Source organism: Nymphaea colorata, chromosome 3 (assembly GCF_008831285.2).
Source record: "Nymphaea colorata isolate Beijing-Zhang1983 chromosome 3, ASM883128v2, whole genome shotgun sequence".
Classification (NCBI taxonomy): Eukaryota; Viridiplantae; Streptophyta; class Magnoliopsida; order Nymphaeales; family Nymphaeaceae; genus Nymphaea; species Nymphaea colorata.
The window spans coordinates 5,793,432-5,854,379 of NC_045140.1; the positions used below are offsets into that span (position 1 = coordinate 5,793,432).

General features: G+C 38.1%; 2 protein-coding genes across 5 annotated transcripts; both read right to left on the reverse strand.

Moving 5' to 3' along the window:
* Positions 1–7,755: 7,755 nt before the first annotated feature.
* On the reverse strand, positions 7,756–11,419 carry LOC116250741 (U-box domain-containing protein 9-like). The gene is made up of 2 exons (XM_031624645.2): positions 10,915–11,419; positions 7,756–9,182 (listed from the first exon to the last, which is right to left on the reverse strand). The coding sequence occupies exons 1-2, from the start codon at positions 11,224–11,226 to the stop codon at positions 8,094–8,096; spliced, it is 1,401 nt and encodes a 466-aa protein (XP_031480505.1). The 5' UTR covers positions 11,227–11,419; the 3' UTR covers positions 7,756–8,093.
* Positions 11,420–29,019: 17,600 nt separating this feature from the next.
* Positions 29,020–40,761, reverse strand: LOC116251195 (uncharacterized). 4 transcript variants are annotated; one of them, XR_007572908.1, is made up of 11 exons: positions 40,082–40,761; positions 38,626–39,146; positions 37,482–37,532; positions 37,283–37,390; positions 35,747–35,842; positions 35,570–35,668; positions 35,372–35,431; positions 35,219–35,283; positions 31,076–31,256; positions 29,550–29,618; positions 29,020–29,416 (listed from the first exon to the last, which is right to left on the reverse strand). XR_007572908.1 is itself a non-coding variant. In XM_031625310.2 (9 exons), coding segments are annotated over exons 1-9 (1,503 nt in total). In that variant the 5' UTR covers positions 40,584–40,761; the 3' UTR covers positions 29,020–29,415. The 4 variants fall into 4 exon arrangements, 1 of the variants encoding a protein (XP_031481170.1); XR_004171617.2 differs by lacking the exon at positions 31,076–31,256; XR_004171619.2 differs by lacking the exon at positions 29,550–29,618.
* Between the last annotated feature and the right edge of the window lie 20,187 nt (positions 40,762–60,948).

A 60,948-nucleotide genomic window follows, 5' to 3' on the forward strand; every position in this document is an offset into this window, starting at 1 on the left:
GAGAGAGAGAGAGAGAGTCAATTGAACTCTATCTAGTGGGAGAGTCAAAAAATGTTTTATTGAGAGGCACTAATATATAACCGCCTAATTTTAGATTCTTTTAAAAGTTTTAGATTCAAGGAATACCGATATGTAATAGAAATAATTATGAGAGCACATAAATATTTTAATAAACTAAATTATGCAGACTCCAGCTGCATGTGTAAGATCTGTAAATCTGTTTGATTCATGAACAGGTACAAGGATGTGACATCCTCATGCACTATTTTTTTTTCATTATTTTTAAATATTTTTAATGATTCTGTTATTTTTCAACAATCATTTATTTTCAAAACCGATTCATCTAACTTGCTTAATCTGCCGATTCATTGGCACCTTGGTAGATGCGATTAAGTTTCTGTTTTTGACAAAACTGGTCAATGTTGCTTACTACGATGGCAGTAGCAAGAAGTCTGCTCAGGTCGCCAATTTGATGCTTGAAATATGGGGGGCAATTAGTGGCAGAGCTAGAAAATTTTGGTGGGGAACTCTAACCAATCTTTGTCTTAAGAGAATGAATGATTGCAGGGCACTGACTCAGCTCTGGTGTGGGCAACACATGTGGTTGGACCTAGCTGAACCTAAGTCCAGCGTAATCACAATACAAGATTTAAGAAGCTGGTGTGGGCAGTGGCCCACGCCAATCACACATTACCTCCGGGCAATATGCCTGTCATGCTGCTTGTATCCAACGACCATGCATTAGTGTTCGATTTATGCTCTTCAATCAAAACTATTATTTTTTGAAGCATAAAAATTGAGGAACGTAGCATTTGAACATGATGTCTAATAAAACACTGCAAGCATACTATATGTTTCTTTCAAGGTTGTTTGCTAACAGTAATACTAAATCATTGTTATATGTATTTGTCCTACAATTGAGACAGATTTATGGAACTGCCTCAATTTTTAGGACAGATGCACTATCAAACGGCCCCTCAAGAGTCATGAGCTACAACATTTAATGGAAACGTAAATGAATTGGGTGTATTCTATTACCATTCCGGTCTCAAAGTTTAATCGGTTTTGTTTAAGATATTTGGATCTGATTACTAATTGGATTTATACTAATTAGTATGCAGCTTCACATCAAATCGAAGTCCAAATACTGTATCGGAATGGGATCAAATATAAAATGTCAGATCTTATACTATTTTGAGACGCATTCAGTTAAAAAAAGTAAACTCCTTAATTTAATCCGTTTGTAGAGTTCAATTAAGATGAATTAGGTGAAGGCTGAATTCGACCCAGATCCGAGCCATTTACATCTTGATCAACTCACATTACTATACAAAATATCACCTGCTCTCTTAGGGAAAAAAAAAATCAGAAAGTGGAAAAGAATTCACAAAGTTCTGAAAAAGAAAGTTGCTCGTATAATTCTAACTTTCCTGCTATTCTATATCACATTTCATAAACTTGAAAGCTACGAGATAAGCAGAGAATGCTTGACCAAGTACCCGGATCGGTTTGGGTTGTCCATCTGAGCAATAAACTAAATGCTTTTGAGAGTTAGCGTACAGGAATATGCAGGATTCTGTTACACATTTCAATTGCTTTAATCTCTTTGTATTTATAACATTTAAGGACTTGATAATCCACTATTTATGGGCATCCACCCTGTAGAGCCAATGTTAATCGATTGTTTGAAGAACTGTCCATCATTTGGCCGAGCCGGCCCAAGTGTTACCGGGCGATAAAAAATAATAGTCTTCAATATGCGAGAGAGAGAGAGAGAGTGGTAGGTCTGGTCGTTGATTTTCAAAAGGTTTATGGTAAAATAAAAGATAAAAAAGTTGTTAATTACTGCTAGACGACAAAAATACTATATATATATATATATATATAGACACACACACAAAAGGATAACATATTATAGGGATGACAATAGATTGTATTTGGTCTAGATATTAAAGATGCCAATGGAAAACTTGACATCGGATCCGATTCAAATTTTATAAAGGACATCCAATTGAGTTGGGATACAGTTTTAAATCAGATTTAGATTCAGATTTGATTTCAGATTTAGTTTCAAATAAATATCTTATATCCGATATTCGTATATTTTGGAAGATGGTTTTAATTAGTATATGATACCGCAGTTCGGATTTAGTTGTGGGTTTAAAAGGTAAGATTCAGTTTCGCTTGTGAATTGAATGTGGGATTCAGATTGGACTGCTATTGTGATTTAAAGTTTGGATTCAGATTTGATATAGACTTTCTTAGTAGCATTTGAATTCGATTATATATCCAAACATATGAACATATGGTAAATGGCACATCCAATTCAAATCTGATCCCTTGACATCTCAAACATGAATTTATTATATCACTTAAAAGGAGAAAGTTAAAGTCACAATTATGAGAAGTGGTAGTTTTATATGTGTGTGTGTGTGTGTGAGCGTTCGCACATGCTTGTATTCACGTGTTAGAGAGAGAGAGAGAGAGAGAGAGAGAGATGTCTGTTTGCAAAGGCAATGGTGGAGTAGTTGTGAATAATGATGTTGATAGGAAGAGGCACGGGCACAGCAACTGGGTCGATCTACTGTGGTTGGACAGGTGTGAAGGATGGTAGAGGTTGTGTCCCCACCATGAAAGCTGCAGCATGCCTTCCTCATGGCAAGCACCTGCTTTTTTAAACCAGAAGATATTGCCATGTGATTTGGCCCCCTTAATAATATAACTCCTCTCGGCCCTTCTCCTGTCCTTAAGCACATAAGAATCCAACAGAGGCCAGCACACCCCTATGGGTCATCCCGCAACTGCCATGAGAGGAGAAGGCAGGCAAAGAAGGGGGGACCCTCCCTTGCACTCTTCACCACATGCACCCAAGCAGCGCTGCTGCAAGCTTTCCCTATAACTCTAGCAGCCAGCTTAGCCCTATATATGGCCTGGATACAACCGGACCAGTCTGGTCCCCCACCCCTCCGGTCGGAACTTCCCCGTTCCAATTAGCATTGGACTGGTTCTCGCCGGCAAAATAATTCACTGTGGCGAAACTAGGGATATGCAACGAGTCAAGCCAACTCGAGCTCTACTCGAACTCACCCATGTAAGCTCGGCTCGAGTTGAGCTTGACTTAAAACTCAAGTTGTAAACCACTCAAGTTCAAGAGCTCTTTAAAGCCTAACATTTATAATATTAGTGCCCCTTAACTAGAAATTTCTGGCTCCGACATGGGTCATGAGAGATATATTTTATATCCTGGAGGGAGTTATAATTGGAGAAACCATTGTTTTTTCTGGTAAAAAAAATTCTTTAATCGATGGAAAATACCTAACTTTGAATGTGGTTTGAACTACTGATTTACTAACGAAGTAGGACTATGACAAAACGTTATTGGGAATCAATCTAGCTAATCTCATGTACTTATTCCAGCTCGTTGAGAGAATGGGTTTAAGACTTGTGGAGTTGAAGCCTTGAAGGTGAAGTGTTTATTAATTTCTCTATCAGTTACTAACTTATCCAGATCCTTTAATCTTGACAATTTTACGAGACTTTACTATATTTTTGTCCCTAATAGGAGTTCTTGCTTTTTCTCATGAAAGATAATTAATTTATCCGTTTCGAGCTCCTCACACCCGCTCCCATTCTCAGATCCAAAGACAGAACCAGCTTCCTCCTCCACCTTCCACACATCAACTGCATTCAATAAATAAATATGACATTCCTACATCAGTTGGAGTCGCCTAGCCTTTCTCAATTTAAGTTACAGACTACACCAAAAAAGAAGTCTGCAAAAAGTTCTCATAATGGCCCTTGTGATCACCACCAACTGTGATTTTGACAGATAACATATCATCATCTACCTTAACCATACCCATTTCTTTTATGTAATGCTTGGAGCATGATGACTTCACCTTACCAGCATCTTGGCATATACTCAAGTGGGCTAAATCCAGATCTTGGCATATACCAAATTAATGAGCTAAATCCAGTATTGGGTTCTTGTTATTTTCTTCTGTCCTCAACAGTGCTGCCATGAATTCCTCAAGTTCTACTGCTTCTGTTATTTCTGGGGTTGGTTGTAGAACTTGCTTCTATTCGACACAAAAGTAGTGGGGAAGATACTGTTTCTGGTAAATTTTGTAGATCTTTGTTGCTTAATCTGTTTAAAAACTATACTTTTTTGAATTTTCTTAAATTGTTAATTCATTTGAAACATTTTTTAAGATGAAAAATTGGAAATAGTACATAATCATCAACATTCCAGTGTGGGGCATGCAAAGCTGGTTATATGTTCGGGCTCGAACACATCACGTGCGACTTTCGGTCTCCAACGTCAGGATGACCTAAATGGCATGTGAGCGTTATAGATGTGAACCAGACAATGGCTCCCTAGACCATGGAAAGACGTGTGATCTTCATATAGTGTTATCTACAACGTGGAGTAATGTGAATCACATTTTGCAGTCTCCAAAAGAGGACATGTCTCTTTCTTGGCGCTTTAAATTAGTTTAGCTCGAGTGTTGGCAGGATTTGTTAATTTCTTCAATGGATTTCCATCTCTCTATCACAGTTCAGATGGTGGTACCAACTAAATTGCTTCAGATCTTTTGTTAGAAATCTCGTGCTCCCCTTGTTACCATCAAAAGGAAAGTTAGTCTCTTGTTGTTGACAGTGATATGCTCAAGATTTTGCAGTAAAAAAGAAAGTAATTTGGTGTTTGACTGTGATGTACACGAGAAGTAACCAGGCATTGGTAACCAAGTTCATGATCAAGATGTTGACTAATGGGTGCTGTTTATGTACTGCGGATGCAAATCAAGGTCAAGATCAATGTGACACTTCTTGGCTGGTTACGAGGACGCTGGAGCCATGGGAGATTTATTCTTGTCGGTGTAAGTTTGACTAAACATTTGCCGAAGCCCGGAGGAGCGTGGCATAGCTGGTTAGAATATTGGACTGGAGAAAATCAGATTGTTAGTTTGATTTCTGTGGGTACGATACTTTAATTGAATGGTGTATCGTTCTCTAACCAAATCTCAAAGCAGCTCTGAACCCTGTAGACAGGAGAAAAAGGAGAGGTCTTTGGCATATTCGGGGTATCTCCCCCCTCCAACAAAACATTTGCCAAAGTTTCTGAAAATTTGTGAACCCAGCCCGACGAAACATTTGCCTAAATTTTGGAAAATTTGTGAACTCAATGGTGCAAGGTCATGGGTTTTGACAGTGATGTCTGGAAGCTAAGAAAAGGCTGGGCTTAGGTCACATACGACAATTAAATCCTTACGCTTAAATGTTGAAAAGGTGACAACCAAGTTCACGATCTCCATTGTTGAGATTTAGGAGAGAAGATCAGAAGGCAAGAAATTGTTCAAGATTTCCAGCTTTTTGGTACTGACAGTAATGGGTTGATTTGGGACTCTTGAATGATTTGCACTGCCACCGTCCTGAAAAAGTTTGTGAATTTGGCGATGGAGCCTCGTGCTTTGACAGAGATGTCCCTGTAAAAATACCAAAAGCTGACAAATTTCACGAACTATATCTCCTAGGAGTTTGAAATATGTGACCAAGTTCGTGATCTCCAGCTTCTTTCCATTGAAACAACTATCTGACGTCTGTGAATCATTTTCACTACAAAGGATAAGGCATGTGATGAGTACTTTGAAGTTTCGTCCTTCTCCTAGAGAGAGAAAGAGACATGCCAACAAAGTTCTAAGCAATTCGCTTGTGCCAAAATGCACAGAAACAAAGAACCTTGTGGTATGGTTCTCAAGGGTAGGTGTAACATGAAAACCTTCTGGGTCATCTCCTTTCCTCCTCCTGCATTCAATCACATAAAAACAATTTCTTCATTATATTCCAATGCTGAAAAATTCGTAGGCCTCTCCTTTTTTTTCTATAAAATAATATCTTTTCTTTCTAACAAAAGGAAAAAGTCTGTGGGAGTTGCCGACATCTCTCCCTCTCTCTCTGTTTTAATTTCTGACTTTGAACCCGAGAGACTTTTTTTGCTGGCCTGATGGCATAAAATTCCAAAACTAATACCCTCTTCGCCAGGGCCTATGTCTTTGCTTAGCTTGCCCAGGGAAGACACCCACATGTTTCAAACTGACAACTGGTTTCTCACCGCCACTAGCTCAACCAGCTATGCTAAGGCCCTCGGAACCTTCTCTCTCTCTCTTACACACACACACACATATAGGACACTCCTTCATTTGTAGGACCACTCACCCATCCATGAACTTCAGATCAAGCGGGTCTGTGAGCTAGCAGTTCTCAATTCAGAAAGCAATTACAGGTTACAGGCTAATATGGCCAGTGCCCCACTCCACTTGCCTTCACTGAAAAGGCCAAGACTTCTCAGAGTTAGAAGCCTTATCTTTTTATTCATGCCACTTCTTTACACTAGCCATGATACCAACATGATGCAGGCAACATTTCCTTCCCATTTATCCCATCCATGACTGAAGCAGACAAAGCCTTTCATCAGTAATTGGTTTTGTGTACAAACTTCAGACAACAAGTACTGACCCATCACCAGGTTTACTGCTTTACAGACTGTGGACCTTGGTTGTCTTCAATACAAGTAGCTGTTAGCATTATATGAAGGCAACTGTACCAAGAAGCCCACAGTTGTTTATGAAAAGGGATCTTTAAAACATGGGTACAGAGTTCACCCAACCTTGTTTGCCAGCACAATAAGATAACTCAGTAGCAAGAAAACAGTAAGGCTCTTTTCTTTTTTAAAAAAAAGTACCAGTCAACAAGTCTACAAGCCTACCCTCTCTCTCTTTTTTTCCCTCTGTGTCTCCCTCAGTTTTATCCTCGCCACCAGTATTGTAAATATCAGTTTGTGAAGCGAATCAGTGGAAGTACTGATTGGGTGAATTGACCAATTCACGGATTTACCTGAATTGTGCTTCAATTGGCGGAAAATATTAAGGAGTAATTCTCTAAGAAAATAGCGGCAAAATGTAAAAAAGGTAACTGAAAGGGAAAAATTTCTAAAGCCTTGTAAAATAATTAAAAAAAATGATATGTTGGACTCTAGATCTGCCACATAATTGAGTAAGTTTGCCACCAATTCAATTCGAATGGACCAATTCTGATATCACTGCTTCGCACACTGTGAGTTCTTGTCACAGGAGCCATTGGCAATGGCATATTTTCTTCGTGCTCTAAACAGAAAGGCTGCCCCTTTACTGTACGTTGTGCACTACACCGTTAACTTCTGTCTCAAGCATCCGTATCCTTTATTGCACCTTTCGTCATAAGCTTTGAATGGACCTAGCGTATGAAATATCCACACCTTGATATATTGATGGAAAAAGCTACCCAGAAGGTTCCTGAAGAAAAACCCCTCCATCTGTTTTCTTAGTGGTTGAAACCGTAGTTCTCTTTCTCCCTGACTTCTTATCTTCAGTTGAAGTATTGTTTTCAGAGAGAGAGAGAGAGAGAGAGAGAGAGAGAGAGAGAGAAAAAGGGGGAGGGGGACATCTGTTCAGTTGGCCGGCACAGTGACATCCATTTCAGTAACATTCATTAGTCCAAATCAATAATCCTCGATACCATCATAATAGCGCTCTCTAAGACTCCCCGAGAATGTAGTTAATATACGCCATATAGCTCAACCATCATTTGAAGAGAGAGAAGGAGAACGAAAATTGGGACATGATGATAGTTGCTCAAGTCACGGATCAAATATGATCCTCTCTTGCAAACACAGAAATTCCAGTTATCTGGTGTTAGTCTCAAGAGGGGATCGACAACTAAAATCAAATTGATGCCAGAGGAAAACTCTTGTATTTATTCGAGAAACTCACAGACAGTGTCCTTTATACTTGGGATGAAAAAGAAAAAATTCTCAAATTGAATAAGAGAAAAGGGCTTACTGGGTGGATTACGGGGACGACACTGAAACATCCCCTGAGCAGAGGAAGAGAGGACGACAGAACTTGCTATAAAATTTCCGACTCACCAAATGCACAAATCAAGCAAAGGAAGGATGACTATACAGGGAGTCTGGAATTTACAGGCATCGAATGTATAAATCCACCGGCCAAAAAACCTGCTATTTACAAAGCTTCCACAGCTTATTCCAAGGAAATTCATGCTGTGTTTGTGAACCTCCTCACCCTGTCCAGTATGCCGGCTGCCTTTCTCCTTGCCCTCGACGTGCCGTTCTGTGAGAGAAGTGAAAGGGAGCTATTTTCGTCTTCCTCTTCCCTCACCTCCCTCAATTTGGACCTGTCATTCCAGCAGACGGAGTAGAGAGTCGCCACCGCGTTCTCCCTGTTGCGCTCGGAAGTGTTCTCCCTGATGATGTCCAGCAGGCACTGAACCCCTCCATTCCGGACAATTTCTTCTAGAGCCTGCTGGTAGCTGGAAAGCATCGACAGGATTGCCAACGATTCATCCACAAGCCCGGACGACTCGTTTTTGATAGCGTTGAGAAGAACAGGGATAGCCCCATGTCTGACTGCTCTTGCTCTGTTATCGTGCATTATGCACAAGTTAAAAATGGCTGAGGCTGCATCCTTCTTTGCCATTGTGCTTCCTTGATCCAGGAGCTCTATCAGCGGACCAATGGCACCAGCCTCCCCAATCTTGATCTTATTGGCATCCAAGGCCGATAATGAGAAAAGGGCAGCAGCAGAATTGCTTCTCGTCTGCATAGTTCCACTCTTCAGGGCTTTAATGAGAAGAGGAATGGCTTCCGGTGCCTCTGCAACAAGCTTCTTGTTGTCATCGTGGATGGAGAGATTCAAAATTGTGGTCACCACGTCCTCTTGGACTTCAGGATGAAGGTCCGAATCGACACGAGATAACAGAGACAGCAGCAACGGCATTGCATCGGGAGCCTGACCTAGAAGTGTTCGAAACGAAGATGCGCGCTTGGTGAGGAACCGGAGCTCCTTCGCAGCTTGCTTTTGTTCCTCCATGGAAGGGAAAGCTATCTTCTGAAGCAATGAATCGAGGTGGACTCGATCCCCTTGTGTAATTCCTTCTTGGTACACATCCCCTGTTCCGTTCTGGGGAGCTGGCAGTTCTATTCCCTGACTTTCACACCATTGCTGTATCATGTTCCTGACCAAGTAGTTCGGGGTGAGGATCAAATGCGACAAAACTTGCTGCGTCCGAGGACATGTCCTGTGTCCATTGTTCAACCAGGCTTGTATGTGGGCACGATCGTATGTCTGCACTACAACAAAAACAGGAACCCTATCAAGCTACCTATAAAACCAAGAAGGATGGCCAACTACATGTGACAGATTCATTTTGCTTCAGTCACTAAATTCATTACTGCATTGAAGCATCAGTATGAGCAATATCGATTTGTGAACCAATGATCCGCTGAAAGCAGAGAAGTCAAAAAAGTGGGAAACAGAAAACTTAGAAAAACCGACTAAAGAGTTCGAGAAAGCCGTGTAGCATTGAAATGCATGCATAGGCTGCATGGCGTGCGTGTGTGCGCAGCGTGTCTGGCAACGCCAGGGAGGGGTTCTCAACATTAAACTGTATTGTTGTCGTCATGGCCAAAAATTCCTTTTACAGGGAGTCCTTGCACGCACTGTTCCGGTGCGCAGAAGAAAAGACGTGGCTGCGAACAAAACTTCATAGAAGAGACAAATGACGCATGGGCCCACCGAAAGATTTATGACCACCTAACGATTATTGAAGCAAACGAAACTCAAAAGAGAGATGTTCAGCAGGGAGACTGGGAGCTTCATTAAAATCAGAACACCCAGAAGCTGCGTACTGAAAGAAATTACGATACACAATAAAGGCAGCCCTTAACAACGAATTATTCCCCGCCTCTTTGAAACAATTTACGAGGACCGATGGCCGACTTCCTTTTAAGAGAAAAAGCAAAACGATGGAAACCAAGTTCAAGCGAGGAAGGGGGAAGGCTGAATCCCCACTGATATTTTTTTATTACGGAAGTGAAAAGAAGCTTATTTGGGGTCAAAATTCCTCAAGAAAACAAAAGTACATTTGCACACAGTCAGAAGAAAAGACGCTTAAATTAAATGCAAGGCAAATTATTGTGTACCAGAAGCCATTAACTAAGAAAAGTCATCAATCTTGAACCAGCTTCTAGCACAAAAATGGGGAATAATTTTCCAAATTCTGGAAGCTTCTTCCGTCAGCGATAATCGGATTGGTCTTGACTTCTGAGATAAAGAAAGATTAACAGGAAAATGCAAGGGAAGAAAGTAGAGGTACTTAATCATAGAAGAAGAATATAGTTGAGGAATCAAGAATTCTTCGAACCTTGTCTACCGAGAAAAGGTAGAAAAAAGAGAGCGAACAATCACTTCTCTACCTGTAGAACCATATCCTCGAAAGAATTGATTTTTGCATACAGAAGCGCAAGAAGGGAAGGAAACCGAAAGAGTCTTGAAACCATGAAGGCCGTGTTAAAACTCTTGAGATACTCAGAGAGCAACTACCAAAACGGAAGACCAGAACGTAATAAAAAGAACCCGCGAAAACTGCCATCACGCCTTCATCACTTCGAAAAATCAACAAACAAAAAAAAACTCCCGAATTTTAGTGTAAAAATACTTAAACACCTCGAGAAGCTCGAATAGAGAAGAACTCCAAAGAAATTAATGGCTAAAGGAAAATTCAAGCGCCAGTTCTCTAAATGCTTCAAAGATCGCCCACGAGTTTTCGAGATTCCGACCCAGAAGCCCCCCGGGATTCCAAGAAACAAAAAAAGAAATCCTTAAACCCCAATCCTCCCTTCCCGAAACTCAAAATCACGAACAAACCACCAATTCCCTCCAAATTCGCCAGCTACAACCCGCGCCCATCGAGAAAACAAAAATTGAACTTCCAAAAGAAGAGAAAAAAAGAAAAGAAGAGAAGTGAGAACAGAAGGACAACAAAGGCCTTGGTACGCCGTGAGGCCAGGGGTTTCACCTGCCCGGTGGCCAAGACGACCGGATCCTTCATAAGCTCGGACGAAATCGGGCAGATGAACTGCTCCGGAACGGCCGCCGATTCCAGCCTCTGCGACAGCGTCCTCCTGAGCTTCAGGTCCCTCAGAGCCGCCACCGTCTTCGATATCCGATCGAACACCTCCGCCACCCTCGCCTCCTCGCACTCGCCGCCGCCGCCGCCGCTCCCCTCCTCGTCCGGTATCTCCCTCACGAGCCTCTCCAACACCCGCTTCAGCTCCGACGCCTTCGCCGACGGCGAGGCGCCGGCCTCCGACCTCTCAGATCTCGCCATCCCCGCCCTCCCTCACCATCGCCACCACCCGCTCATTCACACCCACAGCAAAACGGAAGAAATAGACCGAAAACAGACGGGGGAAGCTTCCGTGGGGAGGAAGCCGATGGCAAGACCGTAAATTGGAGCACCCCGCTCACTCCTCCCTCTCTTCTCTCTCCGCTCGCTTTTGAAGGGAAGAAAAAAAAAAAAAAGGGGGCAGAGACTCGCGCAGTGAGCGGTGCTAAAGAGAGAAGAGAGAGAAAAGAGAGAAAGAAGAGAGAGATTTGGACGGGCTTACATTTTTATTTTTTTACATTTTTTTAATTAGTAGGGAACGCGGAGAAGAAGCCACGGTCACTACTCGGTGGGGCCCGCCCTGGTTTGTCGTCGGTCCCACACCTGGGGCGGTGGGACCCGCCTCTCTCCCTCTCTTGCTTTTATCTGCTTTTTTCCGAAATGTTAATTAATTAAAGAAATAATTAATCCAAGCATCTTTTGTTGGAAATTTATAGATATTTTCTTAAAATAATAAACGAAAAGATATGAAAAATGATCTACAGTTATAAAATTTTTTTTCTCAAAATTATGCATTGGACTTATAAAGAAACCACAAACCACATCCGAGTGGAGAGGCTTTATCACAAACATGACGTTAATGGGAGTTGAACCAAAGACCTGTATTTATATGACCAATTATGTTAAGTCGAATCTTTTAAATTCATAAATTTTTGATAAAAACTACAACATTTTGTAACAAAATATTAAATGGAAAAACAAATGCAGTCTTTTGAAATGAACTGGAATTTTGATTAAATTAACAAGTGACGCTTATGTGTAAGTGGCTTGTGTCTTTGGAAAACTGCGGGCTAACTTTCTAAGTTAAATTAAAATTTAAATCTGTAGTTGCTCTTTTATTTTCTATTTTATCTAAACCTACTTAGATAAGTTTAGAAAGTTGAGTTCATTTGATGCAGGAGGAATATGAACGGATCGGGTTCCATGTTGCTTTATTGGATTCAAATTTGGATTCAAATGAAAAAAAGTTTTATCATATCCAAATATGGTTTTTAAATAAAACAATTTGAATCCAACCTGAATCAGTTTTTTGGATTCATAATTTGGTTCCGATTCAAACCCTAACTTCTAAGTTTTCAATCGAATCCATCATATGTTAAAGAACCGACTTTCAAATGTAAGCGCACCTCGTCATATCAGAGTTTATTATTTGATTGGACATTCAATTACAACCGAATCCTACCAAATATCATAGGAATCTAATCCCATCCCTTAAGTGAATGCTACAAATTTTCTTCCCATATTTCAATCATTTGAAGCAGTTCCGCCCACATCTGATCCATTCACATCCTTAAACAGGAAAATATTTTCATCCATAAAAAAAATTAGAACTTTTTCTAATCCATAAAAAAAAAAATTAGACTTTTTCTAAACTTTGCTTTCTCGAATTGAAAGCTGAAGCGAATTCAAAATAAAGACGGACTGCCTACCAGCTTTCATCCCGTCAATTGTGTCAACCCCAGAAAGACATCTTAATCCTTACATCTCTTTCATTGTTTTTGACTTCAAAAAAAGAAAATCACCATTTGATTTGATTTTTTTATTTAAAAAAGAAAACATTTCACCCTTTGATTTTATATATGATGCAAAAATTGGTGAACTTACTATGATATTGTTTGTTTTTTCCCCTCTTAGCAAATTTGGGTCGGGTTCCTAAGACATGATCCAATAAATCCATGGTACTCATCTTCTTCTCTAACTCGCTTTTCACATTCGTCCTTTATTCCTGCTTCTTATTTTATGTTTTGGGTCGTTAGAACTAGGGCTGCACACTAGGTGAGTCGAGCCTGAGTTTGGCCAGTTCGAGTTCGACTCGACTCAAAAAACCCGAGTTCGAGTTCAACTCGAGAGTTCTTTATAGCAAGATCGAGTTCGACTCTACTACACAAAATCGAGCTCAAACTCGACTCTTTTAACTCATTTAACTCGTTTAGGCATTAACTCGTTTAGTGTTAACTCGTGTTAACATTAACTAGTTTAACTCGTGTAAGCATTATCTCATGTAATTTGTGAAACCAGTTTTGGCAATATTTAGAGTACCGTTTGCGAGTTAAGTCAAGTCTGAACATGTCCAGTTCTTGAAACTTGAACTCGACTCGTTTTATCGTTTCAAGTATCTTTGTAAGCTCCAACTCGGCTCGTTCATAAACGAGTCGAGGATGAGCCGAGTTTTTTCGTGCGAGTTTGAGTCGAGCTCGAGTTGGGTCGGCTCGTTGTGCAGCATTAGTTAGAACGAGCTAATATCGGATTAGATCTGGATATAGTGGAAAATAGATCGAACTGGGTCCATGGGTAAGTGGGCCCGCACCATTTCCAGCCGGCCATCGGTGGGCTAATAATTGGAAAGTGAGACCGGCCATGTGAGCCCAGTCGCTAGAATTGTCCGTCTTGGTATTCAGACAACTCATATCTGATTACCATATTGTTTTCTCAATTCCATATTTGCTCCAAGCTTCGAATAATGCCAATACCAAAATGCAAATGATTTTTTAAAGTTATTATCCATTTTGAGGTTTCATCGATCATAAGATACATATTATTATGATTGATGAAGAGAAAATGAAAAAAATAAAAACAATAGGTGTAAACAAGAAAGAAAAAAAATTGAAAAAATTATAGTTGGCAACCTCGTGACTGAGATCAATCGTAACCCAAGTCACTGGGTCAAAGAGTTGACTCGGCAACTTAGGTCATAAATTCTTGTAGCACATTTTTTCTACAAATAGATGAGTATGGTTAACTTGTCCAAATTTTATATTTGATTTTTTCATCAATGAAAACGGAATAACATGTAATATGGGTATTTGTATGTACTTAGTAAAGTTTGTGATATTTCACAATGCAAACAATATTAAACTTTAGTATTTAACAATGAACTAAAAAAAATTGCATGTATATATATATATATATATATATATATATATATATATATATATATATATATAGAGAGAGAGAGAGAGAGAGAGAGAGAGAGAGAGATTAACCTCCAAGATTTTTATTAAAAAATAATTTAAACAAAATATTTTTAGTAAATTTTTCAAACCAGTCCTCTATTCAATCATGACTGCCCAATGCAATGCAATGGGTACTGTATTATGAGAGGCCAGAGGATTTCTCTATCTAAATCTAGACAGGGAAATCCAAGGATTATATATATGAAAATTTAAATCTGCAGGCTTCCGAATGACTAAATATTTGAAAGCCATAGCTAAATGCCGAACAAACTATTTCTAAAAACAACATGAACTGTTGTTATACAAAACACTATTATTAGTCTTTTTGTTGTATAGTGTTATAAAATCAGTTTTTAAAAATTTTGTCATGTGGCAACATTCAGTGGCCAGCTAATTTCATCAACATTATATATATATATATATCTATCTCTGCAGGCTAATATGTTTTTCTTGGTATTTTGTCCAAGATTAAGTAGGTCGATGACTACTTTCGTAATTTCATCACAGCGTGGGCGGGGCAGCGTGTGGGCGTCCCGTAGGAGAGTTGTACGCCGCCGCGAAATCACAGAATGAACGTGATATCCCATCCGTTCACCTCGTCGGAAGACCCAAATACCCTCATGTTGCTTTCCAGCCTTTCAAAGGGCCCGTTCGTGTACGATTCATTAACTCCAAACAAGCCAAGCACGACTTTTTCTCTTACCTACAAACAAGCAACTTAGTAAGTATTCCAAGGCCGATGGCATACTTGATGGTTGGTAGCCATGCAAACCCATTTAGATTCCGGTCTGATTCGGGCTTTAGCGAATCCAAGATCCAATAAAACCTTGTTTTTCAAATCTGGATTTGGATCTGACTAGCATAAGATTCCACATTTCAACCTAATTGGGCCGGATCTTTATGATTTTTTTTTATTTTTAAAATACTTTAAAAGCTTTCCTACATAATCATACATTATTTAATGGGGGCTATAGGTGGCTGACTCATCGAGTTGGCTCAAGAATCCCTTGAGTTAGCTCTAATCGGCTAGAAAACCTAGTCATGAGGTAAGGTTGGCTCAATCGCCCTTCACTCGACAAGTCAACTTGCTAACTCGGTGACTGGATCATGTGTGAATCTGAGTTCGAGTCACAGGTTTGCCAACTATGGTGAGGAACGGGCTAGTGGACAGTGATTTGCCCCTGCTCCAAGTCTGATTCCTTTAGTGCTCGATGGGGTTTTGCGGGTCCCAATGTTCTACTGTGGGCCCTACCAAACCCCGAGGGCTACGACAAGCTTACTCCTCGGCGGTCTAATCCGCGATTAATTCATAAGATTCTTTCAATATCATGCCTTTCTTTTTCCCTCGTGCAATGGTGCATTAATAATAAGAAAACTTATCTGTCAACCAACTTAAATTGATCGGTTACATTTAATTATCAATCCGATTTCAAACCCGTTTGTCTTTCACATAAGGATTTAAATATTTCAGTGATATATCACTAATATATTCTATGTAAACAATGGATTTGAGGGGTGGGGATACCTCAAGGAGGTAGTAGCTCTTTCCTTTTTCTTCTTATCCTTTGAGTCTTTGTGCTTGTTTTTTCACAAGCATTTCCTTATGTGATTTTCCTTTAGTTGTCTAGTTTTGAGTTTTGCACTTTTGTCCAATTTTAGGATCCATGCTTTTATGCCATTTTTTTTAGTACTCTGACTGAATGAGCTCTCAAATAGCTCTTAAAAGATTGACATAACAGCTGTGACAGGAGTTGGTAAGTGACTAGTTTCAGGTTTGAGTTCTCGTGGTGTTAACTCCTTGTATTGTACTGAAGGGGACACTAGTATGCAAGTTGAAGCATAACTAGAGTATTACCCCAAGACATTAAAAACATAATTGATACCTTGTGTAATAGGATGAAAGATAGCGGTTTCTGTTCTCAACTAGGTAGTAGGACACAATATTCCTCCTGCTCATCCGCAGTGGGCTCTCGAGTTGCCTGTTTAGAAAGTCCAGAAGGTCCAATTTTAAGCCTTTATGCAAACCGGGTCAACAAACCCTCTAGGTCTCCCTTTACCCTAAGAATTATGCCTATCTTTGGCTTGTACATGAGGTGATGCCCATGTAGTCAAATCTATGACTCTTTCTCTAGCAATTGCGGCCCCCGGGAATAAAGTTTTCGAGATTGAGAGCTGAAGAAGTTCCAAATGAAAATCTAGTACTTTTTGAACCTGAATTTATGCACTTTCAATGATTTTTTGAGCAACCAAGAATGCCCTAAAGGAATGCAGACATAAACCAACCTGCAAGGTGCGTTTGATGGCATGGAGAAGTTTATCTATTGGCTGCCTTCTATGTGGATAACTTTTCTATGGTAAAAATATTCCACTATACTTTTCACATAGATAGGGCTACCCACGGAGTTATTTGTGAATGATTTCCCCTATATTTGAGTGGAAAATGTAAAACCACCAACATTCTTCATTCAGTAAAAAGTAGAGTTCCCCATGAAGCAATGGCCGTTTTGATTGTAAGAAAAACATTTACTCTGTGCAAAAGTTATCCTCACTCTATTAAAGCAACCAAACATAAGGCGAGGTAAGTCAAACTTGACTGCTTGAAACTGAGCAGAAAACGATGACCACTCTTTGCCAAATTTTTTAGCCTAAGTGATCTCATAAAGCAATACTAATTGGAGCATCAAACATAACTTTCGTGAACTCGTTCCGAGTTTCTTGAAGTTTTTGCCATTCTCAACTCAATTCTATATCAATTCATACATACATACATACTTGGTAGGAATACAAGATCGAGTTGATCTAAACATATCAAGTAAGAAACAAAAGCCAAGGGCCTTTCCTCTTTTAGTTGCTCCTAGAGTTTAGGGTTCCGTCAGCCGTTCAATTGCGCAGTCATCGAGCACTTTTATCAGCCCCCAGTTCAACCAGTTATGCCGAACCCTGCAATTTGACTTTAGTATAGGGTTTTGTCAATGCATTTTGACTTTAGTATAGGGTTTTGTCAATGCATTTTGCTTATTCACTATATTGTTTGCATGTGAATATGTACAATAAATAGACGGGTCTTATAACATGAGGTCTAAGTCCAAGCAGGGGCCGAGATCTGGCCAGCTTAGATCCAATTATGCTAGACTTGAGACATTATAACCAGTAGTAGCAGAGCTACATATATTGGCAGTGACAAAATTTTTATTTATTTTACATATTTTTACATAAATGTCTTATAATTATTTACTTATTTATATATGTTATGACTCATAAAAAATGAAAATTTCTACCATAATGCCCAGTAGCCAAAAAATTGTGGCTTTGCCAATGATTACAACCCAAACCAAACCCGAACAATTAACGTTAACAATCACATATGATTTTACCTTGGTTTAGGGATATGTCTCCAAAACCCCAAAATGTATGTGTTCAGTCGGGTTTGATGGTTTGTGAAAGGCGAGGGTCTATGACTCTGTATTTGAATTTGTATTAAACGGCACACCTTTTAACTTGATTATCAAACAACCACTGTTTGCAGTATAAAAGAGTAGTATCCACAAAAATCAAACTGATGACACATCGTCAGTACAACCTTTAGGCCGACTAACTATGCTATAACTCTCAAGATCTCAATCCAATCTAGCCATCAAATTAAAATCGAGAACCAAAGGTGGACCACACTAATCCAGATCGGAAAAACCAGATCCGGGTAGAGGAAGTCCGAGCTCCTTTCCACCGACAGGAGGGAGGGGCATTACGGGTAATTCGGGGCTCATCCGACTGAAACTGCACCGTCACCACGAATGGACAAGAAAGCGGATAGGGTCATGGTGGTTAAATTGTCCGTGCTGGTGGGTCTTTGTCAAGCGTTGGTGACGTAGACCCTCAACAAAACGCCCATCAAAAAGACGAATGGAGAAAGGTGCCAATTTTTATTTTAAAATTAATCAAATAAATATATACAATTATATATATATATATATATAATATAATACCAAAATCTTTTACATGTCTTCTTCCATTCTTATGTTAATATTTTTAGGTGAGCGAAAGGGTTATTTAGTACTGAGTTTCCGCATGTTTCAACTTACATGTAGAACTCACATTCTTTATGGTATATGAGAATAGTCTTTTACGGGTTCTACTTGGGGAGGGAGGAGGGGGGCGCTTGGGCCATGGCCTTACTGTAGGGAAATAAAAAAAAATTACATTGAAATTAAAAATTTTTAGTTGCAACACGTATTATTTGGATTCAGGTTCAGATTATCTTCACTTGAATTCAGAGGTTACACTGTTTGGCCTGCTCGTAAAAAAAAATCCTAGCTCAGTTCCTGAAAAGACCCTCCAATGCATCACGAGTCCGTCCGCTAGTTCTAACTAGGCCTCTATGTTAAACATATAGAATAGAAAATGAGGTTTGTTAATGTTAACATATTATTGAGAAGAGAATAGAAAATGTGTCAAGTTGAAGTCCTATAGATTACTTATGTAAAAGAAAAAGGAGCGCTGCTCGCTATAATCCCCATTGAACTTATAAAGTAATCAATTACATTCCTTATAAAGATTTTCTTCATCAGTACCTTCCCTTGTTTTGGATTCGAATAGTTAAAGATTGGCTATGGGCCTAATTACAATAACGAACTATTAGCATATGTTGTCTGTTTTAGCTGACATAAGCCTAGATTCTTCACAGATACAGCACCACTCTCCTTCCTCCTCACGTGAAAGCCACATGGCGCACTTGCTCCTAGGCACCACATGGCCCAGTTCCAACCACCACTAACTTCACTCAGCCGCACTCCAAACTGTCGGCACCAGTCAATTTCTAATATTTAGAGATCTAAATGATTCAGATTTGGTTCTAAATCAGCTTTTAATTAATTTAGCGTGATAAAGTTATATATATATATATATATATATATATATATATATATATATATATATATATATAAGTTCATTCCATGTAATCTTGTGTAGGCAGTTGCCCACATGAACCCATCTAGTTTGGTTCATTGCTTTTTAGTGTTATTGTGGTGTGTATTTGAAAAGTTCAAGATTCTGCTTCAAACAGCATAAAATAGCTGGTCGGGATGCTGGTAACATATCTCTAGTTTATGCGTGCTAAGTTATTAAAGCAGCTCTGGATCCTGTAATGAAGGAAAAGGGGGTCGACTCGCTTTTTTGAATGCTGGGGAAGAATTTTTTTGAAAGTTCTAAGCTCCACTATATATATATATATATATGGTTTAATTTGGTGGTCAATGCTGCAGCTGGGGAGGTATATATGGTCATGGTGGAGATGTGGTTCCCACGGTCCAGCTAATTGATGATGTGTAGATTTGACTTTAACAGGATCGTAGATTGTAGTATTTCTCTGTGTGACAGTATCTTTTGACTCGATCAAAGTTGGACTAAAAAAAATAGGCCTTTCATACTCCATCGAATTGATTTGCTAAGGGTTAAGTTGGTCATTATATTGATGAGAGTAGATATGCAACAATAACCAGCCTCAAAACAGGGGTGGAGCTACATTTTTTTCTTTATAATGTGTTAAATATATAGTTAACAATCAAGTTTACCTAAGTTCGCAGGTCATGACCTGGGTTCCGTATGACTGCTCTATATGACTGAACTTAGGTCCACCTAAATCCAACTATAAATTTAAGGTTTTAGGGTTTTAGAGTACGCCACATAAAAACCCTACCTATCTCTGCCCCTACCTCAAAAGGTATTGGTGCATTAAAGGAGACACTGGCCAATAGAGAAGTAGACATTTATTGGGCACCAGCGCTGCACGCACTCCAAAGGCTACAGAAAGGAGTGAGCTTTGGTTCTCACTTGCCTTAGGATTTTCTTTTTATTTTCTTAAAGGGCCGTTTGATGCATTGGAAATATGGAGTTAGAAATAAGTTTTCAAAAGCTTATTTCAAGAATTAAAGAAATGGAAACAAAATCCGAATTTCGAAACTCCTTTGTGTTTGGTGGACTTGGGTTTATATTCTAGAAAATATAAACATGAATAACTGAATTTGATTAGTTGATTATTGGTAGTGAATTTTATTATAGTGACAAATTTAGAATGGAAGAAAATTTTACATGAATAACTGAATTGCATCTCAAAAAAATTCAGAGTATTGACAACATCAATAGGATCCCTAGGGGTAGTTTTAATGGGAAGAATTGAATGTTCTTCCCTAAAACGTTTTTGGGAAAGCGTGAAAGAATGAAGATGGAACAATCATTTGTTAAAAAAAACAAAAAGTGAAAAGGAAATATAAAAGCTTCAATAAAGACTAATTCATAGCTATTAAATAATAAAAACGTTTAAACAGTAGTTACAAAATTATAAAATAATAGTAAACTTGAATCCGCGCATTTTATATGAGACCATAGTTTTACCAATCATGGATTTTATATTACCTTTTCTAAAAGCATATGCTTTTATAGATTGTCAATGCGCCAAAAGCTTTGTCACAGCCAAAGAATGGAACTCTTTTTCTTAGCCTTTTTTTTTTTTGGGTTGAAAACGGGTGAATCTTAGTAAAGAATAATAATGGCAATTGAGAGTCACCTAGCTTATTTATTAAGGGCAGTTTGATTCATTATGATGGAGAGTTGAAAGAAAAATATGGAGAAAGAATGATGAACTAATATTATTCAACCATCATGATAGATTAGATAACTCTAATAAATGAGATGAGTGGATGAAGACTTTGAATAGCTAGAGACACCATTAACTTAATATATATATATATATATATATAAATAAAAGATGTATTGGATTCATTTAGTTATCCGCATGTCCTAATCTTTCACATATGTGGGTCATTACATTCATTCCGTTGTGCAACTGAGAGATTTGGATGAATAGATGTTTGAAAAATTTTAGCTTACACACACATATATATATATATATATATATATATATATATATATATATATTTCATCTCTTCACATTTTTTATAATGTTCTCTCTCCCTTTCTTTCCCCCTCTCTCTTCATTTCTTCACACATGATACTAGCAATCAAATCACTTAAAAGCTCTTGGTGCGTTTTAAAAACTCTTCATGTATCACCGATGGCACTCCTAGCAACTCTTGACACGTCGTTAAGTGTTTTTGAAATATTAAAATATGAAATGTTAAGAGTTTTCAAATGTGAGTAGACATAGAACTGGGTATTGATGGGTATAAAGTTGAAAGTCAGACTTAGACAATTAACTAGCGGGCCTGACTTGGGCCATTGGCAAAGGGTTCAAGCCAGCCTGAGCTTGACTTTGTCTAGCCTTGGGCTGGGCCGGCCCAGTCCGATGACCAACCTTATATATATATATATATATTTTTTTTAATTTTTTTTATACAAACTAGAACTCACGTCAAAGACTATATATATATATAATTTTCAAATATTTATAGAGACGGCCAATTTTGGTGCTTCAACTTGAGCGCACGTCAAAGACTTTCGTCCACACCGCGTTTTCTCATTATCGAAAATGTTTTTTTTAGTTAATTTTCTTTTCATCTATTCTTAGCCGTTACCCAAACTGATCCGGATCCGTTTTCCTGGGGCCCATATCATGCACGTTTCACCCAACCCGAGTACTCAAAACAAGGAAAGTGGATCCTAAAGATTTTGATAGGCGCACGACCCACGACCCAATTCCTTGCCCATTAAATGGTGCACAAGGGGAGGAGATAATAATGCTCACTGAGCACTGTTGCCAGAGCCGATTCGGAAGCCGAATTGTGAATATATCGGCCTGTGGTTGAATCGGTAAACATTAATTAAAAAAACAGACATTTTTTAAATCACAGTTATAAATATCATTTTCAGAGAGATTTTTCTTACATATAATACCGCGACCATGACGAAAATGGGAAAATATGGCAAATATTTACAAATATAAAAAAATAAGAAAAAAAAGTAAATGAAAAGCTAGCAAGACAGCAAGTAGCTAAGCAACAAATAACAATTAGAAAAAGAAAACAAGCAGTTTGATGTAAAAAACTGTGAAAGAGCATATAAAAGGAAAAAAAAATGAAAAAGCATGTTTTAAACATTGTTTTTATCATTTCGTTTATTTTTTAAATGAATGAGACCATTTTATTCAGCTGACTCATTATTCGAGTTTTGAATGCATTTTTTTGAAAAAAAAAAACATGTGTTTTTTGAAAGTATGATTTAAAATAACTAAAAATCATTAAAAATGAGAAAAAATTTCAAACATTCTCAACAAAAATCTACAAACCAACAACACACCACACTAAAAATCATCAATTTGCTAACTATTCCATTCGAATCAGCCAATTCTAAAACTAATGTCTTTTTCTGTCGAGCTTTCTCATAGTGCCTTAACTTGAAGGTTTCTTATGATCGGAAAATATATATTTAAATGGAAAAAGAAGACTCTAGTCACATGAAAGATGAGTAAAATTGGGGTCGTTTTCATGCGTAGCTTAGAAGCTAGCTATTCATCTAGCGGTGAGAAATAAATGCAAGATTTTTTGACTTCTCTTGGTGATTTAATCGTCCCAGTCAAACGGTGGATAAAATAAGGAAGAAAACCAAAATTCTTGCAGGGGATAAGGTTCCCATCTTTATAATTAGGAAGCAAAAACATGCAAGGCACATGAGGTGGCAACGGTAAAGATTCCCACTTTAATGACACAACTCATCTTTTTGACATTTTATCCTCAATCATCGTTATCCATACTATATATATATATATATATATATTTCTTCTTCCTTCTTCAAGTTTACTGAAAATTGAACTTTGTTTATCTTGTAGATTGCGTTTGATTACTTCGAATCTTAGATATCGATACCCTTTATCTTTAAGGGCTTGTTTGATGGGTAGGATATTTCCTGTAACTATGTAAATGAAATTCAAATTTTCTAATTTTTTTTTTCCCATCATACTTGGGATGAAAAAGGTGAACGTTGGGTTGGTTTTGAGAAAGTTTTTTCCCAAAATTTTCTTTCCATCTCAAAGGATAGAAAAATGTTTCCATGATGAAAAAAGTTACCGTTGGATTTTCAAGCAATGCTTAATCCAACTACTTAGTTTTTTGTTCTTTCATTATGAGAAATTTTTTTCCTGGAACACAAACTCAAGCACAACCAACACAAATAGGTTTTTGGAAAGCTGGATTTTGTTTCCATTTCTTCAATTCCTAAAATAAGTTTACGGAAACTTCTTTCCAACTCCATGTTTCCAATGCATCAAGCGGCCCCTAATGGAAAAGAGAGTATCGATTTTCCTCTCTTTTTTTTCAGCATTGAATGTGCGTGTCTGCGAGAAAGAAAGAGAGAGAAAAGATTCACTGGCTGTTTCGCCATGCAACAGGTGCAGAATGAAAGATAGAGAGAGAAGAAGATAAAAGAAAAGGATGCTTCCTTGACCGCAATAGCGGTCGAGGTCAAGAGAGATGATGTGGAAAGACACATCAAACGGGGCTTGAAAACTCCGGTTTTAAGATCCTTGGATATGAGATCCTCATACAGTTTCAATTTAAGATCTAAAGCTATCAAATGCAACCGCAAGGATGTGTAAAGGGTGGGTATGTGGTAGAAATTAGAAATGAAGAGATGCTTTCCCCCACCAAGATGAAGGGAAGGATCAGACAATTGAATGGATATTGTAGAAGGTGCGAAAAAATAGTACGCATTGTATTTATTTAATTTTAATATCAAAATTTCTAAATTAATCCGTTTTCTCAAATATTGTCTAGTATTAAATGTATGATAGATATTATTTGCTTCATTTTTTTACAACAAAATTGACGCCTTGTATGCTCCAGATGATGAAGAACGGTTGAACAAAAAGCATTCACAGCCATCTAATGATCAAAATCGGCCGATTCAAGTTCACCCGCAGCAAATAATCGATTCTATTCATCAGCTGATACACGTACCTGGCATGCAGTAATTGAGTTTTGTTATTTCTAAACATGATTTTAAACTTTTGATGGTTTTATCGATTTTTATATATTTTGCTATGATTTTTTTTAAAAATACTTTATATTTTTGCCCTATTCATAACCCCGAGAGACGTAACGTAGGTGGTCGGATTGGGCAGACTGGTGAAAGGCCGGTCGTCAGTTCGATTCTAAGGGAATTACTCATCTGAACTGCAAACGATGGATGCACAATACTCTAGTTGACCCGTGTATCGCTCTCCAAGTAGGTCTAAAAGCAACCCTTAACCTAGAGAGTAAAGGCAAAAAGTGAGGGGTTTCGGCGTCTCCTCCCACAATTCCAGTGATGAATTATATGATGAAGAGGTGAAGATCAATTATATGTCTTAATTAAGAGGATTGTTTTGCTTCTCTTTCATTCTCCAACGGCACATTAATTAGTCAACCTGTGTTTGGTAGATTTTAATCAATGGCACATTAAAAAGAGTTGTTACTCATTTGGTGAGGCTTAGCAGCTGCTTGCTGCACGTTAGAGAAAAAGAAAAGAAAGACGAGGTTCCTTATCTTCTCGATATTGCGCTCTTAGTTTAGAGGGGATATAAATGGATTATTAGCCAATCTGGTGCTTAAGTTTTCTGTTTCAGTGGTTCAACCGAACTATTTGCGAACTGACGAAAATATTTAAAAAAAAAATTACTTTTCGGAAAAGTATATAAAAGTTTGCTAAAGATTATCTTCAAAAGAACAATTTTAAAAAATGGGCATGAATCGAATTCGTTTGCCACACATTGTAGCCGAAATAAACTGATTTTAATAACATGTATTCTATATATATAAAGAGAGAGAGAGAGAGAGAGATCTGAGAGAGAGAGAGACAGAGGGAGAGTTGTTTAAATTTTTAATTGTATAGTATGATTTAGGCATTGAGCCGAAAAGCTTATCATCAACATCCATGGTTTTTATCTAATAAAGTTTTACATCGATAGCGTGGAAATATGAGCATCAAAAGGAATCATAAGCGAGCCGCCAAATTTTGAAAACCAATTTCCGGTCTCTACCAACCACTGAAATTTCGTTGGCCGTTGTTTAATCAGCTTATTAAACAATTCAACCATGAAACATCGCCATTTTAAAAGTGCAGAAAATACTGTGCAGGTAAAGAAGAAAACTCTCGCTTATCCACAAGATAATTTTTTATTGAATCTGTAAAACGAACGAACACGGTGTGATTGTAATTAAAAAGCCTTAACATAAAATGGGCAAAATGTTACTCAAAAGTTAAAACACACAAAAAAAGTCTTTTAGTTTCTAACACAGACTTTCTCTTACATATTAAGAGAGGGGGGAGAGAGAGAGAGAGGAACCATAGAAGTTCAATATCTTTTTCTTCGTGTCCTTTTGTGAAGCCTAATTGCTTCAAACATTCCTGCGCACCAACTCATTCATAAAAATATTTTATAATATGTTGACGAGGTACCATCTGGTGATATGCTTGTCAGATGAGTCAGATCTACAAGGACCCTGATGGTGAGATTTCTAGAACATTTGGCCAAAAGGAGTTCACTCCCACTAACATACATTAATTTTCCACTGATACATAGAACAAGTACACCATGTGTATTTTTTTCCTTTTGTCTTCTCTAGCAGTAACTATCTGCCCCAAGACTTGACCCTCTCCAACTTCTCTTTGAGACATTAGTGGTGAGGAGATCAGTGGGGGGTGTAGAGAGAGAATCTTATTTCCTTATTGAAGACCTCCAACCAAAAGGAAGGGCACCCTTTCCTTTTCATCAGAACTATTTCTATAGAGAGAGAGAGAGAGAGGCTCCACTATGAGTAAAGTAATGGTTCATCTCTTTCTTCTGACTTGCCATCCACAACTACAAGGCCCAAACATAGGCATCATGTTCATGTTAGGAACTACTGTAAAATACCTTCATGTACCACAGTGACCACATGCACCATGTACCCACAATATTCCAATGCCACAAATCTCTCTCTCTCTTTCCCACATGCATGGACACATGCAAAGCAGAATTGAGATATCAACTGATTAAGATTGTGCACGGTTTGTGGCCCGGACCTTTTGCTTTTTGTGGAGGAAAATATGCGGCACTCTTAGTCTGTCCGTTTCTAGCCGCAGACCACACCCGTCCATCAAAAGTTTTGTCGAAAACATGAAAATTTCATGGAGCACCCACATCAGACTTCTGCACTTCTGCTGGTGACTCGAGTGCCCGTCGGCCAAAATATCCTGGCTCCGCCATTAGTTTCTTGTAGTGAATTTCACGTTCTTTGAGCTGGTTCTATCTTCTTTGTCTTCTTATTTAGCATTGATTTGGATAGGTCTTGTTACATTGTGGTGTTGGGTTTACTGCGATCTCACATCTTTGGTGGTATCAGTTACGATCACTCACTATGGATGCCCTTATAAAGTACGGTTGATGGAATGTTGGTAATTGTTCTTTTCTTCTTTATGAAAAGTTGGAACATAGTTTTCATTGTAGTGGAGTTTCATGATTTAGCTTTTAAGTAGGGCTTGCTCATAGAGTGGATTATGGAAATCCTCCTGTACTTTTGCACATATATATATAAAGTACAGGAGGGTTTCCATAATCCACTCTATGAGCAAGCCCTACTTAAAAGCTAAATCAGAGAGAGATGCAAAAGCACAGGAGGATTTCCATGATCCAATCGTTTAACCACTTCAAATTGTGATCCAAAGCGGTAGATGAAGGGTTGGAAGTGAGCAATATCTTGGCTGGTGGCTCATGGAACCTTTGTGTTCAATTTTTTATCTTGCATCATGTAGCAATTCATGGCAATGTACTAACACCAAGAAAGGCTCAATCTGTTAGGGTAGTTTTGCAGCAGATACACTCATGGAATATTAGTTTTAGTGTTTCATAAATTTGAACCAATCTTTGAGACAGATTCATGAAAAATTGTTCTCTGTTAAGAACTAGGACTCCTCTCACCTTCCCCTTGTCCTCAGGGTCTAAGGCTGCATTGGTTCAGGCAAGCGGATGACACCCATAATAATTAAACGAGGGACTGCTTGTCTACTTGCCGCTATAAACTCCTGGGGGGCAAGAGAGGGCACAGCCAGTTGATGACTTTTAAGTCTTGCATTACAATAATAAGTTTAAAGATAAGTTACTATTGACAAAAACAATTGTTCCAAACTGTTTCTCTCTGCTCAATGGCCACCACTTTAAATCTAAAAGCCAAAAGAAAAGCTCAAAAGGCAGCAGCTTTTTTCTCTGCTTCCCATAAGGAAAAGGAAAATTCTTACCAGTGCTTTATGCACAAGCAGCAACAGAGATTCCTGCACTAACTCTTAGGTCATTGCCCATAACCGTGTTCCCTCTGACACCAGCCTTACCTTTTTCTGCGATTAAGACTTTTTCATTTCCTGTGGTGAGACAGAAGGCAGACAAGGTCTTCACTGTGTATGAGGTCCATAGACCGAAGCATTTAAATTCACCACATTTCAATGTCTCCCAATCAATACTGCGTTACTTTTTTGTGAACAACTTCACTGCTTCCACCATTCAACTCCTTTTGCAGATATTATGTACACTATTGATGATATTATGTACACTATTGATGGTTCTGTAATCTTTCAAAAAAGAAATCTAGAGGAGATTAGGCCAGATAGTGCCTCCAAGATGAGGGTCTTGTGGCTAATATGGCTGGGAAATGGGTTGCCCAGTCGGCCATGTCTGAAAATCCAAGGTGCAATCATGCAGGATTAATCCAGGGATTTTCAGCTTTATGGATGCATGGGAATGTCAAATGTCTATATGTTATTAGCCATCAACATAAGTCATGTTCTTCCTACAAAACCCAATTAATTGGCTCATTTCCACTCGATCAGTTGGTACTCTAATTTGAACTTGCTGTTGAAGAAGCCAAATAGTTTTGGTTTGGATTTATAGCAAAAAATTCTGAATGAAATACTCAATACTTGTGATTTGCCAAATAAATGTTGAACACAAAAGCTCAGAAGTATGAGTTCACCGGTTATGATTTTTCTTTTTCCGGGTTGCAATAAATCTTGAATAGCCAATTTTGATGGTTGGAGTATATATCCAAAACTCAAATAATAGTTGCAGGTTCGTGCAGTTTTTGGGTTACAGCCGAATCCAGATGGGTATAAATTGGCAGGATCTCAGTACACATGGAATCTAAATACAATATGAAATTAATGCTCAATTAGATATAGTTACAAGGGCCTGGTCAGTCGCATATCCATAACTTAAATGCGAGCAGCTGGCGCCCCAAGGGATCAGGGCTATAATTGCAGTTAGCACTCAAAGTACCACACTTATAAGAGTTGACCATATTTAGTAGGGCAAAGTTGAAATCACGGGCATAATATAGTTGGTTCCATTGGTACCTCGGCAACGGATTGGGGAAAAAGGGGGAGGAGTGTGGAGAGGAGGGAGGAGACGGGGTGAAGGGGAGAGATTTCCACCTCTCATCAAATCACCATGGAAGAATCTCACATTTTCAGCTCTAAGGTGTGGAAAGTGTGAAATTATCAGGTGTTAGTCAAAATCCAGCCACAAAGGGCTTGCGACTGTCGCGCATTTGCAGTCTGTTATAGTCCTGCGGCTAATCTTTCATACTGAATCCACATAACTCTTGTTAGAGTCTTTGGTGCTCCAGATGATCATGCATTTATAGAGAACACCACTCATTTCACCTTCTTATGCTACTGTGTCAGTGTAGAACAAACAAGCTTTCTGCATCATTGGAGAGTTTTGCAAACACAGATCATCTAGTTTTTTATCCTCGAAGACTCTGCCTCTCTCTCAAAATACACACACACACACACACACACACACACACACACACAGACAAATAGCTAATTTAGGCAGCTTCTCTAAGCAAAAAAGGTTGGGATATAATATATTGGTTAATCTGGTTTAACATCCTAACCCTGCAAACAAAACATTCTATTCCAGACTCTACATGGGCCACTTCAGACCAACTTCAGTGGGCATACCATATGCTTCCTACCAAGAAGCATGGGTGGCATACTTTACCCACTGATTATGTTTATACACAAAAATTGGATTTGAGGAAAAAAGAAAGAAAGTATACACGTTTTGCTTCTGGGAAGAGAAAAAAAAAACAGCCACTACATTCATCGCCATTCACTCCCCTCCATTGCCTGCCAAAATAGGGGATCCTTAGCGGTCACCAGTAAGATTGCCAAGGTCGTGCATTTCCCCTCCAGCTGATTGGCTGAAAGAATCAAGTCCTCTGCAGTCGTTAAAACACCATATTTAGGGCACAATTCATGCAAAATGCCCAAGAACATTATAGAAGAAACCACAGAGAAGTTACAATTTAGGTGCCTATCACGATGCGCCCTAACAGATATGACTAAACTCACAAGATCTGACATTTCTGTAAAGCTTCCATTTTGAGAAGCCCTGATATAATCAACCAAGGAATGTTTCACCTGAACCAAGATGCGTAACTAATGAGATAAACAACAAAATAGACTTGCTTAAATTTTCAAGCCTGATGACACGGTTACCATACACAATGCAGCAAATGACTCTGAAGTTCTGTCCGATAAATCATACAAGCTGCACTTGATAGTTGATAGTTACATAAAAGCCATCACAAGCGGCAATGTAAGTTGCCATAGCAAGTTACCGGGAAGATCCAGTTGACTACTATTTTACATATACATACTGTCCCTGGGCATGATACAAATTATGTACCTTTAGCCACAACCGTTTAAAGGTTGATAGCATTTACCTGAATGTTTGAGAACATGTACAACTGATAAGCAATTGCAGAGCCAGAAATTTAATTGAGGGTGGGAAACATGTAATCTATGTCACATAGGTACTGGTACGGAGCATTCAAAAAAACTTGGGTATATATAACAAAAAGTAAGAATTCAAACAAACAAAACAACACATTCATGATTCAACATCTATAGATTATGAAGAAAAAACTAATCAACAAAGTATGAAAAAGCCAAACATACTAAAAATCCAAAATATATTAGCTTTACTGATCGTCATTTTAGAATAACTTAAGTACCTAACATATTAAGTATGAAAAACATATTAGTACACTAACAATATTCCATATAAATTTAAAAGAAAAACAACACAATGTATCAATATACCTTCTAAATAAAACTCTCGTCATAAATATCATATTGCTTATAAGTTATCTATGTCACATAGGTACAGGTGAGGGTACAAACCATTTTTCAAAAAACTTAAAACTTGGGTATGGGGGTATGGCTCTATATGTGTGTGTGTGTGTGTGTATATATATATATATAACAAAAATAAGAATTCACACAAACAAATCAACACATTCACGATTCAAAATGAATAGATTATAAAGAAGAAACTAATGAACAAAATATGAAAGTAACAAAACATACTAAAAATCCAAAATAAAAAAAAAAGAAAACTCTAATTTTTGGACAGAAATTGACTTGGTCAACATTGATCGAGTCCAAAAAGACAGATACGGTCCTGGGTACGTTGACTGTACTAGGCATCGCTTTGACTGTGCCCGAGACATACCCACGGGCATACGGGTCCGTACCGCTATGCCTGTATGGTAGAGGTAGTACTGCTCCATAAAAGTAGTACCCATGTGACATAGTAAGTCATAAAGAACTAGACAAGTAAATCAAGATATACAAAAAATAAAAGCACTAACAGTATACAATAGTAACAACATGGAAAGCATATAAATTTAAAAGAAAAAAAAGTAAATTCTTCAAAAGATATAACCAATCATTAAAACTGAAGAATGCAGAAAAATCACAGACTCATAGTCAATGTGGAAGCTACAACAAGAAAAAGAAGTAAACAATAATATTAAGTATTAAGCATTAAGAATAACACATAGAAGAACAAAATACAAAGAAGTAAACATTACATGTCACATGCAGGGCATAGAAGAAGGGCAGATGACTCCACACGAGTTGCCCGATAGTAGGAGGGTTTGACGGAAGAAAAACAATGCTCACAAATTCCCAAACGCTTCCAGCAACCTTCAAGTTGATGCCTACCAGTTATTTCGCCGGAGATATCATTGTTTGCTGGAAAACTGCAGCAACCTTCATAACAGCAGACTGACGCATAGTCACACGTAGAGCAGTCAACTCTGTTGAGGCTTTTGTGTTTAACCATGTATATATGCAGCAAGAAAGAAAGAAAGAAAGCCCTAATTTTTGGGCTGAAAAGGACATGGCCAATTTTGACGAGTCCAAAAATGTATGGGTACAGTCATAGGTGACCACACCCACTATGAGATGACTGGTGTTCAACCTGCATCCAAGGCCTTACTAGTACCCGTACTTGTGTCATACCCAAACAGATATTGGTATGGTGCTTGGACAACAATACCCATGTGACATAGCATGTAATTAGTAGTTGAGGAGGGGGTGGGTTGGGGGAGGAAGGGGACTCATATCTATAACAAAATCACCTACCCTTCCTAGCCTACATGTGCCTCCATGGTAGAGGCCCACACTTTCGGGTGATGTCCAACCAAAGAAGCAAATGATAATGGTTTTTTATGGTATTGACTCCAAGAAGTTAGTCGGTGCTGCCATGGATGGAGACTAATGCATGTGTTTTTGTTAGGCAAAGAGAGAATGGAAAAAAAAAAAAACCGAGAGGGACAAAAAAATTTGGGAAAAAGAGTAAATGAGGGAGAGAAAGATAGATAGAATCATGGAAAGCGGAATCGGGTAAGGAAAAATGGCGGATAGAGAGAAAGACAGAGAGAGAGAGAGAGAGAGAGAGAGAGAGAATTTTATCCAAGTAATGGCAATCACCTACAAAAGAAAATTTTGACTGCCCATCTGCACAATTAAAGAGCCTATTTATAGAGTCCTACAGGCTACAACCGACCCAACCCAAACCCAAAATAACCACACGGCTCATCCTAATCGAAAACTACCTGTACAAATATTCTTGGCCATACATGTATTTCTGAGCCAAATGTAGTTAACCACCCAGATTGCCTTGATCCTTAGCTTCTCCCATTGCTAACATCAACAAGCCCAAAATTAGGACAGTCTCAGATCCACCGTTGCTTGTAGAAGGTCTTGGGCTCAAGACGGGTCAATAAGCTCTCCTCTTGTGTATGGTATATAGTGCTACCAATTGCATGTTGTAGTTGTACCACCCGGGTCCCATACCCAAAAAGGCTCATCTTTCTTGGGATCTAGTTTGGCTTAGAATACCACCTCCACTTTCATATCAAATCCAACACAGCTCTCCATTAGGCTCTCCAATATTTGGAGGTAAAGGAGGCACATTCAAGTTAGTGCTTGCTGCTTTTATCCCCAGATACTTTTTTCCCCACTTGAGACTAGTTGTAGGACTTTTGGTCTCCACTTCTATTGTCATTATCCTATGCAATGCCTTCTTTCAAACCTCTCGCGCTGGTCATGGAATGGAAAATACTATCTGTCTTAGGTGGCTCCTCAGACTCCACTTTCCGGTCATTAGCTCCATTCTCGCTGCTACTAAGTGGCTTTTTCGTTGCAAGGAGCCTCTTATTTCTTTTTTTCAATATTGGTCCCATTTAAAGCAGTGTCTGGGTCCTTAGGCTCATGTAGTTGGAGCTCCAGCCGAAGCCCTTCTTTTAGGCCACCAATAAAGGTGGCCATCAAAGCCTTAGACAGCCATTGATCCATAAAACTAAGATTCTTTAAAAAGCAAGAATCACCAAACCATGCTTCAATGTAGTCCTCTAAGATCGTCCATCAATTTCATCATGGCATGAGCTTAACTACACATACCATCACATAGTATGCCCATCAAAATGCAAGCTAGCAAGAGGTACCTTTTGATCCTCTAGCACATGTTAACACGTGAAGAATTGTCAAGCCTTGAAAAGCCACTGTCGCACGTTGCTGCTTTCAAATTTTGGAAAGTCCATCTTCACTCTTTCCTCGGACTCCTGCTGATCATGGTCTTGGCAGCATTGACCACCTTCATTATTGGCCTCTCCTTCAATGTAAGCTGATCCTTCATCTTCCGTAGATGGGCTTTTCTTTTTTTTGCAAGCTCATGGACCTGTGCCTTGCTTCTCCCAAGATGCTGGTTCAACTCTATCAAGTTAACCTGAAGCTGCCTCATAGCTTCGATCAAAGTAGCCATGGAGACGTCTTCGTTGGAGTCTTGAGGTCCAAGTTTCTGGGGCGGAACCATAAAGGGTTGGTTTTTGCAACCATAGTCAAAGAGACTCTGCCACCACAAATGGTAGAGGTCTGCCCTAGGATTTGGGTGATGTCCGACCGAAGAAGTAAATGACAATGGTTCTTGATGGTGTTCCCCCAAAGAAATCAGTCGGTGCTGCCATGGACACTAATGTATGTAATTTTGTCAAGAGAGAATGAAAAAACAAAAGGGAAGACCGGAGGAGAGGGAAAGAGAAATTAGGGAAGTGAGTAAATGATGGAGCGAAAGAGAATGAAAATTGGGTAAGGAAAAGTGGTGGGTAGAGAGAGAGAGAGAGTTTTATTCAAATGGCCGCAATGACCTAAAAAAAAATTCAGACTGCTCATCTGCACAATTAAAGAGCTTATTTATAGGCTCCTACAACTGACCTAAGACCAAAACAAGCATATAGGTAATCCTAATCCAAAATTGTCTGTAAAAACATTCTTGGGCCAGACATGTATTTCTGACATGGTTAAATTCCAAATGTAGTTAACCATCCTAATCACCTTGATTATTAGCTTCTATGATTGCTAACATCAACTGGACCAAAATAAGGATGGTCTCACTCTGCCACTGCTGCTAAGCACCTTTGGGGTTGAAAATTTTCACACCAGGAAGAAGAGAGACACTTATACCCATAGAGTATTTCTACTCCCCATCTCCAATGGATGGTTCTTAACAGCTGAACCTTTATAACAAGAGCTGTTCAAGAGTGAGACCTAGCAACTAGCATGTACTGTTACCTCCCCAGCCAACACGAGCCTGGCATTAAACTAAACCTTTGCTCACATAAAGACCAGGTAAAGAGAACCTTTTTTCCTTCTTAAACTTTTCAACTTTGTGTGCAGAAGAGAATATCAGAGCTAAACTTATCATTTCTAAAATGTCAGCCGAGCTGAACATTGCAAATAATCAGGGTTAGTTGGCTGTCCAAAACAGAAACTGCTTTTTTAGACAGCTGTCATGCAAAAGCCCATTTGCTTGAGCTCTGCCAGTTTTATCTTAGTGGACAGGCACAGACAAAAAGAGCAAGGGCATCAGGATCACACGTGAAAGTGGTCTAAGTCTTAGTCAAGCAAACTCATGCTTCCTTCAATGCAAATGCCCAATTTTCATGTCTTCTAACTAACTTTTAATCTACACGGATTAGCTAAAACCTCCAAAATTTTATGTTAAACAAAAAGATCATATCATTGTTGACACAAACAAGTGTACATAACTGCGTCATACTGAACAAATTGATGTTTGATAGTTGACACAACCCAAGATTTATTTGCCACAAAGATGGATACATGCACAAGCTACTTACAAGCTAAGTTGGGAAAACTGAAAGACGGGCATGGGTTAGTCTATGCTTTAAAAAGACTAACTGAAGTAGTCCGTCTGAGTCTGTCCAAATTGATTGATCAAAATAAAATCAACAATGACATATGAAAACACATTTGAATTTTGAAATGCCAAAAAGTAATAAAATATAAAATATCATTGTGAATTAAGTAAATCATACAGTTACAGTTTCATAAACATTATATTACAAAAATTTGAATTCATGACAACAAAGCTACACACACGCATACCTGTGCACATAATTATAACTTGGGTCCTGGAGACTTGGAGGCCACCGATTACTCAGTAGAGAAGCAACCTGAGCCTACCAATGACTACTTGGATCAACTAGTTGCTAGTTTGAAAACAGGTTAAAGGTGACATCCATCTTAAACCATCTAGAATTTTAATTTTGAAATTTCAAGTGACCATCTTATATATGGAGGATCATGAGGGTGAAATTTCTAAAACAAGATTATATAGCAATAAGACATTTAAAGAGTTCAGAGGCACATACTAAAGCAAATATTTCTCAACAACTGTTCGACCAAACTTCTCCTGGACATCCTTTGGAGTTTCAATCTGCACCAGGGCAAAGGTGGCATCACATTCAAATTAAGATCATTGAAAGAAATGGTAGTACCATGATGAAATGAGAACTTGGACTTACAGCATTAAGAGCTTTGAAGACCGCTTTGACAGTGTTATGTGGATTTCTGGAACCAATAACCTGTTAACAAGAAAAATACTTGGCAAATCAAACCAAAAATTGATAGAATTATGCATTGTTTGAACTCAAGACCATTCCCCAGAAAAAGCTTCTACATGCATCCATATGCAATTAGTAACCCGGCCTAACATTACTTACCTTTGATTTGACATTCTTATAACCAGCCAGATGTAGGATAGTTTCTACTGTCCTGCCTGCCTTCATTCCAGTAGTTGTTGGAGCAGGCCACAAGTAGATCTGCAAGAGAGGTTAACAACCAGTAAATAAGATTCTTTGTCAAATGACTATATGGATTGAGACAGTAACAATACAAACCTTGGTCTTCTTATAGTTTGTCTGGATGGCATGTGGAATTGTATGATCCTCATACCTTTCTACGTAATGGAGATTCTGGAAGCATTTTTCATACGCCTGGAAGAAGAAAATAAGAAATCACTAGTTCACCAAGGTTTTGAATCTTGATAACCAAGAATGCCCAAGCACAAGGCTGGTGAACAAGAAGCTATTAGAAGGAAACAGAACCTATAAATTGGTTAAGGCATTATTATGTATATGCCACAAAAACCAGATGTTAGACTTTATGTGTACAATCTAGCAACTATGGCAGACACTGTCTGCACATATAGACAAATAAAGCAACATGGTATCAATATTCAAAATCTAAAATGAACATAATAGCAGGAAAAAAATACAATCATAAGTTTTTCCCAATTTTAGAGAGATAACTGATACCCAAAACATGAACCAGAGATACTTCCCTGCAGTGATACGCTAGAGAGAACATGCAAATGGATGAGATACTAAAAATCACAAGTAACATAAATGCACAGTCATGCACAAAAATTTTTGAGAAAACAGTTTCCATATATAGATGAAAGAGGGATTCTTGAAGAATTAATGTCCTTTGACATTTCTTCCACCTTATAATCAATCTTAAACATAGTTCCAGTAGAATTTATCTAAAATTAATTAATATGGTCATATAAAGAGCAATATTAGTTGGTTTTTCCAGTTTGATCCATATCATATTTAAACCTGTTGATCTCTCTCTTTCATTCTATCTCTCTCTATTGCCCTCTCTCTCTTGATCTACCTCCGTCTCTCCTTCTCTATTTGCTGCCCTCTATCTTACTTGATCTCCCACCCTCCCACCCTCTCTTAATCTACCTCCCTCTCTCTCTCTCTCTCCATCTCTCTCTGTCTATACTCTATAAATTCTCAAAGTATTTAGTTTTCTTCCTATTAATTGAAGTTTGACTAAAAACTCGGTGCAAATTTATTTCTATGATAGTATGAATTTATGAAATCAATTTGCCTGTAATTTGTGTGCGTTCATACTCATATTTGGACTTTGGCTATATGCATATCGATCAGGCGACATTCTCTTCAAATCGCTCCATTCATCAATTAAATTCAAGCCCAATAAGATACCTGATTGGTGAAACTTAGCTCATGCAGAGAAAAAAATTGAAAAAGAGAGCAAATTAGCAACTATCTCTAGAAATACTTTGGCTCCTGATCAACCATGTGAAACCCGAAACAACAAGAGGCCATCGCCACCAAATGAAACTTCACCTTTTCCTTCTAAGTTAAATCACATTAATTTGCCATTAAGCAGAAAGCTCTCAATGTTATTTAAATGCACCATTAAAAAAACATATATCGTTCAAAGAAATGGGTACATTTTTCTATTTGGATACCGAAGGAAATACACTTCAAATTTTCTGACTGTGTTCAGCCATACTAACAGTACTTTGGCCCCAGCATATTGGGGCGAAAACATCCAGATAAGTGAAAACCAGAAGGAAATTAGCAGTGAAGCTAATAGTAAAAGAGAGCTCTAATCAATACCTTCTGAAGAGCAATTGGAACTGCAGGACCTTTTGCTTTAGCAAAGCCAATAACCCCATGATAGTTACCACAAGCTAATAAAGCAGTATACTTTATTACTTGCCCTCCCTTAAAAAGGTGAAAATAAGAAACTTAGAATCCTATAAGTGAAGATAATAGCCAAATGAAGTCCAAATCAATATGGAGAGCAATGACAAACCTTTGTCACTTTGCACGTCCGGTTAACATCTATCAGCTTGACATCAAATCCCTGAAAGCAATGACGAAAATGCTAAGCATGATAATACTTGCATCATATGACATTCACAATGCAGTCTAGATAATGAAAGGTATATGCAATGCCATCTGATATATGTTTGATGGATTCATGGGCAGCTCACAGTAGATTGAATAGCATTTCGATCCCAGAAAAATTCTTTAAGCAGTAAGACATAGATATAGTTAGAATGTAAATAAGCTTTATCTATCTGAAAATTGTTACCTATAACTTAATGAATAAAGGCCACAGAAGTCCTTTGCTACACTAACCATTACTACAATTGGGTACTCAGGCTTCTACCTAAACAAAAACAACCAGTGGTGATGACAATGATGACACTGACAAGTGAACATGTAAAATATTTAAAAGAAAATCAATCAACATAGTGAACATGAATAGGCATTCCCCCAGACTGAGGGTTAATCTAAAGAAATAAAGGGATGACCTTGTTTGACATCATTTATGAAAGTCAATTGAGAAGTCCAAGACATGTGAAATACATTTTCTGCAAAATTTAGCTACTATTCAATGTAGCAACATTAAATTTGTGTTCTTCCCTCATCAGATAACATGATTGCCCTAATGGTAAAAGAAAGCATGCATTACAAATTTGAGCATGTCCTGAATGAGAAGTCCAAGACATGTGAAATACATTTTCTGCAAAATTTGGCTACTATTCAATGTAGCAACATGAAATTTTTGTTCTTCCTTCATCAGATAACATGATTGCCCTAATGGTAAAAGAAAGCATTCATTACAAATTTGAGCATGCCCTGAATGAGAAGTCCAAGACATGTGAAATACATTTTCTGCAAAATTTGGTTACTATTCAATGTAGCAACATGAAATTTTTGTTCTTCCCTCAGATCAGATAACATGATTGCCCTAATGATAAAAGAAAGCATGCATTACAAATTTGAGCATGTCCTGAAGAAAATAAAATATATATATATATATACATATATATGTATATATACATATATATATATGTATATATACATATATATGTATATATACATATATATATATATATATATATACATATATATGTATATATACATATATATATAACATCCAGACCTACCTTTCGGTACAAAGGTCTTCTCTTTTTCTCAGTCAAAGAGTTTCTCTCCTCTGCCAGATCTCTGATCTCCTCCTCCAGAACCTTACCCTTCTTCCCAAAAGTATGATCAAGCTCCAAAAGCTTCTGTTCAATCTGCCTGTCAATAGCATTAAGCTTTTCTAAAAGCACATCATCCTTATCTTCAAGGAAATCTTCGTCGTCGTCATCATTTTCAGCTCCTTGAATGATTTGCTTCTCCTTTTCAAATCCCGCATGTTCTAGAAGGTCGACAGAAGGTCCAACCTGCTCGTGTTGGATGACTCCATAGTTTGCCGGATTGTTTGGGTCATAGGCCTCCTTCCATTCCACTAATCTTACAGCACGATTCAACTTTTGAAGGAGAATGAACCTATCCTTTCCAGTTGCTTCTTTGAGTCGATTAATGAGCTCACCAATAACCCTGTACTCCAGTGGTAGTGAAAGATGTTTCTCCTCAAATTTGTCAATTTTGTTCATCCATTTGAAGGCATCATCAAAAGTTTCTGCCCAAACAAAAATGTATTATTTTTCCTTCAAGGATGGTGGTGGCTTCTAGGATTGCAGGGAAAGACAATTTAAACTTTTGAAGAATTTACTGCTACTGACCCATTTATAACAAAATCTTTTACCAAAATTGGAAGAATTTCCTTTTCTTCCTCGATGTTACAGGAATAGTTTTTAGCCTGTTAAACAAAAACCGTGAACAATTAAAAACATTGGATATTACTTTGAAAAATTTATACTTGAAAAAGGATACTTGCAACAGTTTGAATGAATTTCTACAAGAAACATTTTCAATTTTAGTAGGGGTCTCCGTTCAAAGCCATGGCTTCTGAGAATAAACTTAGAACTTATGACGGAAAAGAACTAGGAGGTATAACATGATGAAAGCCGAAAAGGTCAAAAGAACCGTGCAAAGGACGATCCGGCATTTGTGAAATATATTTTTCTTTAAACCGTATTAGCTATACCTCAAGAAGCAAAATGCACACGCATAAAATAGTAATGAAAAATAAGATGTTGGTAACAGTAAGATGTTTCTAAATGAGTGCGGAATTAGATTCTGCGGTAAATTTTTTAATAACATCATTATTATGAAGGTGGAATCATGAAACTCTTCATCGTGTTCTCCAGTAATATTTAACATGTATTATTGAAGATGCATTGTAGAATATAAAACATCATGAGGGTTCCATTTCATGGGCGCCCCCACATGGCATAAGCTGAGGGCTTTTACTAGGACCCCATTTTCCCTACAGTTCTCCAAAATTGTAAACAGAACCCTAAAGAATAAATTTGCCCAGATAAAAGACATCGATGTTTGCTCGGTATCATCTACCCCCTATAGTACTGCATTTCATTAGTAACACAACCAGGGGCACCTACATTGATTCTAAATGAATGGGAACTCAAAACTAATACTTCGATAAAATCCAACCTGCTTCAACAAGATTCTTGATCATCTCCTGGTGCTTCTTGAACTTCTTCTCGAACAGGTCAGCGCGTTTGTTTGATTCCTCCGGCGAGTACCTATCATCATCGTCGCTGCTATCCGATTCCGTCCACTCCTCGAACCCATCGACCTCCCTGGCTTCCTTTGCGCTCTTCTTCTTGAGCTTCTCTATGAGCGGCCCCACGCCCATGTAGTCCTCCTCCTCTTCGGCGTAATCGACCTGCTCCCCCCTGCGTCGCCGCTCTTCTCTTTCCCGCTGCTTCTCTCTCTCTACCTCCGCGAGGAGATCATAGACCACTCTGTCTGTGCAGAAAAAACGGCCAATTCGACTGTCGAAACTTTGAAATCTCGGAATAATCGAGTTGGGCGCTGGAAATTGGGGCCAAGCAATGCCGGGACTGAAGAAGGCCCTTGAAGGGTTGCGGAAAATTTTGGTTGGTCGCGTGAAAAACCGATGGCAAGTTCTTCTGATATTGAAGAACGTCATTTTTCAACGAGAACGAAAGCTTTTAGGGATTGAAAGAGGAAGGTAGACTGGAAAACAGGAAGGATCGCCTTCTGCAAAGGCTCATTGACGGCAATGATGCACTCCCTCCGTCCTCCGGCCGCCAGAGAGGCAGGAGGGTGAACGTTAAACCCCTGAAAACCCCCACCCAAAAAATTTCGATTGATGGGCTAGAAAATAACGGCGTTAAATTCAGACTGAATTTAACTTATTTAAATACGCGGAACCAGTACACTATTTAAAAGCTGGAAATGCAGAACACTTCTTTTTTCCTATTTAAATAATTACAAAAAAAATGCATGTTCATATATTTTTCTGAATATTCAAGCATTGTTTAGTAAAGTTAAAATATATTAAAAACAGTTAAAATTTGACAAGTCCCCGTCTTGAATCGGCCAAAACCAAATTAGTTTGCCATCGATTCGATTGGAATCAATCTATTCGACCCAATCCAGTGGAATGATTTAACCATTAACCTACAATCGCCCGTCAGACAAAAACCTTGTAATATCAAATCGGCCCGGCTGATTATTTAATTCGCTCCAGATGAATATGATATGGTGATTGGAAATGGAAAAAGTCATTCTCGCTCCACTTGCTGGCGAGGAGATGGACTGCAGTGTGGAGGAAGGAGGAAACGGTGGAGTTCAACCGGTGTTAGGCAAGCTTAACAAAGACGCGTCTGCAGTTAAGGGTCCCTCCTAGGCGCCAATTGTTGAAGGGGAAAAGCTTGATGATGAAGATGATCTGAAAGAGGTAGAAATTGGAGAGGTGAACTTCAATAAGGTGTTGTTCGTCCCCAAATCAGCTCATGAGAAACTTAAAGCCCCTTTCTAATTTACAGCTATTGCAACGCTTTCGGGTGGTCGCACTCACAACAGGTTAGAATTTGAACTTGTATTTTCTTTCCTTCATTCTCTTTGGGCTTCATTCTCTTTGGGCTGCGCTATGCCCGATCAAGTTCTAGTCAGCAGGTAAGGGCTTGTTCCTGGTAAAGGCCTCAAATGAGGCTGATCTGCAAATGATTGTTGCTCCTAGCCGTTGGAAAGTGGAGGGGCGGGTCCTGGTTGCTAATCTGTGGTGACCTGGTATCCCTTTGAAACTTGAAACGTCAAGTAGGGTCTGCATTTGGGTGCGGCTTCCTGATCTTCTGGCAGAGTTATGGAAAAACGGTATATTCCAGACGTTAGCTGGAATGATGGGGTTGACATTTGTGGAAGCCGATGCTTTCACAAGGGAGGTCGCTAGCCTCTCTTTTGCGCATGTGCTCCTTGAGGTTATGCTGGCCTTTCATCCATTGAATGAAGTCAAAGTCTCGTTTGAAGAAGGGGTTGCCCTGGTGCAAAGTGTTGAGTATGAGTTAAACGTGAGATATTGCCTTAAAAGGTGGGGCGACAACCCATTTCACATTTGCATGTGAGGAATTGAAGCAATCTCCCACTATAGATTCTGCTGGAGTATATGATGGTAAGGCATGGATGACAATTAAAAGCCCCAAACGCCGGTCCTTTTCCCTGAACAAAACTGCTGGTTTAGCTGATCAGACAAACAGATTTCAGCCCTACATAGTTTGACCGAGAAGGAGGATGGTGTTACTGCTAAGGAGGGAAGGACTGGTTCTGAGCTTATCCCTGAGCATGCGAGAAGGAAACCTGCTCAGGCCAAGGAGGCTTGCACGGAAGTGGTGGATCATGACAGGTTACGTAATCGAGCGGATGCTCCTGCCGTAACTAAGGTGGTGGCTAGTGTAAGCATCCTTCAAGCTTAGCAAGGTGCTGATTCTATGGCTACAGATGAGTCTCATGATCACGCAATTGGTGTAATGGCCTCTCACCGAAAAAGCTCAATGGAAAAAAAATGCTAGTAAGCAAAGCTACTAGCTCATTTAAGAAGAGGCCCAACAGCCATCCTCAGCTAGAGAAGCTCCTCTCTGATCTATATGTCTCTTGCTCATACACCGGCCTGCTCTTTCCTCAGACCATGAACCACCCTAGCTTCGGTGCAGCTGAAGCCAGGGCCTAAGCAGCTGCTGAATATCCATGTGATCAGAAAATGAGCTAACCTTTATTTAAAGAAGAGAAGAAAATCCAAATGGATGAAAAGGATAACACCCTAGCAGTGAAGAGCTGGTTGAGTGTAGTAGTGACTGCAGTGTTCTTGTTGGGACGCAATGAGGTTCCTTTCTTGGAACGCTTGTGGGCTGGCCGGCGTCACTAGCCAGCACGATCTACAGCTTATTTTTCAACATGCCAACCCTGAGATTGCAGTCCTCACTGATACAAAATTGAACAAGGCTGCTTTGGAAAAGCTCGGTTTGAAGTTTCCTAGATATCACTCTATTTCTAACATTCATCTCAATGGCCAATGGGCCAGGATTTGGCTATTGTGGGATGTCGACAAGATACAAGTTTAGGCCTCTAAAGTGCAAGTTCATTGTATCTCTATTGTGGTTAAGCACCTCAGTTCTGGTAGAATGTTTTCGGTTTTAGGGGTGTACTTCCATCTGGATTTCTGAATTCAAGGGTTCTAGTATGATGAGCTTAATGAGGAGCTTTCTAGTGTGTTCACATCCCAAAATTTTTGGTTGGTTTTGGAGTGCTCCAGAAAAATGAGGTTTTGTTTTGAAATATGAAAAAAAGGGACCTGCCCGTCAGTATGAGGATCAACCGTTCCCGACGCTTTTACCAGGGGTAATCAACCCAAGGACTATGTTTATGATTGTTGCATTTCGTTTTAACTTAAATATCTTTTTGATTTTATATGTGGTATAGAAAAATATTGAAAGTTTGATGTTTCAAACTTTTGAAAGGACTCTTGAAGAGTTGCTTGAGAATATGAAATATTTTGGAGAAAACTAAAATTGAAAAATATCATTTGGAAAGCTTGAGAAATCATTTTGAAGTCATTTTAGTGTTTTCTTAAGACTTTAAATAGGTTTGAGATTTTGCTCTAATTCGGTTACTGCCTAGTTAGAGCTTCATCTCATCTTGCTTAAGTTCTTTGGAGTGGTGCTTGTGATCATAAGTGATATTGAGTGAAAGTGAAGGCATGGATGCATTCATCTTATATGATTGGAAGAATGTAAAACATTCCTACCACGAGATTCATCTAAAGTCATTCCTACCATGACATTCATCTAGATGCATTCATATCATAACATACATCTAAGATTCTTGTTTTCATAATTGTTATATATATATAAGAAAGAAAAGTTTTTGAAAATGGATTGGGGTTGTAGACCCTCAAGTATAATTCCAAAGTTATTACTTAGTTTGTGGTCTTGATGAAATCGGCAAATGAAAAATTAAAATCTTAAATGATAAGAGTAAGATATTGAAAGAATGGAAAAGATGAAAGAAAAATGAAAAATTAAAATCTTAAATGGTAAGAGTAAGATATTGAAAGAATGGAAAAGAAGAAAGACTACATTTCAAGAGAGATATAGAGAAAGGAAGAGATAAAGAGATATTGAAAATCATAAAATCAAATATTTTAAAAGAGAGAGATATGTATTCGTCTACATATATGAAAGCTTATGAAAATGATATTTAGTTCAAGTAGAGAAGAGAAGATCTTTTTACAAATAGAGAGAGAGAAATTTTAAAATGGAACATGTATATATATATATATATATATATATATATATATATATATATATATATATATATATATATATATATATATATATGCGAGAGCTAAAAAAAAAAGAACATATATTCAATCATAAAAAGAGAAAGATAAAGAAAAGTATTCATGTACACATATACATATATAACACGTATATATGTACATGCCTTCATGAGAATAAAAATCAAGAAATGAAAACAACCGACTTCAAGTTTGATATGGGCTGGAATGGAGCTTGGACTTATGCAAGAGTCTAAGCTAAGTCTCTAAAGCCGCATTAGAAGGTTTCTTTTGAAAATGTTTTGGAAAATATGATTTATATAAACGTAGAATATTGTTATTTGGTTTGTTACAAGGGATATATTTCTTCCACCGTTGGGTATAGAAGAAAAATAAGCAATATAACGAATCACTCGTTAGGGTTCCTAATTGGGTGATTAGGAAGGAAACTAGCATAAAATGACATGCAAATGCATATTGACATGTACATTTTTGTAAAGGTTTTTCCTGGATTGGACAAGTCCCAACCTCAAAAATCACAAGAAGAAATCCCAACCCCAAACACTCATTTTCACCGTCCATTTCTTCCGGTGTACTCAAGAGTATCTCTTGATTCCGGATAGAAAATCATTTCAGCTTTCTTGCATGGTCATGGGGAAGTGGCAAGAGGAAAAGAGAAAATAGATGAAAATGAGAGGAAGAATATATACCTTGAATGTGAATGATATTGGAAATGAGCCATCTCTTTTGAATGATCTTGGACTTACATTGAATAAAGCTACAAGATGTTGAAGATGAAGCCTCCAAGAGATCTTTGTGCTTCCTTTAATAGTTGTTGCTTGATGAAGCTTGCTCCAAGTTGAAGAAGGAGAGGGAGTGAGGATGAAAGTGGAAGGGGGAAATGGAAGAAGAGAGTTAAGAAAACTCTAAGTTCTCAAGTGAAAATTGCTAGAATCTCTCCAAGGGCTTACTCCTTGCTCAAGAGGAGGAAAATGAGTGTATTTATAGAGAGTTTTGGGAGCCAAAATTCAAAATTCAATTTTTTTGAATTTGATACTATTTTCATACAGATTTTGAATTATTTTGAAAAAGAAATAGTTTGAAAATGGGTATGATTGGCCATTAGGCCTAAAAATTCGTTTTTGAGCTATAGGGGGGCAAATGCCCACTCAAAACATCCCAAAAATGCCCTTATCTGCTCATTTTTTTTTATGAATGAGCACACACAGCGCTCGTGAGCGAGCGTGTGTGTGTGCGGAGCACTCACATGTGCGAGCTCCCCCTTTTTTTAAAAAAAAAATAAATCAAATCAAATCTAATATTATAAAAATGTTATAAATATTTTTTTATTTAAAATGTAAAAAAGTTTTTTTTGTTGTTGAAAATGGGCGGCCGACTTTGTTTCGAGTCACTCTGGACTTGTCTCAAATCCAATTTTGGTTTAGTCGCTCGCCGATGCGTTCTTGCGCTTGATAAATGTTTGAAAACATGTTTTGGCGTGAGAATGAGACCTTATGACAAAGGGAAGGTCCACACACGCACAACACTCAAATTTTGTCATTTTGAATTCGATTTCGAATTATGGGTTTGAAATACTTGATTTGGATCTAAACTTGGGTTTAAAATTCATTTTAGAAATAATGGACCCAAAATTTTAATAGCCTCCTTTTTTGTAAAATTTGGGGTGATAACATAGCATTTGTAAGCCAAATGTATGCTTGGGTGATTTCAAGTCAGTGAGGGACATGTCTCAAAAATCAGGTAGACCCCCAGGTCTTTGGTCATGCATTCTCTTCAGTAATTTTATTATGACCAATGAGTTCCGTTAAAATCCTTGATCCCCTCACTATGTTTTCTTGGTCTAACAATAGAGAGGGGGGCCCACTAATGTGCAGAGTCTGATTGACCATTGCTTTTCACTCATGATTGGTAAGATTGCTGTGATTGGCTTTTCAGTCTTCGTATTCTTCCTGATACCTCATCTGACTGTAGTCCTATTGTTGTGGCTGCTGAGAGGAATCACATTTTTTTATGGCTGCTGAGAGGAATCACATTTTTACCTGTGACAAATCAGTCTTCTGATAATTCTCTTATTGTAAACAATTTTCCAGTGTAGAAGCCTAATTATAGACTATTGGTTTCAACAAGTTGCCGGTTTTCCCATGGTTAAACTCGTACCTAAACTCCAATTAGTTAGAGATAAACTTTGGGTTTGGTCTAAGCAAGGCCCAAATGATCTGGTGAGAATTATTGAGAGACTTAAATGTAGGTAGGAGAGGCTCAAAAGCTTATGGAAGGGGAAGAGTTGTCTATTAGCACTCATGAGATGAAGCTCCGCCTCACTCTCCTAAAGCTTATCAAGATGGATGAGGAACGGCTGAGACAAAAGGCTCGTGTAAGGTGGGTGAGAGAGGGTGACTCTAATTCTAAATCTTTCCATGCTATTGCTAAAGGTAGACAAAGGAGAAACCATATCCGCACGATCATGGATGGCAAGACGGTTGTCTCAGAGATGGATAAAGTTTTTGCTACATGGACTAGATATTTCAAAGACATGTTGACTAATAATGTGGGTTCTGGCCTCCCTCCTTTCAATGTTTGTCCATGTCCAATGGTGTCTATAAAAGAAAATGAGTTTTTGGTTTGCCTTATTCACGATGAGGAAATACAATGAGCAGTATTTTGTGCGAATAAGGAATCAGCCGCGGGGCCAAACAGATTCAACAATCAATTTTACCGAACATTTTGGTCCATCATTGGGCCCGATGTGAGCCGCCATATAAAGGAGTCTTTTCGATCTGGTTGCATAGTAAAATGGATCAATAGAACTCACATTGTTCTTCTTTTCAAAGAAGAGGGTGCCTATACCATAGACAAGTTCTGGCCTATCTCTCTATGCAATAGCGTTCTTAAGTTCCTCACTCGAATTATGGTCTTATGCATGAGACCTATTCTGGGCCTATTCTCGACTAGAATCAGTCAGCTTTTTTGATGGGCCATAGCATTCAAGACAATTTTCTTTTCAGTCAGGAGGTGGCTCATTCCTTTGCTTGTAGCAAGTCTAAAGTTGTGTGCTTTAAAATCAACCTTTAGTAAGGCTTATGACATAGTGAATTGGTGGTTTATGAAAAATAGACTTAATTTACTAGGCTTTTGCTCCAATTGGATAAATCGAATTATGACTGTAGTGTCTACATTGTCCTCTGCTACTCATTAACGGCAAGGAAAGTTCTTGGTTTCACATCAGAAAGGGGTTGCAACAGGGAGAAAGACTCCCTGCCCCCTACCTGTTCATCGTTACGATGGAAATTCTTAGTCGAAGCATGCTGCGTTATTTGCAATTGGGAATTATCCGTGGTCCCAAGGTTAGTTCATTAAGCTCCATCTGTTCCTCCTTTTATACTGACGATGACCTCTTTTTTATTGAAGGAAAAAAAAAAAATTTTAGGCTTAGAGATTGCCTCTCCAAGTTTGATGCTTGTTCAAGACTCAAAGTTAATCCCAACAAGACCTTTGTTTTTTTCTTCAACTTTTCTGAGTTGGAGTGCAGCAGACTATGTGCTATCACGGGCTGGAGGAGGAGCAATTTACCTATTATACATTTGGGTTTGCCTCTCCAAGTCCAAGCAATCACAAAGAGCCAATGTGAGCATATAATGATTAAAGTTAATCAGAAGCTTGCCGGTTGGATGCAGAAGCTACTCTCTTATGCTGGTAGAGTTTACTTGGTTAAACATGTCTTGACGTCTATTCCTAGCTATTGGATGATGGTTTTGTGGATTCATTTGTCCACTTGCCATCAAATTGACAACTTGTGTTTGGGCTTTATATGGAGAGATGACATGGAGGCAAAAGGTTCCACCTTATCAGCTAGGATACTCTTTGCAAACCGAAGGTAGAGGGTGGAGTTGGTCATTGGTGCAAGGTAGATGTTAATAAGGCTAACCTCTGTTTTCTTGGGGTTAAAGCAATCACGCAGGTTTCCCTTTGGGCTGATCTTGTCAATGTCAAGTATTTAACCAAGAAAGAGTTTGTGTCATTATAAACTTAGTGGGAGTGAATCTATCTTATGGAAGAGGTTGACCAAATCTTGGCAGTTAATTGAATCTCAAGTTCATTGGAGAGTCAATAATGGCTCAAGAGTCAAATTTTGGCATGACCTGTGGAATGGTGTCATTATCGCTACAATGATCTCGCCTTCTCATTGGCCTCTAGTTCAGGATACCATGAATTGCACTATTAAGGAGTTGGTTGCTGATCAGGACCCTATGTCCAAATGTTCCTAGATTCTATAAGCATTCTGATGCAACTTTTGATGCTTGATGATAGTTGGCAAGACATACTCAAATGGGTGGACTACGGCTCCCATCCGATGATGCGACACCATATTTGGGACATGTTGCGAGCTAGCAGTCCCATTCAACAATAGAGGAATTTCATTTGGAAAGTTGGAGCTCCTCCTCGTGCTATGTGGACAATCTTCTTGACAGTTGAAGGCCATCTCCATGTTGATGCTAGAGCCCAAAAGCATGGTCTTCACCTTGCTTCCAGATGTTATATCTGCAAAAGGGCTCAAGAAGATATCCACCATGTTGTCCTTCATTGCAAAGAAGCCAAAAGCCTATGAGAGTTAGTTATTAAGAAGTTTGGGCAGAGCAATTTTCATTGAAAAACTATCAAGGATGCTCTTGTCTAGTGGACCTATCACAAATTTAAAAATAAGATCTTGTTCAAGTGCTCGAAGAATTTGCTGCACATAATCCTTTGGCATACCTGAAAATGGCGCAACAGCTGCAAGCATGAGAAAAAACCTGCTATGAGCTCTAGTGGTAAGGTGCTATGGAGTTACTGCAATGATTTTGTTATCTCTAGAGATTGAAAGCAAAGTGATAGACGTTATCCAAACATGGTTAGAGGTAGGGTTACCTTGGGGCTGCTGGAGGTGGGAATGTGGAACTTCCTATAATATCCACATTGCAGTGTGCCTTAACAAGGACAACAGGGATGTGGCAGCTCAAGTTAGGGAGAGTAGTGGGCGTTACATTTTTGGCATCGCTTGCTGGAGTGATGGACGTGGAGCTACTTATGAAGTCTGGCTATTGCAGCAGAGCCTACTAGCAGTCTAGAAAATTGAAAGGTGTGTTGGCATCATTAAAGTGATTTGTAACAATGGGAGTTTCATCCACGGCTGTTGCTGCAAATGCTTGAGAGAAGATTCTATACAATAGGTTTTGGGTGGCTCCACAAGTCGACTACAAAACAATCTGGTTTTTCTTAGAGATGACCTAGCACCTGAGGTGTTTCATCTACACAAAAGAGTGGACAATGCCACTATTTGCAAAGTATGGCATCAGCCTTCTCCAGATTGGAGGCCATACAAGGATATTTTGTAAATGTTTAAAATCTCATCGATCCCATTTTTGCTGTAATTACTCTCCCATTTATTGTAAATAAATTCCGGGGTAACCCTTCAGCATTAGTTCTCTGGAATATGATATGTTGTTTCCTACTACAACTCTAAATTAACAGTGGGTGTCGGGTCGAGATTTTGACTGACCCAGAAATTTTGAGGCTGGGCCTAACATAAAAGAATCTTTATGTATTTTTCATTATAAAAATATATTGAAATATTAAATTTACATATTTCAAATAGTTTTTATTAAAAATTCAGGCAGATTGGGTTGCACTTGGTCCTTCGAGCCAGCTTGAGAATCAAGCCAGCCTTACAGCACTGCAAATATCTGTGCCTATAGATACAAATCATATCAGTATCATATCAGCAGCTTTACAAGGGAATTGACATTCAAAAGTCGGCCAAATTGGCCTCACGTACCCATTTATTAGTAAGAAAATAATTTGAAAATGATTGTAATGTTAAAATTATATTTCAAAAGCCAATGTGAACTGAAAATGGAGATTTATGAACATTGCTGGATCTACAACGAAGAAGACACAAACGCTTATGAACATTGCTGGATCTACAACGAAGAAGACACAAACACGAAATAGTGAGAAAAAAGAAGCATAGACACATAATTCAGCAATATTTTAAGCAACTCATTTTAAGTGAAAGGGAGGTTAAACTCACTCAAGGCCAAACCTCTCCGCTTCTCCACATCCTTTAAAGGGCATTTGTTTGTTTGGTGAAACACTGTAGAGGAGAGGAAATTGTACGAATTTCCCAAATTTTCCCTTCTTTTTGCTGCAACTTGATCATGTATAGTATTTTGGGGGATTTTGAGTGAAGTTTTGTTGATGTCTGAAAGGCGTGCTTTTCCTTCGTGTGTCAGTTCTTTGTGTGCCTGTTTTCCCCATTTACATGTTACAGGTTCATGCACAGAATGCCTTCTAATTGTTTGTTAAAAACGATTATGATGTATATCTTGTGTAACATGTTTTTTTTTATGCCTCTCAAACCTGTCGGCCGTCATGGAACCAATGGATGAAAAATACTGGAAAAAGAACTTTGTTGGATTATACTACAAAAACCTTGTTGTTTAAATCTAGTAAAAAATATTTGTGAAAATGAATCAATTTGAAATCTATGAAAAGCATCTTGGTCTGGGAGAGCTATAGCAATTTCCTTGATCAGATCTTGTCATCCTGCCATACAAGTGAACCACTCCTAATTGCTTTGAAAGTTGGGCACAGTCAACAGAAGGGGCTAATTTCTTGTTTTGATTATGAGAGATCTTATGCTTTATTCTCTTGCATAAGGGGCCAAGTCTCCATGCTGCCATCCTCTCAATAGTTTGTGGTGGTTGAGGACGGTGATGGTGGGCATATCAGCATGAGAAGTGATGCTTGGGGTTCATGGTGGGTAGGGGCTGAGCCAGGAATTTTTCATAAGGGGGGCTGAATTAAAGTTTCTAAATTTTGACAAGGGTTGAAATATCATTTTTCAAAATTTTTATATCGGACAAGTGAAATTTTTTGAAATTTACATACAATTTTTTTAAAATTCTTTTTTGAAGGGGGCCAGAGCCCCTACGGGCCCCCCTTTGGCTCCGCCTCTTATGGTGGGCATATCAGCATGAGAAGGAACCATCACAGGAAGAGGCTGAAAAAATGTGTTTCCAGTAAACCAATATAAAGCCCATTTGGATCACAAAGCGTAGTTGGTTGCAACCTAAGAAGGACAAGGGGTTAAACATATGGTGGATCCTTGTTGTTGCCCTAAGTTTTTTGTTGTTTTGGATTTGTACTTGTTAAACATATGGTGGTTACTTTTTGGGCGACCTCTTTTTTTGGACACTAGTACTGCGCACTAGTGTGGTTGTGTAATGCTAAACTTTTGGTTTGTTATATGGCACTTGTGAACATTTCTTTTCTTTCATTTTCATTTTAAGTTATGCTAATTTGTTGTGTGGTTTTGTTAAATATGCAAAGGCCAAGAAATTTTGTCGGGTATTTTATTTTTCCTGCTTGCTTGATAATTTTATTACGTTATGTTTCTCATTTCCCCTTTTTAACCATCAAACACCAATAAATTTCACCACGTAAAATTTCACAGGTTTGTCAAACACACCTCATTCTCAGGTGGGGTACTCAAGGTTGTGGTAATGTCAAGCTAAACCCTTTACTAATCTCAATTACAATTTTTTATTATGAAAGTACAGAAGTGTGATTGAACATGCAAAATCAACAAATTTCAACCTATGAGTCATATATCTTTGTAATTTATGTGACTGCACATGTAAAAGCTGCAATTTTAGACCTATGATTATATATCTTTGTAATTTATCTAGAAAAAATCCCTCGAATTTGTGATTAGTATAAAGATATCCAACCTACCAGATCCACTGAATAAGACAAAGTAACAACTGATGTTTATGCACATGTAATAAATTCATGCACAACTTAGTTGTGAAGTTTATTAATATTAAACTTACTCATCAATGACCTAATGAACATCATGCTATGCATGGGCATGGTTTGCATAAGGACTGGTTTATTTGAACCCAAACCAACCTTTGATAATGTCCTGAATCCCAAATTACTTGGGTGAGCACTAGGAGCATTTTATTCTATCTTCAAAAAATAGAGGTCGAAACACTAGGGGTCCTAGAACGATGTTAATGCAGCATCATTGCCTATTCTGAACTAATCCAATGCAATTTTTTGTGGTTCGTTAAACATATGACATTAATAAAGTGTTAATTATATTACTGCTTGCATCCTAACATTGATTTTGGTTTTTGAAGTGTTTCAGAAAAATAAATTTTATAGAGGAAAAAGGGACTCGTTTGTCGGTAGTACAATGATTGGCCATTCACGGCACTTTTACAAGGGGTAACTAATTCAAAGGCTATGTTCACTCATAATTGTATCTCAAGTGCATTCTATATTCACTTAAACATCTTGTCTATCCTAAATGTGGTATGATGTGTGGTAAGAAAATTCTTTTGAAGATATGTATCATATAAACTTTTATTGAAAGATGAAAAAAATTTTAAAGGAATTAAGAGTGAATAAATCATTTTGATTTGAGAAAAGTTTTTAGAATTGAAAAATCTTTTGCAAGTAGCCTTACAAATTTTGAAAGCTAAGGTTGGTATTCTGAAATAAAACCTTCCATGGGGGTTAGGCCCTTTGCCTTTATTAGAACCAATAAGCTACACAGAAGAAGGGAAGGCCATTACTAACCTTAACGAAGGGGAGACCAAGGATTGACCCAACCCTTAGAAACACAAAAAACACAGACCATATGGAAGAAATCATGGTTAAATCTATTTAAAGTATTCCTACACAAAAAAAGCCCAAGCTTCTCCACCACTGCTTCACCATTGGACAAAATGATGTTTATCCCTTCATTGCACAAAAATCAATCCCATGATATGTTCCTCCATATTCCCTTTTGAACCTGCCGAATCCTTCTCAGCCAACCACCATTCAGAGATACTAGGTGAATGGTAGAGCCATATGCATTGTGAAATTTGAAGATTTTTCTAGGGTGACCATTTCAAGACCGAATTACATACGTCACCCTGGCATATGCTTGTTGCGTACGTTGGAGTGTACCCTATTGACAACATGTATATTTACTTTCATGCCCAAGTATGAGATAATAAAAGATTTATGAGATAATAAACAGACTAATGTATCAAACAACACCAAATATAAGTATGAGATCATGTTTATGAGATAACAAAAAATTTTTGATATAATGAGATAACGCTAAACATAAGTATAAGATAATGTTTATGAGATAATAAAATATTTATGAAATAATGAGATAATGGATAGACAAATGTATGAGATAACGCCAAAAATAAGTATAAGATAATGTTTATGAGATAACAAAAAGTTTGTGAGATGATGAGGTAACGGACGGATGCATGAGGTAACACTAAATATAAGTAGGAGATAATGTTTACGAGATAATAAAATATTTATAAAATAATGGATGGATGTATGAGATAATACTAAACATAAGTATGAAATAATAACATGTTTATGAGATAATGTGATAACGCTATAAGCGAAACAAAAAATGAAAAGTTTTTTTTACTGCTTAAAGCGGCATATTGGTCATAATGATATGCATATACGACTGAAAAATTTTACTTTTACCGAATCCCCAAACCTTCTTTTTACTGTTTCTGTTTTTATTCCTACAAAAAGCTCTTTTTTGTGTTAATAATGGACATTTTTTGTCACACTTAAAATGACACGAAATTACATACATTTCTCCCTCTTCAGTGGCACCACTAACGCTCATCGTGGAAGCCAATCTCTTCGATAGCTGCAACCCACCACTTTATGCCTTCCATGTAGGTTATCCATTAAAATGTGGATAAAGACGTTCCTAGCGCCACCTTTCCTTGTTTCTTCACAGATAAATGCTTGTACTAAGCCACAAGCGAACTTGAGGAAAGGAGATTACATCCCACTTAATCCCAAGGAATTTGTCTTGGCAAACCCTCCAAACATCAAACCATAAATGCTATGAAAGAAGGTTTGATCATCATGGAGGCATTTACCCAGATTCACAAGCACATGATAGCGAAAACAGGTCTCCAACATTTCTTCCTCTGACCAGTCTTAGCCTCCTTTATATCCATCACTTGCACATCTTTATATCCATCACTCAAATTTATTGATCAATCTTTTCCATGTGTTGCCAACCATCTTGTAGGAGAATAAAAGATGATCCAAGTATTCTTCCTCCTTCCTACAAAAAAAAGGCATATGCCGGCAAGGTGCACACCAAAACTTTTAAGACGGTTTTGGGTGATAAGCCTACCTTCATAGGTAAGGTATGGAAACCACGAGCTTTTTGGTGGAGTATAATTGCTCCAAAGAAAACGCCTCCAACCCTCATAAGACTCATGGTGAACAGTCTATGGTTGCGAAGTTTCTACAGAGTCACTCCTCTGAATATGTAGTAGCAAAGGCTCAGATGTTGACTGGAGCAGAAATCCCTGACCTAGCTGAAGCCTACAATAGACTGAGTTGTCTTGTTGTGACCATTTCTCAGCCCTCTAATGATATCCATGCCTCTGACTTGGTAGCCCCAGGAGGACATGGACGCAGTTCATTCCGGGGGAGAGGCATAGGTCGAGGGTCAACAGGAGGTCGGGGGAGATTTCAGTGCACCTATTATGAGAAAATTGAACATTTAGAAGACAGATGTTGGGATAAACATGGTGGTCCTTCTGTTTCATCCTTAAGAAGAAATGTTTGCATCTAAGTGGGGCAAAAATTCTTTACAATCTCCTATTGGGTCTGTTCAGGCTGCTTCATCAGCTGTAGATGAGTCTTTGTCTTCTTCTCACCCTGAGACGGTGACTATGAGTATCAACAAGTCAGAGTATGAGAATTTCCTTGCACACAGATCTACCCAACCGTCGGCCTCTACAGTCATGATAGATAGTGCTATGTCTGTTGATACTGTCCCACATGATACAGGTACTACTTGGATTATTGATTCAAGAGTATCGAGACATTTTTGTAGTAGACCTTCTATGTTTACTATGCTACACTCATTACCTCAGATACATCATGTGAAACTTGTAGATGGTCACCTATTAAGGGTTATGGTGATATCAAGATTTCTCAGTTTATGAATGTTCCTAATGTGATATATGCTCCTAAGTTTCCAACAAATTTATTATCGGTTGGACAATTGATTAATAACTTGCATTGTCGTGTTACATTTGACTATAGTTTATGTTCATTTCAGGACTTACAAACTGGTAAGACGATTGGTGGAGGCTATGAGAAAGGGGCATCTACTGCCTATAGGATCCAGTGGGTATTGCAGTATCATCGATCACCTCATTGTCTTCCTCCTTCTAGTGACATCTCAGACTTGGTCATTCATCTGTCTCCAAGCTTTGTCACCTTCTTCCTCATCTTTCAGTACCAGAGTCGTTTCAGTGTGAAGCCTATAAACTTGGCAAACACACCCGCAACAGTTATTCATCGAGTCTTAGTCCGTCCAGCTGTAGATTATTTGATCATCTTCATGTTGATGTGTGGGGTCATAGCAGAGTTGCTTGTTGGTCAAGATTTTGGTATTTTATTGTCATTGTTGATGTTTATTTTCGAGTCACTTGGGTCTTTTGTTTGAAGGAAATGTTTGAAGTAGTATGTACTTTCAAAAACCTTATTATTGAAATAAAAACCCAATTTGGTATTCATGTTAAAAGCATTCACACTGATAATGCTCTTGAGTTCAAGGCCTCTACCTTACTGAAGTTTTACTCTAATAATGGCATTTCTTCTTAGTTTACTTGTCCACATACCTCCCAACAAAATGGAGTAGTTGAAAGTAAACATCGCCAACTTTTAAATGTGGCTCGTTCCCTAATGCTTCATGTTAATTTACCTGCATGCTTTTGGGAAGATGTCATCCTTACTGCCTATTATTTAACCAACCGTTTACCTGCATCCTCTATTGACAACAAGACTCTCATTAAACTTGTGCACCCACAACGACCCTTATTTTCAGTGGCTCCAAAGTATTTGATTGTACATGCTTTGTTCACATACATGGACCTACACGTGATAAATTGGGGGCCCAAGCCATTAAGACTATCTTTATATGCTACTCTAAAAACCATAAATGCTACAAATGCTTTGATCCCTTGACTCAAAAGAAGTATATCAGTATGGATGTCACATTCTTTGAGTCTCAACCTTATTATAGCTTCTCTGAGTTCTCTCCTATCCTTACTAAGATGACACAATCACCAGATCTACTACCTATTCCTCATATTCCTTTGGAACCATTCTCTTTTGAATCTCCAGCTATAGTGCCCAAGTTTCGTGATCCTTCGCTGGTATACACATGTTGACAGGACCCTTCTCATGATCTTTCACCAACCACTTCTCAAGAGGTAAGTTCATCTCAAGTGAGTAGAACTAGTCCATCTTATCCATGTCAAGACTTACCCATCACTCTTCGCAAAGGTAGGCGACAATGTACTTTACATCTTATATCTCATTTTGTGTTTACTGACGGTGTTGGTAAATGTATGCAACAAATTATTCAAGTTCTGGCTGTTCATACAGTTCCTACGTGTCACCAGTAGGCTTTATTACATACCCAATGGAGACAGGCTATGCAAGATGAGATGGATGTCTTAGTTTAGCGAGACACCTGAGAACTTGTTGGCCCTCATTCTCATTGTGACATTGTTGGCTCTAAGTGGGTATTCACAGTGAAATATAATTCTCATGGTTCTATGGAACGATACAAAGTTCGGTTGGTTGCTAAGGGCCACACGCAGACCTATGGCGTGGATTTCCTTGAGACCTTCTCTCTGGTTACTCGGTTGAGAACCATTTGTCTTATCATTTCTGTAGTTGTACACTATAACTGGCACATGTATCAGCTTGATATCAAAAACGTCTTTTTGTATGGTGATCTTGATGAGACTGTCTATATGCAACAACCACAAAGCTTTGAATGACAATGAGAGTGTGGCAAAGTGTGCAAGCTGAAGAAAGCTATTTATGAACTCAAGCAGAGTCCTCGTGCATGGTTTCACAAGTTCTCCGAGGTAGTCTCAAAGTGTGTCTTTGCGATATCTCCTCTTGACCATTCTTTGTTCATCAAGAAGGCTTCCAGGGGTATAACCATTCTAGTGGTTTATATTGATGATATTATCCTGACAGGTAACTCCGATCAAAAAATTTCTGATGCAAAGTTGTTTCTTCAAAAACACTTTGTGACGAAAGATCTTGGTCTACTATGATATTTTTGCGAATAGAGGTTGCTCGCAATAAGGATGGTGTTGTTTTCTATTAACGGAAGTATATTCTTAATTTATTGCAGGACACAAGGATGCTAGGAGCTAAACCGGCTAATTTACCTATGAATCTACGTATACACCTTCATGATGACCAATTAGAATTAGTGGATTCTCGATCTTATAGGTCCCTTATTGGAAAACTACTCTATGTTACTATGACAAGACCAGACATTAGATTTGCAGTGGGAAAGCTAAGTCAATTTATGAAAAAACCTAAGAAAGTTCATTGGGATGCTACTTTGATGGTGGTTAAATATATAAAATCATCTCCTGGCAAAAGTCTTTTGTTTACAAAGGGCAAGACCCTGAAAGTGGAAGCCTATAGTGATGTTGACTATGCTGGCTCAGTTGAAGACATGAAATCTATCATAGGATTTTGTGTATTTGTGGGATGCAACATCATATCATAGAGAAGCAAAAAACAAGGTGTGGTGTCAAGATCTAGTTCAGAATCCGAATACAGAGGTATAGTTCAAACTGCAGCAGAAATGACTTGGGCTAAATCCATACTATCTAGCCTAAGTGTGTCGATTTCACTTCTCAAGAATATGTATTGTGACAATCGAGCAGCCACATACATTGCAAACAATCCAATTTCCTATGAAAGAACTAAACATATTGAAGTTGACTGCCATTACATTCAGGATCTCGTTCAAGGAGGAACAATTGCCACTATTCATGTTCTGTCAGAAGATCAAGCTGCAGATGTCTTCACCAAAGCTCTCCTTATTGGTGATTTCTCTAAATGTTGTGGCAAGCTGAGCATGTTTAATATGTATACTCCAGCTTGAAGGGGAGCGTTGAAATTAGATGATTTTATGTTTTTAGGTGGTTCTTTGTAATATTAAAGAATTATAAGACCTCTTTAATCTTTTCTTTATTTTAGATTGATGTAATATGTAAATATCCTCTTTATCCTAATATCTTTATAATGGAGATTAGGGTTAGTGAATGGACCACGTTTTCTCTCCCCAACTCTCACGACTTCAGCTCTTTCGCTCTCTCCATGTCTCAAGGCTGCAAGAGAAACCATAAGAAAGGGATGGATTTAAAAGTTAAGGAAAGGGAGAGCAAGATGTTCAAGAGAGAGAGAGGAAAATAGGAGAACTCATAAAAAGAGAGATTTTTATGATTTTATATATGAACTTATTAAAGGAAAATTTTAAAATTATAAAGAGAGGAAGATAGAAAGAAGTTTTAGACACAAAGATATATATTTATATAAAGTGTAAAAACTCATAAAAGGGAAATTTTAAAGTTAAAAGAGAGAAAGAGAGAGAGAAGGAGGGAAATGTATGTGTGTGATATATATATATATAAACACATTTTATTTGTTCTTACTACAAGAAAACATGTACACATTAATCAATGCAATAGAAAAGAAATCTCATCCCGTACTCTCATTTTTACCGTTCATACACACATTAATCAAAAATCACCAACTATGCATGAATATTAACATGAAACACAGACAATGTACACATTCAAGCAACACAAAAGGAAAATAAACACATTTTGGGATTTTATTCCACTTCGCTCGTGCTCTTGGTATACTCTAAAGTGGATTTTGACTCCAAAGAAAAGTTTTAAGGTTTTTTTTCAAACAAAAGATTTTTGAGCTTTCTTGCATGGCCATGGGAAGATGGTGAAGAGAAAAAATAAAAAAAAGGAAAATGACTATGTACCTCTAAATATCATGATTGAAGAGGATGAATCCTCTACTCCGTATGATAAAAAGGCCTTCAAAAAGAAACTCCAAGGTATTGATGAAGCTCTCCAAGGCCCTTGAAGAATGAAGATTGAAGAAGATGATAGAACCCAAGGTTGAACAAGAAGAGAGAAGGAATAATAAAGAAGGAGAAAGAGCTAAGGGAAAACCTCTAAAATTGAGTGGGAGAGCCTAGGCAACTCCCTAAGAGTTAGCTCATATCCAAGAGTAAAGATTTTGGGAGTACTTATAAAAGATTTGAGAGCCGAAAACCTAAAGTTTGAATTTCACAAGATTTCATGAGAACTTCAAAACTTTTTAGATTATTTTTATTTTATTTTTAAATTTTAATAGGCTTTGACTATGGGGAGGATGACTCGGTGTCCCAAATAATCTGTCATTCGGTGTCACATCTTTCCGCAACGGGACACCCTCATCATGTGCCCTGCCCTGTTCTGGGTGGTGCAGCGAGGTCCGGCAGCACCAAGCGTGGGGGGCCAGCGCTGCCGGGCCTGCGCAAAAAGGGGGTGTGATTTTTGAATCTAAGACGTAGATTTGGATCTAAGGCTAGGATTTGGATACGGATCTATGACTGGAATTTGAATGTGGATATGGATCTATTTTGGATCTACGGTTGGGCTTTGGATTTGGATATGGATTTAGGGATCTGTCTTGGTTTTAGAGCTGGGATTTGGGTTTGGATATGGATCTAGGGACCACTTTTGGTTCTAGAGCTGTGATTTGGCTTTGGATATGAATCTAGGGACCGATTTGGTTCTAGAGCTGTGATTTGGCTTTGGATATGAAATTAGGAATCTTTTTGGATCTAGATCTGGGATTTGCGTTTGGATATGGATCTATCTTGGTTCAAGAGCTGGGATTAGGATTGGATTCATATTTAAATTGGGGATCCGAAGTCTAGATTGTAGTTGAGGCTGGGTCCAAGGTCCAAAATTAGATCCAAATGTGCTACACATGTGATTGATCATCAAATCAAAGGAGAAATTGTCCAAAATTGTTGAAATTTGTCCAAGTATGTCGAGTATGGTCAGTTGAAAATTTTGGGGTGACCACAATTTCCTTCTTTTAAAATTTAATAAGTTCCTTGCTTGATTTTTGGGGTTTAGAGTTAACTGGATTCTCCTTTAGTTCTTTATATCTGTTTTACAACTTAAGTTTAAAATGTTTTTTTCTCTTTTAGTAACGGCTCCTTATTATATTTCTCCCTTGAGATAAATTAACTTCTTTATTGAATCCAAATCATCATCTCTTTCTTTAAGAGGCATCTTGCATAATGAAAACAAGCTAACACCTCTTTAATTGGGAACGTAAGAAGATTAAGTATACACGAGTGCATTTCAATGGATTTGGCAAAGAAATTTCAAATCCATTTAGTGATCATATCTAGATTCAATGTGCAATTTATTGTACGATTGAATCTGAATATCAGTCTGATACACGACTGAAATTTGATAAAATCTGAACAAAATCACATACAATTGTGGCACTTGTGCTGGTTGGATTCAAATTCACTTCCAAAAAGGAGTTTGAATTCAAATTTTCTTTCAACTTCAATCATATAAAATCCAATTATGTTGAACCCTCTAAAGAAAGGATCCACCTCGAATTTGACCTATTTGCATCTCCACCAAGCTGGTGAACAACAGTTTTTGGATATGAAGGCAATTATATATATATATATATGTGTGTGTGTGTGTGTGTGTGTGTGTGTGTGTGTGTGTGTGTGTAT

Coding starts and splice junctions, on each gene's coding strand:
- LOC116250741 (XM_031624645.2), bottom strand. CDS start 11,226: ATGGCGAGATCTGAGAGGTCGGAGGCCGGCGCCTCGCCGTCGGCGAAG. Junction 9,183..10,914: donor TCGTCTTGGCCACCGGGCAG/GTGAAACCCCTG, acceptor GTTGTAGTGCAG/ACATACGATCGTGCCCACAT.
- LOC116251195 (XM_031625310.2), bottom strand. CDS start 40,583: ATGACGTTCTTCAATATCAGAAGAACTTGCCATCGGTTTTTCACGCGA. Junction 35,669..35,746: donor CAAACTATAAGAAGACCAAG/GTTTGTATTGTT, acceptor CCTCTCTTGCAG/ATCTACTTGTGGCCTGCTCC. Junction 35,432..35,569: donor ATAAGAATGTCAAATCAAAG/GTAAGTAATGTT, acceptor TCTTGTTAACAG/GTTATTGGTTCCAGAAATCC.